This window comes from Aegilops tauschii, chromosome 2, assembly GCF_002575655.3.
Source record: "Aegilops tauschii subsp. strangulata cultivar AL8/78 chromosome 2, Aet v6.0, whole genome shotgun sequence".
NCBI classification, from domain to species: domain Eukaryota; kingdom Viridiplantae; phylum Streptophyta; class Magnoliopsida; order Poales; family Poaceae; genus Aegilops; species Aegilops tauschii.
This window is the reverse complement of record NC_053036.3, coordinates 548440909-548512997: the sequence shown is the minus strand read 5'-3', so window position 1 is coordinate 548512997 and position 72089 is coordinate 548440909. Positions and strand designations below refer to the sequence as shown.

Below are 72089 nucleotides of genomic sequence, written 5' to 3'. Positions count from 1 at the left end.
TTCAGATCCATTATGCATATTAATACCCCTCTGATTATGAACATGAATATGCTTTGTGAGTAGTTACATTTGTTCCTGAGGACATGGGAGAAGTCTTGCTAGTAGTAGTCATGTGAATTTGGTATTCGTTTGATATTTTGATGAGATGTATGTTGTCTCTCCTCTAGTGGTGTTATGTGAACGCCGACTACATGACACTTCACCGTTATTTGGGCCTAGAGGAAGGCATTGGGAAGTAATAAGTAGATGATGGCTTGCTAGAGTGACAGAAGCTTAAACCCTAGTTTATGCGTTGCTTCGTAAGGGGCTGATTTGGATCCATATGTTTCATGCTATGGTTAGGTTTACCTTAATACTTCTTTTGTAGTTGCGGATGCTTGCAATAGGGGTTAATCATAAGTGGGATGCTTGTCCAAGTAAGGACAGCACCCAAGCACCGGTCCACCCACATATCAAATTATCAAAGTACCGAACACGAATCATATGAACGTGATGAAAACTAGCTTGACGATAATTCCCATGTGTCCTCGGGATCGCTTTTCTCTATGTAAGAGTTTGTCCAGGCTTGTCCTTTGCTACAAAAAGGATTGGGCCACCTTCCTGCACTTTATTTACTTTTGTTACTTGTTGCTCGTTACAAATTATTTTATCAAAAAACTATCTGTTACCTATAATTTCAGTGCTTGCAGAGAATACCTTGCTGAAAACCGCTTATCATTTCCTTCTGCTCCTCGTTGGGTTCGACACTCTTGCTTATCTAAAGGACTACGATAGATCCCCTATACTTGTGGGTCATCAGCGATCACATCGACTTTGGAACCATTTCCCACGCGCATCGTCACCTCGTCCTTAGCCAATCTTCGCTTAATCCGTAGCCCCTATTTCGAGTTGCAAATATGAGCAACAGAACCAGTATCAAATACCCAGGCACTACTGCGAGCATTAGTAAGGTACACATCAATAACATGTATATCAAATATACCTTTCACTTTGCCATCCTTCTTATCCGCAAAATAATTGGGGCAGTTCCGCTTCCAGTGACCAGTCCCTTTGCAGTAGAAGCACTCAGTCTCAGGCTTAGGTCCAGACTTGGGCTTCTTCACTTGAGCAACAACTTGCTTGTCGTTCTTCTTGAAGTTCCCCTTCTTCCCTTTGCCCTTTTTCTTGAAACTAGTGGTCTTGTTTACCATCAACAGTTGATGCTCCTTCTTGATTTCTACCTCCGCAGCCTTTAGCATTGCGAAGAGCGGGAATCGTCTTATCCATCCCTTGCATATTATAGTTCATTACGAAGCTTTTGTAGCTTGTGGCAGTGATTGAGGAACTTTGTCAATGACACTATCAACCGGAAGATTAACTCCCAGTTGAGTCAAGTGATTATGATATCCAGACATTTTGAGTATATGTTCACTGACATAACTATTCTCCTCCATTGCAGCTATAGAACTTATTGGAGACTTCATATCTCTCAATCCGGGCATTTGCTTGAAATATTAACTTCAACTCCTGGAACATCTCATATGCTCCATGACGTTCAAAACATCGTTGAAGTCCCGGTTCTAAGCCGTAAAGCATGGCACACTGAACTATCGAGTAGTCATCAGCTTTGCTCTGCCAGGCGTTCACAACATCTGGTGTTGCTCTTGCAGCGGGTCTTGCACCTAGCGGTGCTTCCAGGACGTAATTCTTCTGTGCAGCAATGAGGATAATCCTCAAGTTACAGACCCAGTCCGTGTAGTTGCTACCATCATCTTTCAACTTAGCTTTCTCTAGGAACGCATTAAAATTCAAAGGAACAGTAGCACGGGCCATTGATCTACAATAACATAGACATGCAAAATACTATCAGTTACTAAGTTCATGATAAATTAAAGTTCAATTAATCATATTACTTAAGAACTCCCACTTAGTTAGACATCCCTCTAATCATCTAAGTGATCACGTGATCCATATCAACTAAACCATGTCCGGTCATCGCGTGAGATGGAGTAGCTTTCAATGGTGAACATCACTATGTTGATCATAGCTACTATATGATTCACGCTCGACCTTTCGATCTCAGTGTTCCGAGGCCATATCTGCATATGCTAGGCTTGTCAAGTTTAACCCGAGTATTCTGCGTGTGCAAAACTGGCTTGCACCCGTTGTATGTGAACGTAGACTTATCACACCCGATCATCACATGGTGTCTCGGCACGGTGAACTGTCGCAACGGTGCATACTCAGGGAGAACACTTATACCTTGAAATTTAGTGAGAGATCATCTTATAATGCTACCACCGAACTAAGCAAAATAAGATGCATAAAGGATAAACATCACATGCAATCATTATAAGTGATATGATATGGCCATCATCATCTCGTGCCTTTGATCTCCATCTCCAAAGCACCGTCATGATCACCATCGTCACCGGCTTGACACCTTGATCTCCATCGAAGCACCGTTGTCGTCTCGCCAACTATTGCTTCTACGACTATCGCTACCGCTTAGTGATAAAGTAAAGCAATTACATGGCGATTGCATTTCATACAATAAAGCGACAACCATAAGGCTCCTGCCAGTTGCCGATAACTTTTACAAAACATGATCATCTCATACAACAATTTATATATCATCATGTCTTGACCATATCACATCACAACATGCCCTATAAAAACAAGTTAGACGTCCTCTACTTTGTTGTTGCAAGTGTTACGTGGCTGCTATGGGCTTAGCAAGAACCGTTCTTACCTACGCATCAAAACCACAACGATTTTTTTGTGCTGTTTTAACCTTCAACAAGGACCGGGCGTAGTCACACTCGATTCAGCTAAAGTTGGAGAAACAGACACCCACTAGCCACCTGTGTGCGAAGCACGGCGGTAGAACCAGTCTCATGAACGCGGTCATGTAATGTCGGTCTAGGCCGCTTCATCCAACAATACCGCCGAATCAAAGTATGACATGCTAGTAAGCAGTATGACTATTATCGCCCACAACTCTTTGTGTTCTACTCGTGCATATAACATCTACGCATAGACCTGGCTCGGATGCCACTGTTGGGGAACGTAGTATTTCAAAAATTTGCCTACGATCACGCAAAATCTATCTAGGAGAAGCATAGCAACGAGCAGGGAGAGTGTGTCCACGTACCCTCGTAGACCGAAAGCGGAAGCATTTAGTAACGCAGTTGATGTAGTCTAACGTCTTCGCGATCCAACCGATCAAGTACCGAACGCACGGCACCTCCGCGATCTTCACACGTATAGCTCGGTGACGTCCCTCGAACTCTTGATCCAGATGAGGCCGAGGGAGCGTTTCGTCAGCACGACGGCGTGATGACGGTGATGATGAAGTTAGCGGCGCAGGGCTTCGCCTAAGCACTACGACGATATGACCGAGGTGTGTTTCTGTGGAGGGGGGCACTGCACACAGCTAAGAGAAACTTTAGTGTGCCTTTGGGGTGCCCCCTCCCACGTATATAAAGGAAGGAGGGAGGAGGAGGCCGGCCAGGAGGAGGAGGCGCGCCATGGGGGGGCAATCCTACTCCAAGTAGGATTCGGCCCCCCCTTTCCTATTCCAACAAGGAGAAGGGGGAAGGAGAGGGAGGAGAGAAGGAAAGGGGGCCGGCCCTCCTAGTCCAATTCGGTTTGGGCTAGGGGAGCACGCGCCACCCTTTGGCCTGCCTCCTCTCTTCCACTACTAGGCCCATGAGGCCCAATAACCCCCAGGGGGTTCCGGTAACCCCCCAGTACTCCGAAAAATACCCGATACACCTCGAAACTATTTCGGTGTCCGAATATAGTCATCCAATATATCAATCTTCATGTCTCAACCAGTTCGAGACTCCTCGTCATGTCCGTGATCTCATTCGGGACTCCGAACTACCTTAGGTACATCAAAACACATAAACTCATAATACCAATCGTCATCGAACGTTAAGCGTGCGGACCCTACGGGTTCGAGAACTATGTAGACATGACCGAGACTCATCTCCGGTCAATAACCAATAGAGGAACCTGGATGCTCATATTGGCTACCACATATTCTACGAAGATCTTTATCGGTCAAACCGCATAACAACATACGTTGTTCCCTTTGTCATCGGTATGTTACTTGCCCGAGATTCGATCATCGGTATCACTATACCTAGTTCAATCTCATTACCGGCAATTCTCTTTACTCGTTCCGCAATGCATCATCTGTAACTAAGTCATCAGTTACATTTCTTGCAAGGCTTATAGTGATGTGTATTACCGAGAGGGCCCAGAGATACCTCTCCGACAATCGGAGTGACAAATCCTAATCTCGATCTATGCCAACTCAACAAACACCATTGGAGACACCTGTAGAACATCTTTATAATCACCCAGTTACGTTGTGAAGTTTGATAGAACACTAAGTGTTCCTCCGGTATTATGGAGTTGCATAATCTCATAGTCATAGGAACATGTATAAGTCATGAAGAAAGCAATGGTAATAAACTAAACGATCATAGTGCTAAGCTAACGGATGGGTCATGTCAATCACATCATTCTCTAACTATGTGATCTTGTTCATCAAATGACAACTCATGTCTATGGCTAGGAAACTTAACCATCTTTGATTAACGAGCTAGTCAAGTAGAGGCATACTAGTGACACTTTGTTTGTCTATGTATTCACACATGTACTAAGTTTCCGGTTAATAAAATTCTAGCGTGAATAATAAACATTTATCATGATATAAGGAAATATAAATAACAATTTTATTATTGCATCTATGGCATATTTCCTTCAAGAAGATGTACCGAAAGGGATCAAGTGATCCCATGGTATGAGGAAGATCTCATACAACCCATGGAGGATGACATCAAGTGGTGATCGTCATCAAGATTGCGGTGTGCAAGTTCAAGTGGAGCATCTCGAAGAGTGGAGCATCATGAAGAGATCATGCTTTAAGCTTGTCCTCCATTGTGGTGACAATGGACTTGCGAAGATGTTCGGAAGAGTGGCTCATCCATAGTGGAGTATGGGGGAGCAATCTACTAGTCTTCATCGAGCCAATGCAATGAAGAAAGGTGGTCCAACTTGAGGGAGTCAAGACTGTCATCATCTAGCTCAAGTGTACTATGTGCAAGAAAAAGGTTTGTCCTTGATAGTTTTTCTATTTTACCGGTCTCATGGTGTTAGTTGGGAGACCGGATCATAGGATCGATAGCTGTACTATCAAGGGGGGCTCTCGAGTGAGTAGCTTGATCGTATCGTTCGGGGAGAGCTCAAACCATTGCATTCTGGGCATCATCATATTTGTTGGTTCTTGTTTGGATATTCTCTTTGTGAGGTTTTAGAGCTTGTGGTTATCTCCGTGACAAGCTCTAGTTCATCGAAAACCGATTTCCTATGCATCTTCTTTTGCATTTTCGGTGTTTGAGTTTTTACCGGTATTATTTGAGAAAGGGTTCTCACCATTTTATTTTGGGTATTTTCTCAATTGATATTTCTTGATATTTCTATAAATACTGTGTTAGCCCTTGTCTTTAGCTTTCCATCAAACTTGGTTTCATCAAATTCGGAGTTCGTTTGCAAAAGTTGTGGTCGTTTCAATTTTACCGGTTCCCACTTCTCTCTGCCTAGTGCGGGTGCCCGGGGTCACCCGAGCCCCTCCTTAGTGACCTCTCTGGCCGGTCCGGATGCCCGGGGTCTCGCCCCCCGGGTGCCCGGGGTCATCCGGGGAGCTCCCTCACCTCCTCTGATCACCCCGGGTGCCCGGGGTCTAGGACCCGGGTGCCCGGGCTCCTCCGCCTCCTCCTCTCGGCTCCCTCCGGGTCCCGAGGTTGGGACCTCCGGGTGCCCGCCCCCCTGTCGCTGTGCTTCCCTTGTTCGTCCAGGTGCCCGGAGTTTTCCCCCAGGTGCTCGGAGTTTAGTGGCTTTTTCTCTGGGTTGTCCGGGTGCCCGGACCCCTTTGTCCGGGTGCCCGGGGGACAACGGTCATATTTTTCTTGGGGGTATTTATACCCCCTTCTTCCTCCTCCAACCTAAGAAATCTGAGCAACTTTTCCCCCCACCATTGTTGACCTCTTGGAGCTTGCTATCTCTCAATTCCTCCATGGATTCTTGGTAGTTTTTTTGGGGGGGGGGAGGAGAGAGAGGAGATCTAAATCCACATTTCCACCAATCACTTTCTCCTCTATGTGAGGGGAACCCCTTGGATCTAGATCTTGGAGTTCTTGGTGTTCTCCTCCTTGTTCTTCCTCTCATTTTCCTCCATAGATTTCATTGCTTTGGTGGGATTTGAGAGTGAGGGACTTGGGCACTCCGTGTGCCCTTGCCATTGCATTTGGTGCATCGGTTTGAGTTCTCCACGGTGATACGTGGAAGTGAAGTTGAGTAGCTTATTACTCTTGGGTGCTTGGTACCCTTGATCTTGTTCCTCTTGGGTGCTTGGGCGCCCTAGACGGTTGGTGGTGTTCGAAACTCAATCATTGTGGTGTAAAGCTCTGGGCAAGCGTCGGGGTCTCCAATTAGGTTGTGGAGATCTCCCCAAGCAATTTGACGGGTTACGGTGACCGCCCACAAGGGTTGCCAAAGTGTACGGGTTCGGTGACCGCCCCCAAGGGTTGCCATTTGTATGGGTTCGGTGACCGCCCTCAAGGGTCCTTAGTGGAATCACGACATCTTGCATTGTGCGAGGGCGTGAGGAGATTACGGTGGCCCTAGTGGCTTCTTGATACGTCTCCAACGTATCTATAATTTTTTATTGTCCCATGCTATATTATATTCTGTTTTGGATGTTTAATGGGCTTTATTATATACTTTTATATCATTTTGGGACTAACCTATTAACCGGAGGCCCAGCCCAGAATTGTTGTTTTTTGCCTATTTCAGAGTTTCGTAGAAAAAGAATATCAAACGGAGTCCAAACGGAATGAAACCTTCGGGAACGTGATTTTTGGAACAAACATGATCCAGAGGACTTGGACCCTATGTCAAGAAAGCAACCAGGAGGGCACAAGGTAGGGGCGCGCCTACCCCCCTGGGCGCGCCCTCCACCCACGTGGGGCCCACGTTGCTCCACCGACGTACTTCTTCCTCCTATATATACCTACGTACCCCCAAACTACCAGATACGAAGCCAAAAACCTAATTCCACCGCCGCAACCTTCTGTACCCGTGAGATCCCATCTTGGGGCCTTTTCCGGAGCTCCGACGGAGGGGGCATTGATCACGGAGGGCTTCTACATCAACACCATAGCCTCTCCGATGATGTGTGAGTAGTTTACCTCAGACCTTCGGGTCCATAGTTATTAGCTAGATGGCTTCTTCTCTCTCTTTGGATCTCAATACAAAGTTCTCCACGATTCTCGTGGAGATCTATTCGATGTAATCTTCTTTTGCGGTGTGTTTGTTGAGACGGATGAATTGTGGGTTTATGATCAAGTTTATCTATGAACAATATTTGAATCTTCTCTGTATTCTTTTATGTATGATTGGTTATCTTTGCAAGTCTCTTCGAATTATTAGTTTGGTTTGGCCTACTAGATTGATCTTTCTTGCAATGGGAGAAGTGCTTAGCTTTGGGTTCAATCTTGTGGTGTCCTTTCCCAGTGACAGTAGGGGCAGCAAGGCACGTATTGTATTGTTGCCATCGAGGATAACAAGATGGGGTTTATATCATATTGCATGAGTTTATCCCTCTACATCATGTCATCTTACTTAAAGCGTTACTCCATTCTTTTGAACTTAATACTCTAGATGCATGCTGGATAGCGGTCGATGTGTGGAGTAATAGTAGTAGATGCAGGCAGGAGTCGGTCTACTTGTCGCGGACGTGATGCCTATATACATGATCATACCTAGATATTCTCATAACTATGCTCAATTCTGTCAATTGCTCAACAGTAATTTGTTCACCCACCGTAATACTTATGCTCTCGAGAGAAGCCACTAGTGAAACCTATGGCCCCCGGGTCTATTTTCCATCATATTAATCTTCCAACACTTAGCTATTTTTATTGCCTTTTATTTTACTTTGCATCTTTATCATAAAAATACCAAAAAATTATCTTATCATATCTATCAGATCTCACTTTCGTAAGTGACCGTGAAGGGATTGACAACCCCTTTATTGTGTTGGTTGCGAGGATCTTATTTGTTTTTGTAGGTGCGAGGGACTCGTGTGTGGCCTCCTACTGGATTGATACCTTGGTTCTCAAAAACTGTGGGAAATACTTACGCTGCTTTACTGCATCACCCTTTCCTCTTCAAGGGAAAACCAACGCAGTGCTCAAGAGGTAGCAAGAAGGATTTCTGGCGCCGTTGCCGGGGAGTCTACGCAAAAGTCAACATACCAAGTACCCATCACAAACCCTTATCTCCCGCATTACATTATTTGCCATTTGCCTCTCGTTTTCCTCTCCCCCACTTCACCCTTGCCGTTTTATTCGCCCTCTCTTTTCTGTTTGCCTTCCTCTTTCTTTTTGCTCCTCGCACTTTCTGCCGTTATGTCTGAAATTGGGGAAACTATTGTCGATATGGACAATAGTGATAACATGGAAAATTTTGATGCTCCTGCTGAAGAACCCCCTATCTTACATACAAAAAAATTCCGAATTGGTAGTGGTAATGTTATTGGAAAAGGGGTTATTCAAGATTTCTTTACTTGTGCCGGTGCTTTGCCTTCTATGGGCAGCTCTATTCTTCATAGAACTAGTAGTCTTGCGGACGCTATTGCCATGCTTGTAGTTGAATTTGAAAGGCAATTTATGCACATGCACCCTTGCATACAAAGGATTTTCCTAGAATTTTCTAATATTGAGCATTCTTGTGTTAAGCGTGCCGCTACTATTTTTTTTGGCTCATGAGTTCAGATTTATAATAAAAGAGGCCAAAGAAATCTTTGCGCATTATAGGGTGGACGCTGGCCGTCCTCCCATAGAAACTATCCTATTTGATCAAGAGGACATAATGCGTTTTCAATCTCTAGACTATGTTGCTTTTAATGAGAACCTTAGAAAAAAGGTTCCTACCAATGTTCTAGTTGATAGAATTTCTGAACTTAATAATGATTTTGCTATTCAAAATAACGAGCTAGGATATTCTCTCAAGTATAGGCTTACAAAGTTCTGACAAAAGAATGCTTATAATGATGAATTGGTTGTGCAATACGAAGGGCCGAAGGGGGGAACCTATACCTCCTAAAGTTGATCTTGGGGACTTTTGTCCCATTAAATTTAGCCCTTTTGATTACTTTTGCTTGCCTCAAAGAAAACTCGCTGCTGAACGTAGAGAATATGAAATGAGTTTTAATGATCTATCCTATTATTATGGCAATACCTAGATCTATCCTTGCCATTATGCCTAGCTAGGGGCGTTAAACGATAGCGCTTCTTAGGAGGCAACCCAATTTTATTTTTAGTTTTTTTGCTTTTTGCTTCTGGTTAGGAATAAATATTTGATCTAGCCTCTGGTTAGATTTGTTTTTATGTTTTAATTAGTGTTTGTGCCAAGTTTAACCTATAGGATCTTCTTGGATGATAGTTATTTGATATTGCTGAAAATTCCAGAAACTTTTTGTTCACGAAAACAATTGTTGAAAATCACCAGAACGTGATAAAATATTTATTCCAATTGCAGAATATCAATAAACAAATTGTCTAGGTCGTCCTATTTTGGTATATTTTTTGGAGTTCCAGAAGTTTGCATTAGTTACAGATTACTACAGACTGTTCTGTTTTTGACAGATTCTGTTTTTCGTGTGTTGTTTGCTTATTTTGATGAATCTATGGCTAGTAAAATAGTTTATAAACCATACAGAAGTTGGAATACAGTAGGTTTAACACCAATATAAATAAATAATGTGTTCATTACAGTACCTTGAAGTGGTGTTTTGTTTTCTTTCGCTAACGGAGCTCACGAGATTTTCTGCTGAGTTTTGTGTTGTGAAGTTTTCAAGGTTTGGGTGAAAGATTTGATGGATTATGGAACAAGGAGTGGCAAAAGCCTAAGCTTGGGGATGCCCATGGCACCCCAAGATAATCTAAGGACACCAAAAAGCCAAAGCTTGGGGATGCCCCGGAAGGCATCCCTCTTTCGTCTACTTCCATCGGTAACTTTACTTGGAGCTATATTTTTATTCACCACATGATATGTGTTTTGCTTGGAGCGTCTTGTATTATTTGAGTCTTTGTTTTTTTAGTTTACCACAATCATCCTTTCTGTACACACCTTTTGAGAGAGTCACACATAAATTGGAATTTATTAGAATACTCTATGTGCTTCACTTATATTTTTTGAGCTATATAGTTTGCTCTAGTGCTTCACTTATATCTTTTAGAGCACGGCGGTGGATTTGTTTTATAGAAACTATTGATCTCTCATGCTTCACTTATATTATTTTGAGAGTCTTAAAACAGCATGGCAATTTGCTTTAATTATAATATCATGAGAAATTTGATGCTTGATAATTGTTTTGAGATATAAAGGTGGTAATATCATGGTTGTGCTAGTTGAGTAATTGTGGAATTGAAAAATATTTATGCTGGAGTTTGTGATCCCCGTAGCATGTACGTATGGTGAACTGTTATGTAACGAAGTCGGAGCATGAGGTATTTATTGATTGTCATCCTTTGTGTGGCGGTCGGGATCGCGCGATGGTTAACTCCTACCAACCCTTCCCCTAGGAGCATGCGTAGTAGTACTTTGCTTCGAGGGCTAATAAATTTTTGAAATAAGTATATGAGTTCTTTATGACTAATGTGAGTCCATGTATTATACGCACACTTACCTTTCCGCAATTTTCTAGCCTCTTCGGTACCGTGCATTGCCCTTTCTCACCTTGAGAGTTGGTGCAAACTTCGCCGGTGCATCCAAACCCCGTGATATGATACGCTCTATCACACATAAACCTCCTTATATCTTCCTCAAAACAGCCACCATACCTACCTATTATGTCATTTCCATAGCCATTCCGAGATATATTGCCATGCAACTTTCCATCGTTTCGTTTATCATGACACGCTCCATCATTGTCATATTGCTTTGCATGATCATGTAGTTGACATTGTATTTGTGGCAAAGCCACCATTCATAATTCTTTCGTACATGTCGCTCTTGATTCATTGCATATCCCGGTACACCGCCGGAGGCATCCACATAGAGTCATATTTTGTTCTAATTATTGAGTTGTAATTAAATAAAAGTGTGATGATCATCATTATTAGAGCATTGTCCCAAGTGAGGAAAGGATGATGAAGACTATGATTCCCCCACGAGTCAGGATGAGACTCTGGACTAAAAAAAGAGGCCATAAAAAAAGGAGAAAAGGCCCAAATAAAAAAATGAGAGAAAAAGAGAGAAGGGACAATGTTACTATCCTTTTACTGTTGGGAATCGTAGCATAATTTAAAATTTTCCTACGCTCACCAAGATGCATCTATGGAGTCTACTAGCAACGAGGGGAAAGGAGTGCATCTACATACCCTTGTAGATCGCGAGCGGAAGCGTTCCAATGAACGTGGATGACGGAGTCGTACTCGCCGTGATCCAAATCACCGATGACCGAGTGCCGAACGGACGGCACCTCCGCGTTCAACACACGTACGGTGCAGCGACGTCTCCTCCTTCTTGATCCAGAAAGGGGGAAGGAGAGGTTGATGGAGATCCAGCAGCACGACGGTGCGGTGGTGGATGTAGCGGGTCTCCGGCAGGGCTTCACCGAGCTTCTGCGAGAGAGAGAGAGAGGTGTTGCAGGGGAGGAGGGAGGCGCCCAAGGCTGTGTCTTGCTGCCCTCCCTCCCCCCCTTTATATAGGCCCCCTTGGGAGGGGGGGCCGGCCAAAACCCATCTAGGGTTGGGGGGCCGGCGGCCAAGGGGTGGAAAGGGGTGCCTTGCCCCCCAAGGCAAGGGGGAAGCTCCCCCCCCCCCCCCCCCGCAGGGTTCCCAACCCTAGGCGCATGGGGGGAGGCCCAAGGGGGGCGCCCCAGCCCACTAAGGGCTGGTTCCCTTCCACTTTCAGCCCACGGGGCCCTCCGGGATAGGTGGCCCCACTCGGTGGACCCCAGGGACCCTTCCGGTGGTCCCGGTACAATACCGGCAACCCCCGAAACTTTCCCGGTGGCCGAAACTTGACTTCCTATATATAATTCTTCACCTCCAGACCATTCCGGAACCTCTCGTGACGTCCGGGATCTCATCCGGGACTCCGAACAACTTTCGGGTTTCCGCATACATATATCTCTACAACCCTAGCGTCACCGAACCTTAAGTGTGTAGACCCTACGGGTTCGGGAGACATGCAGACATGACCGAGACGCCTCTCCGGTCAATAACCAACAGCGGGATCTGGATACCCATGTTGGCTCCAACATGTTCCACGATGATCTCATCGGATGAACCACGGTGTCGAGGATTCAATCAATCCCGTATACAATTCCCTTTGTCAATCGGTATGTTACTTGCCCGAGATCCGATCGTCGGTATCCCAATACCTTGTTCAATCTCGTTACCGGCAAGTCTCTTTACTCGTACCGCAATGCATGATCCCGTGACTAACGCCTTAGTCACATTGAGCTCATTATGATGATGCATTACCGAGTGGGCCCAGAGATACCTCTCCGTCACACGGAGTGACAAATCCTAGTCTCGATCCGTGCCAACCCAACAGACACTTTCGGAGATACCCGTAGTGCACCTTTATAGTCACCCAGTTACGTTGTGACGTTTGGCACACCCAAAGCTCTCTTACGGTATCCGGGAGTTGCACGATCTCATGGTCTAAGGAAAAGATACTTGACATTGGAAAAGCTCTAGCAAACGAAACTACACGATCTTTTATGCTATGCTTAGGATTGGGTCTTGTCCATCACATCATTCTCCTAATGATGTGATCCCGTTATCAATGACATCCAATGTCCATAGTCAGGAAACCATGACTATCTATTGATCAACGAGCTAGTCAACTAGAGGCTTACTAGGGACACGTTGTGGTCTATGTATTCACACATGTATTACGATTTCCGGACAATACAATTATAGCATGAATAATAGACTATTATCATGAACAAAGAAATATAATAATAACCATTTATTATTGCCTCTAGGGCATATTTCCAACAGTCTCCCACTTGCACTAGAGTCAATAATCTAGTTACATTGTGATGAATCGAACACCCATTGCGTCCTGGTGTTGATCATGTTTTGCCCTAGGGAGAGGTTTAGTCAACGGATCTACTACATTCAGGTCCGTATGTACTTTACAAATATCTATGTCTCCATTTTGAACACTTTCACGAATGGAGTTGAAGCGACGCTTGATATGCCTGGTCTTCCTGTGAAACCTGGGCTCCTTCGCAAGGGCAATGGCTCCAGTGTTGTCACAGAAGAGACTCATCGGGCCCGACGCATTGGGAATCACCCCTAGGTCGGTAATGAACTCCTTCATCCAGACTGCTTCCTGTGCTGCCTCCGAGGCTGCCATGTACTCCGCTTCACATGTAGATCCCGCCACGACGCTTTGCTTGCAACTGCACCAGCTTACTGCTCCTCCATTCAAAATATACACGTATCCGGTCTGTGACTTCGAGTCATCCAGATCTGTGTCGAAGCTAGCGTCGACGTAACCCTTTACGACGAGCTCTTCGTCACCTCCATAAACGAGAAACATCTCCTTAGTCCTCTTCAGGTACTTCAGGATATTCTTGACCGCTGTCCAGTGTTCCATGCCGGGATTACTTTGGTATCTTCCTACCAAACTTACGGCAAGGTTTACATCAAGTCTGGTACACAGCATGGCATACATAATAGACCCTATGGCCGAGGCATAGGGGATGACACTCATCTTTTCTATATCTTCTGCCGTGGTCGGGCATTGAGCCGTGCTCAATTGCACACCTTGCAATACAGGCAAGAACCCCTTCTTGGACTGATCCATATTGAACTTCTTCAATATCTTGTCAAGGTATGTACTTTGTGAAAGACCAATGAGGCGTCTTGATCTATCTCTATAGATCTTGATGCCTAATATATAAGCAGCTTCTCCAAGGTCCTTCATTGAAAAACACTTATTCAAATAGGCCTTTATACTTTCCAAGAATTCTATATCATTTCCCATCAATAGTATGTCATCCACATATAATATGAGAAATGCTACAGAGCTCCCACTCACTTTCTTGTAAACACAGGCTTCTCCATAAGTCTGTGTAAACCCAAACGCTTTGATCTTCTCATCAAAGCGAATGTTCCAACTCCGAGATGCTTACACCAGCCCATAAATTGAGCGCTGGAGCTTGCATACTTTGTTAGCATTCTTAGGATCGACAAAACCTTCCGGCAGCATCATATACAACTCTTCCTTACGGAAGCCGTTAAGGAATACCGTTTTGACGTCCATCTGCCATATCTCATAATCATAGTATGCGGCAATTGCTAACATGATTCGGACGGACTTCAGCTTCACTACGGGTGAGAAAGTCTCATCGTAGTCAACCCCTTGAACTTGTCGATAACCCTTAGCGACAAGTCGAGCTTTGTAGATGGTCACATTACCATCCGCGTCCATCTTCTTCTTAAAGATCCATTTGTTTTCTATGGCTCACCGATCATCGGGCAAGTCAGTCAAAGTCCATACTTCGTTTTCATACATGGATCCTATCTCGGATTTCATGGCTTCTAGCCATTTGTCGGAATCCGGGCCCGCCATCGCTTCTTCATAGTTCGAAGGTTCACCATTGTCTAACAACATGATTTCCAGGACAGGGTTGCCGTACCACTCTGGTGCGGAACGTGTCCTTGTGGACCTACGAAGTTCAGTAACTTGATCCGAAGCTTCATGATCATCATCATTAACTTCCTCCCCAGTCGGTGTAGGCACCATAGGAACATTTTCCCGCGCTGTGCTACTTTCCGGTTCGGAAGGGGTGACTATCACCTCATCAAGTTCCACTTTCCTCCCACTCAATTCTTTCGAGAGAAACTCCTTCTCTAGAAAGGACCCGTTCTTGGCAACGAAGATCTTGCCCTCGGATCTGAGGTAGAAGGTATACCCAATAGTTTCCTTAGGGTATCCTATGAAGACGCATTTTTCCGACTTGGGTTCGAGCTTTTCAGGTTGAAGTTTCTTGACATAAGCATCGCATCCCCAAACTTTTAGAAACGACAGCTTAGGTTTCTTCCCAAACCATAATTCATACAGTGTCGTCTCAACGGATTTCGACGGAGCCCTATTTAAAGTGAATGCGGCAGTCTCTAAAGCATAGCCCCAAAATGAGAGCGGTAAATCGGTAAGAGACATCATAGATCGCACCATATCCAATAGAGTGCGATTACGACGTTCGGACACACCGTTTCTCTGAGGTGTTCCAGGCGGCGTGAGTTGTGAAACTATTCCACATTTCCTTAAGTGTGTACCAAATTCGTGACTTAAATATTCTCCACCACGATCTGATCGTAAGAATTTTATTTTCCTGTCACATTGATTCTCGACTTCACTCTGAAATTCCTTGAACTTTTCAAAGGTTTCAGACTTGTGTTTCATTAGGTAGACATACCCATATCTACTTAAATCATCAGTGAGAGTGAGAACATAACGATATCCTCCGCGAGCCTCAACACTCATTGGACCGCACACATCGGTATGTATGATTTCCAATAAGTTGGTTGCTCGCTCCATTGTTCCGGAGAACGGAGTCTTGGTCATCTTACCCATGAGGCATGGTTCGCACGTGTCAAATGATTCGTAATCAAGAGACTCCAAAAGTCCATCTGCATGGAGCTTCTTCATGCGCTTGACACCAATGTGACCAAGGCGGCAGTGCCACAAGTATGTGGGACTATCGTTATCAACTTTACATCTTTTGGTATTCACACTATGAATATGTGTAACATCACGTTCGAGATTCATCAAAAATAAACCATTGACCAGCGGGGCATGACCATAAAACATATCTCTCAAATAAACAGAACAACCATTATTCTCGGATTTAAATGAGTAGCCATCTCGAATTAAACGAGATCCAGATACAATGTTCATGCTCAAAGCTGGCACTAAATAACAATTATTGAGGTTTAAAACTAATCCCGTGGGTAGATGCAGAGGTAGCGTGCCGACGGCGATCACATCGACCTTGGAACCATTCCCGACGCGCATCGTCACCTCGTCCTTCGCCAATCTCCGTTTATTCCGTAGTTCCTGTTTTGAGTTACAAATATGAGGAACCGCACCGGTATTAAATACCCAGGAGCTACTACGAGTACTGGTAAGGTACACATCAATTACATGTATATCACATATACCTTTGGTGTTGCCGGCCTTCTTCTTGTCCGCTAAGTATTTGGGGCAGTTCCGCTTCCAGTGACCACTTCCCTTGCAATAAAAGCACTCAGTCTCGGGCTTGGGTCCATTCTTTGACTTCTTCCCGGTAACTGGTTTACCGGGCGCGGCAACTCCCTTGTCGTCCTTCTTGAAGTTCTTCTTACCCTTGCCCTTCTTGAACTTAGTGGTTTTATTCACCATCAACACTTGATGTTCTTTTCTGATCTCTACCTCAGCTGATTTCAGCATTGAATATACCTCAGGAATGGTCTTTTCCATCCCCTGCATATTGAAGTTCATCACAAAGCTCTTGTAGCTTGGTGGAAGCGACTGGAGGATTGTGTCAATGACCGCGTCATCCGGGATATTGACTCCCAGCTGAGACAAGCGGTTATGCAACCCAGACATTCTGAGTATGTGCTCACTAACAGAACTGTTCTCCTCCATTTTACAGCTGAAGAACTTGTCGGAGACATCATATCTCTCGACCCGGGCATGAGCTTGAAAAACCAGTTTCAGCTCCTCGAACATCTCGTATGCTCCATGTTTCTCAAAACGCTTTTGGAGACCCGGTTCTAAGCTGTAAAGCATGCCGCACTGAACGAGGGAGTAATCATCAGCACGTGATTGCCAAGCGTTCATAACGTCTTGGTTCTCTGGGAATGGTGCTTCACCTAGCGGTGCTTCTAAGACATAATCTTTCTTGGCTACTATGAGGATGATCCTCAGGTTCCGGACCCAGTCCGTATAGTTGCTGCCATCATCTTTCAGCTTGGTTTTCTCTAGGAACGTGTTGAAATTGAGGACAACGTTGGCCATTAGATCTACAAGACATAGTGTAAAGATTTTAGACTAAGTTCATGATAATTAAGTTCATCTAATCAAATTATTTAATGAACTCCCACTCAGATAGACATCCCTCTCGTCATCTAAGTGAAACATGATCCGAGTTTAACTAGGCCGTGTCCGATCATCACGTGAGACGGACTAGTCAAGATCGGTGAACATCTCCATGTTGATCGTATCTTCTATACGACTCATGCTCGACCTTTCGGTCCTCCGTGTTCTGAGGCCATGTCTGTACATGCTAGGCTCGTCAAGTCAACCTAAGTGTATTGCGTGTGTTCCGAGGCCATGTCTGTACATGCTAGGCTCGTCAACACCCGTTGTATTCGAACGTTAGAATCTATCACACCCGATCATCACGTGGTGCTTCGAAACAACGAACCTTCGCAACGGTGCACAGTTAGGGTGAACACTTTCTTGAAATTATTATAAGGGATCATCTTACTTACTACCGTCGTTCTAAGCAAATAAGATGCAAAAACATGATAAACATCACATGCAATCAAATAGTGACATGATATGGCCAATATCATTATGCTCCTTTGATCTCCATCTTCGGGGCACCATGATCATCTTCGTCACCGGCATGACACCATGATCTCCATCATCATGATCTCCATCATTGTGTCTTCATGAAGTCGTCACGCCAACGATTACTTCTACTTCTATGGCTAACGCGTTTAGCAACAAAGTAAAGTAATTTACATGGCGTTATTCAATGACACGCAGGTCATGCAAAATAATAAAGACAACTCCTATGGCTCCTGCCGGTTGTCATACTCATCGACATGCAAGTCGTGATTCCTATTACAAGAATATGATCAATCTCATACATCACATATATCATTCATCACATCTTCTGGCCATATCACATCACATAGCACTTGCTGCAAAAACAAGTTAGACGTCCTCTAATTGTTGTTGCAAGTTTTTACGTGGTTTGTAGGTTTCTAGCAAGAACGTTTTCTTACCTACGTATGACCACAACGTGATTTGCCAATTTCTATTTACCCTTCATAAGGACCCTTTTCATCGAATCCGTTCCGACTAAAGTAGGAGAGACAGATGCCCGCTAGCCACCTTATGCAACTAGTGCATGTCAGTCGGTGGAACCTGTCTCACGTAAGCGTACGTGTAAGGTCGGTTCGGGCCGCTTCATCCTACAATGCCGCCGAAACAAGAAACGACTAGTAGCGGCAAGAAGAATTGGCAAACTCAATGCCCACAACTGCTTTGTGTTCTACTCGTACATAGTAACTACGCATAGGCCTGGCTCATGATGCCACTGTTGGGAATCGTAGCATAATTTAAAATTTTCCTACGCTGACCAAGATGCATCTATGGAGTCTACTAGCAACGAGGGGAAAGGAGTGCATCCACATACCCTTGTAGATCGCGAGCGGAAGCGTTCCAATGAACGTGGATGACGGAGTCGTACTCGCCGTGATCCAAATCACCGATGACCGAGTGCCGAACGGACGGCACCTCCGCGTTCAACACACGTACGGTGCAGCGACGTCTCCTCCTTCTTGATCCAGCAAGGGGGAAGGAGAGGTTGATGGAGATCCAGCAGCACGACGGCGTGGTGGTGGATGTAGCGGGTCTCCGGCAGGGCTTCACCGAGCTTCTGCGAGAGAGAGAGAGAGAGGTGTTGCAGGGGAGGAGGGAGGCGCCCAAGGCTGTGTCTTGCTGCCCTCCCTCCCCCCCCCCCCCCGTTATATAGGCCCCCTTGGGAGGGGGGCCGGCCAAAACCCATCTAGGGTTGGGGGGCGGCGGCCAAGGGGTGGAAAGGGGTGCCTTGCCCCCCAAGGCAAGGGGGAAGCTCCCCCCCCTAGGGTTCCCAACCCTAGGCGCATGGGGGGAGGCCCAAGGGGGGCGCCCCAGCCCACTAAGGGCTGGTTCCCTTCCACTTTCAGCCCACGGGGCCCTCCGGGATAGGTGGCCCCACCCGGTGGACCCCCGGGACCCTTCCGGTGGTCCCGGTACAATACCGGCAACCCCCGAAACTTTCCCGGTGGCCGAAACTTGACTTCCTATATATAATTCTTCACCTCCGGACCATTCCGGAACCTCTCGTGACGTCCGGGATCTCATCCAGGACTCAGAACAACTTTCGGGTTTCCGCATACATATATCTCTACAACCCTAGCGTCACCGAACCTTAAGTGTGTAGACCCTACGGGTTCGGGAGACATGCAGACATGACCGAGACGCCTCTCCGGTCAATAACCAACAGCGGGATCTGGATACCCATGTTGGCTCCCACATGTTCCACGATGATCTCATCGGATGAACCACGGTGTCGAGGATTCAATCAATCTCGTATACAATTCCCTTTGTCAATCGGTATGTTACTTGCCCGAGATTCGATCGTCGGTATCCCAATACCTTGTTCAATCTCGTTACCGGCAAGTCTCTTTACTCGTACCGCAATGCATGATCCCGTGACTAACGCCTTAGTCATATTGAGCTCATTATGATGATGCATTACCGAGTGGGCCCAGAGATACCTCTCCGTCACACGGAGTGACAAATCCCAGTCTCGATCCGTGCCAACCCAACAGACACTTTCGGAGATACCCGTAGTGCACCTTTATAGTCACCCAGTTACGTTGTGACGTTTGGCACACCCAAAGCACTCTTACGGTATCCGGGAGTTGCACGATCTCATGGTCTAAGGAAAAGATACTTGACATTGGAAAAGCTCTAGCAAACGAAACTACACGATCTTTTATGCTATGCTTAGGATTGGGTCTTGTCCATCACATCATTCTCCTAATGATGTGATCCCGTTATCAATGACATCCAATGTCCATAGTCAGGAAACCATGACTATCTATTGATCAACGAGCTAGTCAACTAGAGGCTTACTAGGGACACGTTGTGGTCTATGTATTCACACATGTATTATGATTTCCGGACAATACAATTATAGCATGAATAATAGACTATTATCATGAACAAAGAAATATAATAATAACCATTTATTATTGCCTCTAGGGCATATTTCCAACATTTACCACACTTGTGCTTCAGAGTAGCACCGTGATCTTCATGATAGAGAGTCTCTCATTTTGTCACTTTCATATACTAGTGGGAAATTTCATTATAGAACTTGGATTGTATATTCCAATGATGGGCTTCCTCAAATGCCCGAGGTCTTCGTGAGTAAGCAAGTTGGATGCACACCCACTTAATTTCTTTTGTTTGAGCTTTCATACACTTATAGCTCTAAGTGCATCCGTTGCATGGCAATCCCTACTCCTTGCATTGACATCAATTGATGGTCATCTCCATAGCCCATTGATTAGCCTTGTTGATGTGAGACTTTCTCCCTTTTTTGTCTTCCCACATAACCCCTATCATTATACCTAATTCCACCATAATGCTATATCCATGGCTTGCGCTCATGTATTGCGTAAGAGTTGAAAAGGCTGAAGCGCGTTAAAAAGTATGAACCAATTGCTTGGCTAAAACCGGGGTTGTACATGATATGAATATTTTGTGTGGGGAAGATGGAGCATAGCCAGACTATATGATTTTGTAGGGATAACTTGCTTTGGCTATGTTATTTTGATAAGACATAATTGCTTGGTTAGCATGCTTGAAGTATTATTGTTTTTATGTCAACATTAAACTTATCTTGAATCATATCAAATCTGAACATTCGTGCCACAATAAGAAGAATTGCATTGAAATTATGCTAAGCAGCATTCCACATCAAAAATTCTCTTTTTATCACTTACCTACTCGAGGACGAGCAGGAATTAAGCTTGGGGATGCTTGATACGTCTCCAACGTATCTATAATTTTTGATTGTTCCATGCTATATTATATTCTGTTTTGGATGTTTAATGGGCTTTATTATACACTTTTATATCATTTTGGGACTAACCTATTAACCGGAGGCCCAGCCCAGAATTGTTGTTTTTTGCCTATTTCAGAGTTTCGTAGAAAAAGAATATCAAACGGAGTCCAAACGGAATGAAACCTTCGGGAACGTGATTTTTGGAACAAACATGATCCAGAGGACTTGGACCCTATGTCAAGAAAGCAACCAGGAGGGCACAAGGTAGGGGGCGCGCCTACCCCCCTGGGCGCGCCCTCCACCCACATGGGGCCCACGTTGCTCCACCGACGTACTTCTTCCTCCTATATATACCTACGTACCCCCAAACTACCAGATATGGAGCCAAAAACCTAATTCCACCGCCGCAACCTTCTGTACCCGTGAGATCCCATCTTGGGGCCTTTTCCGGAGCTCCGACGGAGGGGGCATTGATCACGGAGGGCTTCTACATCAACACCATAGCCTCTCCGATGATAGGTGAGTAGTTTACCTCAGACCTTCGGGTCCATAGTTATTAGCTAGATGGCTTCTTCTCTCTCTTTGGATCTCAATACAAAGTTCTCCACGATTCTCGTGGAGATCTATTCAATGTAATCTTCTTTTGCGGTGTGTTTGTTGAGACTGATGAATTGTGGGTTTATGATCGAGTTTATCTATGAACAATATTTGAATCTTCTCTGAATTCTTTTATGTATGATTGGTTATCTTTGCAAGTATCTTTGAATTATCAGTTTGGTTTGGCCTACTAGATTGATCTTTCTTGCAATGGGAGAAGTGCTTAGCTTTGGGTTCAATCTTGCTGTGTCCTTTCCCAGTGACAGTAGGGGCAGCAAGGCACGTATTGTATTATTGCCATCGAGGATAACAAGATGGGGTTTATATCATATTGCATGAGTTTATCCCTCTACATCATGTCATCTTACTTAAAGCGTTACTCCGTTCTTTTGAACTTAATACTCTAGATGCATGTTGGATAGCGGTCGATGTGTGGAGTAATAGTAGTAGATGCAGGCAGGAGTCGGTCTACTTGTCGCGGACGTGATGCCTATATACATGATCATACCTAGATATTCTCATAACTATGCTCAATTCTGTCAATTGCTCAACAGTAATTTGTTCACCCAGCATAATACTTATGCTCTCGAGAGAAGCCACTAGTGAAACCTATGGCCCCCGGGTCTATTTTCCATCATATTAATCTTCCAACACTTAGCTATTTTTATTGCCTTTTATTTTACTTTGCATCTTTATCATAAAAATGCCAAAAAAATTATCTTATCATATCTATCAGATCTCACTTTCGTAAGTGACCGTGAAGGGATTGACAACCCCTTTATTGTGTTGGTTGCGAGGATCTTATTTGTTTGTGTAGGTGCGAGGGACTCGTGTGTGGCCCCCTACTGGATTGATACCTTGGTTCTCAAAAACTGAGGGAAATACTTACGCTGCTTTACTGCACCACCCTTTTCTCTTCAAGGGAAAACCAACGCAGTGCTCAAGAGGTAGCACTTCTTGGGGAGCATTGTGCCTCCACACCGCTCCAAACGGAGATTAGCATCCAGAAGGGTGTGAACTTCGGGAAACATCGTCGTCTCCGCGTGCCTTGGTTATCTCTTACCCGAGCTCTTTACTTATGCACTTTACTTTGTGATAGCCATATTGTTCCTTGTCATATATCTTGCTATGACATAGTTGTTTATCTTGCTTAGCATAAGTTGTTGGTGCACATAGGTGAGCCTAGTCTTTTTAGGTTTTGTGCTTGACAAATTAACCGCTAGGTTTATTCCGCATTTGTTCAAGCCTCAACTGTAATTATTTTAAATCGCCTATCCCCCCCCCTCTAGGCAACATCCATGATCTTTCAATTGGTATCAGAGCCTCGTCTCTTTTTATTAGGTTTAACCTCCTAGAGAGTTAGGATGTCGACTAGGGGATTCGGATTCTCTGACACTCTTAGTTTTGATGGTACAATTTTGATGTTTGGATAATTCGCATGCTTAATCTCTTTAGGGTCATGGACCCAAATTTAGAGCGAATTGTAGATATGGGTTTTTCTCCTCCAAAGGATCCCCAAAGATTATCTTTAGAGGATCAGAAAAACTAATGTGATTTTCGATGCTTTGAGCAATGTAGTTATATTTCAACTCATGCCATTCCGGGATGCTCATGAGTTGTGGACAGAGCTTCAAGATAAATATGGCGTGTCCAAGTTTTGTGGGGATGATGGTTCTTCCTCCACCTCAGGCCGTGTTGTCTTCTCAACTTCTTCTACTTCACCTACATGTGGATTGCCACAAGGTAAAGATACGGTGAGTAGTGTTGGTCATTACAATGATGATAGTGTGCATATTGTTGATGATTCTTCATCACTATCTTATTGCAATGCTTCATCTTTGGACGTTGACACCTCGAGCACCCTACATATTTCACATGCTTGTGTTGATAGTCCTTGCATATCATGTAGAAATTGTTTGACTAAATCACATGATGATATGCTTGCTATGTCTTGTTGCATTGATAAAAATGCCGCTATTTCCTCTAGTTGTTGTGCTAACAATGTAGAGGAAACCCAACACTCCATGGAACAAGATGGGGTCTTGATTGGTGCTTCAAGGGATCTTACATCATCATATATTTCTTCTCACTTTTGCCTTATGGCTAAGGCTTTGAAGGTATCTCCTACTTTGAATCCCAATATATCTCTTGATGACGATGTTGATGCTAATGAGGATGAGAATATTGATGAAGAGAATGATAATGTTGCCTCCTTAAAAATTAAAGGGGAAATGATTTTGAAAGCTCTTCATAAGAATAAAATTGCTTGTTCCAACTTCATGGAAATCATGTCTATTGCCATTGAGGGCAAGAAATACATTGAGGAGTTGGAATCTCATCTCGAGGAGCATGAGGTCACCATTGAGAAAATGGAAGGTCACGAGAGTGATTACGCTAATGAGATTGCAGACCTATCTCAAGCTCTCGAACTTGAACAAACCACCAAGGAATCTCTTGAGGAGACTTTTGCTCTAGAATTACCTAGAGTGAGGGAATCTCATGATAGAGCTCTTGAGGTGGCCAATGATTTTGAAACTAAAAATGATAAGCTTGAATTTGCGCATGCTAAACTCCTTGAGGACTTTCGGCACCTCGAAAATATCTCAAGGGTCATTAAGAGTGAGCTCATCGGACTCACCGAGTCTCATGCACAACTTAAAGCTTCATATTCGAAAGAGCTTGCCAAGTTGCCTTCTCCTCTTGTTGTTAATTATGATTCTTGTGCTACTAACTCTATTTCTTGTGAAGCATCCATTTCGAAGGAGAATGTTGAGCTAAGGGCTCAACTTGAGTTGCTATTTAGCAATTATGAGAAATTGGAAGAAAGTCATGTAAAGCTCACAAGCTCTCATGATGATCTTCTAGTATCCCATAATGTGCTAAAGATATCTCATAAGGCTATGATGACTAAGGTAATATCTAGTGAGCCTCATGTTGATACTAGCACTATTTCAAGTCTAAATGATATATTGCCATGTGCTAGTCCTCGTAATTCATCCACTCATAATGTTGCTACATCTTGTGATGAATTACTTTCCCTGCCTTGTTGCTCTAACGTTGAAGCTTATACTTCCTCTAGTACTTTTGTTGAGACTAACCATGTAGAGGAAATCAAAGAGCTCAAGGCCCAAGTCACTTCTTTGAAGATTGACTTGCAAAAGTGTCATGAATGGAAGTCCACACTCAACAATATCTTGAGTGTGCAAAAATACCCCAATGACAAAAGGTGGACTTGGATTCAACTCCAATAAGAAGAAGAAGTCCAAGATGAACAAGAATAAGGGCCAAGAACAAGTCAAGAATTTGGCCAAGATTGTTTGCTTCAAGTGCCAAATTGAAGGGCATCATGTTAGATCTTGCCCATTGAAGAAGAAGCTCATTAGTGACAAGCAACAAGGAAAGCGGCTGCAAGTTCACTCTCATGCTCAACCTCAAGCTGAAGAAAGGCCTCTTCCCAAGAAGACCCAAGCTAATACTTCTCAAGTTGAGAAATCAAGTGAGAAGAAAGTGAAGAGTAGACATTGCTACCTATGTCGTGAGAAAGGTCACGTCGCTTCTTCATGCATGAATGGTTCCTTATCCAACCCTATTCTAATTGATGATGTCTATTCTCTTGGGAAGGATAAGTTTAGCAATGTGTTTGCCAAATTTGTTGGTACTCAAAGTGGTGTCAAGAAAAGAACCATTTGGGTAGCCAAGCCTATTGTGACTAACCTCTTAGGACCCAACTTGGTTGGGAACCAACAAGCTCAAACTTGATCAATAGGTGTTGTTGGAGGGCATTGGAGACTTGGCTACATCATGAAGATTAAGGGGTCTTCATCATTCATATTGTCTCAAGACAAGTCAATTGGGTTTCTATCTTATATCTAATGTGCCTCCTTGCGGTAACTTGTACTTAAATTGTTTACATTAAAAGTTACTTGCCCCCTTGCATGTTTTGGTTTTGTACCTTGCATGTGTTTGTATATGTTGTGCTTCCAATTTGCTTAACTTGAGTAATCAAGTGTGTATGATGGTTTGCACATCATGTACCTGTGAGAGTTGTGTTGAGCCTTTTTTCATCTTGTTGTATCTTAGTTGGATCTTGTGAGAGATTAATGGAACATCCCATTTTGGGGGAGTGACGTGCTTTGTGCACTTCAAGATCCTATAAATGTGTGTACATGAGGAATACCACCTAGTAGTGATATTACAAGATTATCTAGTATCTATGTGGTATGTCTTCTCATGAGAAATTCAAATTCTAAATAGTCCATTAATTATCTCTTGTTGGATTCTTATTGCCTCTTGTTAAGTTTTCTTTGGTGTCACATTATGGGGGAGTAATGTGCTATGTTCATACTACAAGCCTAGAAAATGTGTGCATTTGAGATATTGTCACCTTGAATTGGTATTGTAAATTATCTTGTTCCTAGGTGGCATGTTAGCTCTACAAGTTGCAATTTGTTGTTGTGTTTGGTGTGAAGATGATGTTGGATATCTTTGCAATCTACCACCGGGAATTATTTCCAAATACTTGTTCTCTTGACAATTGGTAATAATTTATGTGGTAGATATTGTTGATCATCTTAACATTGGCTTTTGCTTTTATTTGCCTTATCACTTGCCAAGGATTGTGTCAACTCGCAATGCCGTCCGTACCACTTGTGGATCTTATTGATTTCTTGATCTTGTCTAGTGTTTTCTAGATATAGTGAAAGTGGTGATCCCTCCGTGTGCATTTTGTATTCAAATGCAAATTCTCTATAATGCACAACTCTTGGGGGAGCTATCATATTTTCTATAGAACACTCATCTTGTGATCCTTATCAAGTGTGCTTTGGTGGAAGGCAAGCCATTTCTTTCTGGTTCTTGTGCCATCATGAAACTTTTTAGAGGGCTTGGTTTGTTCGGAACCATCCTCTCCTTTGGGAGTTCAATATCTTTTACTTTGCGTGTATCAATGGATATCTCATTCCTTGATGTATCTTTTAATTGATATCTTCCAAGTGATGCTTTTCTTCAGTGGTATCTCATTTTCACTTGGTATTTCTTTTCCATTTGGTATCGGGTCTTGAAAGTCTTTAGCATGCATATTTACTTCATGTATTTTCTTTGGCATGCTTTCTTTCTTTGACCCAATATATAAGGGGAACTCCACCAAGTCTCAAATTGAATGGGATGTGCATGAAATTTATTTTCATATCTATGTGCACATATTTATATTGAGTTTGTCCTATGTATTGGTGTTTCTAACTCTTTGGTCCCAATGAGTTTGGGTACCATTTAGTTTGTGTTGTTGTTCTAGGAACAATTGGATATGCATTGGATGCTCGGCTCACTCACAAGGACGGCGTTGTCACCATGTGCTTATTGGAGTCAAGCTAGGATGATCAATGAACTGCTATCTACCTTCAATTGGTATCTACTACATCCTTCCAATTCTATCTCGGTAACAAGTATCATCATCTACTTCATGCACACATTTTGTGCATCAATCTTGTGTAGGTTGTATCATGGCATGTAATTCATTCTTTCCTGTGATACTTGTTTCCTTTCTCAAAGCATCCCAACAATGATCTCTTATTGCTAGTTGTGATGTCTTTGATGTTCGTGTGGTTAGAATTCATTTACAATAAGACCATATCTAGCCATGTGCTATGCTTTCAAGCAAATATCTTATTGGTATATTTATGACTTCCTTGTGGATACCTTACTCTTATCTTTTTGTCGTGTGACATCCTTCTTTGTGGATTGATATCATCATGATCTTCATCTACCTAGAATCTTATACACTTGAGAGAAGTTGCATATCTAGTTGATATCCCTTTCTTTCACGTCCACCTTTTCCTTCTTGTATTATTTCTTTGGTGGCTCCGTGAAAGTGTGTGCCTTATGTGCGGGTCTTATCTCATTACATCTTGATGCACTCTTGTGTGGTGAAGGTACTTGTTTGCTCTTGCTTGTCTCGATGAGGCTTTTGCCATTCGATTGGTATCCCTCCTCTTGACAACGCTATCATTTTCTTTCTTCACCATGGGTTGTCACAAGCGTTGGTTATTCTTTTTTCATATTGAGTGTGCTTGTGAGCCCCTTTGCTAGATGTGTGTGGGAAGTACATGTCTTGCATAGTTATATTAGTCTTCTCAAGTTGGTTGAGCCTATTTCTAAGTTGCCTCTTTTATATGTTGGTCAACCATTTGTTTGTTGCGAGTAATAGGCTTAGTTTCCTACATGCCCGCTTGCACTTTTTGTGAGGTTCTATTGATTTTGGGGGAGTGATGATCTTATTTTGTGCACTTTGTATCCAAATTAAAAAAATCTTATTTATGCACAAATCATGGGGATCTTCTCTAGTTCCTTTAGAACACTCCTATGCTCATATCATAATATCTATTATTCATGTGGCTCGTAGGATCATTGGTCTAGTTGGTTCAATTGGTATCTTTTCATTGCATGTTTCAATTGGTATCTTTTGAATGATTGTTTATGTCTTTGTTACGTCTTTGTGACATATCATCCTTTAGCAATCTTTGGTTCCTCGGTATAGTTTGTATTCCTCCTAGTATGTATATTTGTATATGTGTATTGCATTCCACTCCTTTTGAGAAATACACAATCTATTGAGGAACACATTTTATATTGGCCTTCTAAGCTTTTCGCCCATTTTGGCAATCGATGCCAATGGGGGAGAAGTTTCAGAGAGTTTTGTGGAGAAGTTTAGAGAGTTATTTCTTCTTGCTTTGGTTTTGATCCTAAACTTTTGCATCTCATACGCATGCATTATTGGTTGTTGCATTGCATGGTGATGCATAATTCCTTATATAAACGCTCTTGAAAGTGATTGTCATCAATTACCAAAATGGGGGAGATTGAAAGAACATGCGGTGCCCCCATGTTTTGTTTTGGTAATTGATGACGTTCCCTATGGACTAATGGTTGCCTTGAGTTATATTTGAAGGATTTGTCCATACGTTTTTCTTGAAGTCCATGTGTTGGTTTCAAGGAGTTTATGTGTTGACCAAGGTGCTATTCAAGGAATTATCCAAAGATTGGTCATGTAAAAGACATGATACAAGGTTGATCAAGACTAAGTCAAGTGTGAATCAAGTTGATCAACACGCAATTGATGACGTTCTCTATGGACTAATGGTTGGCTTGAGTTATATTTGAAGGATTTGTCCATAGGTTTTTCTTGAAGTCCATGTGTTGGTTTCAAGGAGTTTATGTGTTTACCAAGGTGCTATTCAAGGAATTATCCAAAGATTGGTCATGTAGAAGACAGGATACAAGGTTGATCAAGACTATCAAGTTGATCAACACACAAAGCGTAGAAGATGTACCGAAAGGGATCAAGTGATCCCATGGTATGAGGAAGATCTCATACAACCCATGGAGGATGACATCAAGTGGTGATCGTCATCAAGATTGCGGTGTGCAAGTTCAAGTGGAGCATCTCCAAGAGTGGAGCATCACGAAGAGATCATGCTTTAAGCTTGTCCTCCATTGTGGTGACAATGGACTTGTGAAGATATTCGGAAGAGTGGCTCACCCATAGTGGAATATGGGGGAGCAATCTACTAGTCTTCATCGAGCCAATGCAATCAAGAAAGGTGGTCCAACTTGAGGGAGTCAAGACCGTCATCATCTAGCTCAAGTGTACTATGTGCAAGAAAAAGGTTTGTCCTTTATAGTTTTTCTATTTTACCGGTCTCATGGTGTTAGTTGGGAGACCGGATCATAGGGTCGATAGTCGTACTATCAAGGGGGGCTCTCGAGTGAGTAGCTTGACCGTATCATTTGGTGAGAGCTCAAACCATTGCATTCTTGGCATCATCATATTTGTTGGTTCTTCATTGGATATTCTCTTTGTGAGGTTTTAGAGATTGTGGTTATCTTCGTGACAAGCTCTAGTTCATCGAAAACCGATTTCCTATGCATCTTCTTTTGCGTTTTCGGTGTTTGAGTTTTTACCGGTATTATTTGAAAAAGGGTTCTCACCATTTTATTTTGGGTATTTTCTCAATTTCTATTTCTTGATATTTCTATCAAGATTGTGTTAGCCCTTGTCTTTAGCTTTCCATCAAACTTGGTTTCATCAAATTTGGAGTTCGTTTGCAAAAGTTGTTGCCGTTTCAATTTTACCGGTTCCCGCTTCTCTCTGCCTAGTGCGGGTGCCCGGGGTCACCCGAGGCCCTCCTTAGTGACCTCTCTGGCCGGTCCAGGTGCCCGAGGTCATCCGGGGCGCTCCCTCACCTCCTCTGATCACCCCGGGTGCCCGGGGTCTTGGATCCGGGTGCCCGGGCTCCTCCGCCTCCTCCTCTCGGCCCCCTCCGGGTGCCCGGGGTTGGGACCCCCGGGTGCCCGGCCCCCCTGCCGCTGTGCTTCCCTTGTTCGTCCGGGTGCCCAGGGTTTTCCCCTGGGTGCTCGGAGTTTAGTGGCTTTTTCTCTGGGTTGTCCGGGTGCCCGGACTCCTTTTGTCCAGGTGCCCGGGGGACAACGGTCATATTTTTCTTGGGGGTATTTATACCCCCTTCTTCCTCCCCCAACCTAAGAAATCTGAGCAAGTTTTTCCCCCACCATTGTTGACCTCTTGGAGCTTGCTATCTCTCAATTCCTCCATGGATTCTTGCTGGTTTTTGGGGGGAAAGAGAGAGGAGATCTAGATCCACATTTCCACCAATCACTTTTCTCCTCTATGTGAGGGGAACCCCTTGGATCTAGATCTTGGAGTTCTTGGTGTTCTCCTTCTTGTTCTTCCTCTCATTTTCCTCCATAGCTTTCATTGCTTTGGTGGGATTTGAGAGTGAGGGACTTGGGCACTCCGTGTGCCCTTGCCATTGCATTTGGTGCATCGGTTTGAATTCTTCACGGTGATACGTGGAAGTGAAGTGAGTAGCTTATTACTCTTGGGTGCTTGGTACCCTTGAGCTTGTTCCTCTTGGGTGCTTGGGCGCCCTAGACGGTTGGTGGTGTTCAGAGCTCAATCATTGTGGTGTAAAGCTCTGGGCAAGCGTCGGAGTCTCCAATTAGCTAGGTTGTGGAGATCGCCCCAAGCAATTTGACGGGTTTCGGTGACCGCCCCCAAGGGTTGCGAAAGTGTACGGGTTCGGTGACCGCCCCCAAGGGTTGCCATTTGTACGGGTTCGGTGACCGCCCTCAAGGGTCCCTTAGTGGAATCACGACATCTTGCATTGTGCGAGGGCGTGAGGAGATTACGGTGGCCCTAGTGGCTTCTTGGGGAGCATTGTGCCTCCACACCACTCCAAACGCAGATTAGCATCCACAAGGGTGTGAACTTCGGGATACATCGTCGTCTCCGTGTGCCTTGGTTATCTCTTACCCGGGCCCTTTACTTATGCACTTTACTTTGTGATAGCCATATTGTTCCTTGTCATATATCTTGCTATCACATAGTTGTTTGTCTTGCTTAGCATAAGTTGTTGGTGCACATAGGTGAGCCTAGTCTTCTTAGGTTTTGTGCTTGACAAATTAACCGCTAGGTTTATTCCGCATTTGTTCAAGCCTCAACCGTAATTATTTTAAATCGCCTATTCAACCCCCCCCCCCCCTCCTCCTCTAGGAGACATCCACGGTCTTTCATTTTCTATTGAAGTATTTTTACTAATTCGCAGGGAGTGTCCATGCGTTGTTGGTTTCCTTCCACTGCCCATCATTGTGCATTGCATGTTTTGATGCTTGTGGTTACATTGCATGTGGCATAGCTAACCGGGATGTATAGGTAAGAGCTAAGCAAGCCGGTTGGGCTTGTGTTTTGTCAAACACGTCAAGCATTGGAGAAATGAAAACAGTGCATTCCACTCCTCCCTGCTCGACTGAAATGAGTATGGGGCTCAGTCGACTGACCAGTAGGTGCTCCCATAAAATAAGCATATGCCAAAAACAAATACCGATTTGTTTTGACATTTTGAATTTAAACGCTACATCTATACCTAAATATGGCACCATCTCTCGTCGGATAGTACTAGGATGTGGTGCAGGGGTGAGAGAGTGCCCTCCGCATCAACACGTTAGCCAGTTTTGAGTCCCAAGATGTATATTTTTTTTCTATTTTTATCTACTGCATCGCCCCATACTAGAAGATGTTATCACATAGAGTACTAACTACAGACGTAAGTTCACAATAATGTACAAACATGTTTAACCTAGAAGGGCTACCATCATGTAAGCCTCATAGTTCTTTATCTAGGGAGTTCAATACCTATTTGTATAAGCTAGAATTTTTTATTTAAATTTTGTTTGAAATATTTCAAGTGGTAGTTGTGTAGTATTTTTGGGTAACCAGCATATCCACAAATTCCATCTTAAGGCAAAGAAAATATCATATCGATAGCCAAAACCTTGCTTATGACCACTACCCGCTGCTTATGGATCTTGTCGCCAATCCCCACTCTGTCAGCCGCTTCTAATTTGAGTCCTATTAGCCGAAGTTGCCATGCTTCAAGGATGTGGTAGCTGGTGTATGGATATCACGTGAATTAAAAATCTATTTAAGAGGGTGCATGCTAAAAAGAGGGTTGCGGCCGGACAATTGAAAAGTTGGAGTGAAAAATTCATAGGTAATAGTAATACCAAGCTCTGGACCTGGATTGCCACTGAGTTGATCTTGCGCTTAGGTGTTGATATGGATCCCGAGCCTCTTTCTGCGCATGAGAGGTCTACACAAATTGCTCAACAAGAAATTGCTAGGTCTAGCATCACTCAAGATGACCATGGTGCACCAACAATCCAGGTTGCTCTCTCCGAAGGAGGGGGCGCAGATACACAGTTATTTTAACCTACATGCCAATAACATGAAGTGCAAGAGTTTTCTCGGTAACCTCAAGATGGATGGGCCCATATATGTTGATCATGGGGATATGGCAAGGGTGGTGCATGAATACTTTCACAACTTTGAATCAATTCTCGTGATTTGTCAAGCATTTGGTGTAGCACTTCCAATTATATTTATAGGAAATCGCTGAACCACGAAGAGTAAGGGTATGTAGGAAGCAGCATATTTCCCTCAGTGAAGAACCAATGTTATCAAACCGTGGGGTGCTCAAGTTACGAGTTAATTATCAGTACTTGCATACAATTATGAACTTCTTCTTGGCCCCAACTTGTCTAATGAGGTTATCAATCTCCGCAGCTTTGATAGTTACAAAGATAAGCGTATCATATGATCTATAAAACAAAAAATAAAATTGGTACAGATTGTAAAGAATAACAACACAAGTGATCGAGGTCGTGATTATGACCGGATCCATAACTTCACTAGTGGCATCTCTGGAAAAAAAACATAGCATCTGTGTGGTGAACAAATTACAGTTGTGTATCGATTAAATTACATTTTTATGATTGATAATATACATCATGATTTCATATAGTCATTACGTCCCTATATCTCTAGACTGTTATCCAACTACATATACAACTAATACTCTGCTCGAGACTGTTATCCAGCATGCATCTCTAGGAGTATTAAGTAAAAGTAGAGTGTTGCATTAAACAGAGGGTAACGTAATGTTGACAATATATTCTCTTTACCTCTAACTCATCACCGAGGCAACTAGGCAGCTATCTTTTAATGACAATATATTCTCTTACCTCCAACTCGTCACCGAGACAACTAGGTAGCTATCTTTTCATCCTTAGTGAAAATAACATAATAGATTTCTTTCTTTCTGTCACTGGGATAGATTACTGTCAAGGTTAAACCCAACTAACATACACACATCTCTCTTGGAGATCATTCATCTAAACATGGTCAGTGCAAATAGTAATAGATCGGAGAGCATATATGGATTTCTTTTATCAACAACCCGTCAATATGGAAATCCATTGAGATTTTATGATTTAAGAGCTTTAACGATGAGATGTTTTGGTGGGTGGTATTTTGCCTAGGAAAGTATGCATATTGCACGTCCGTTAAAAATATTTTATTGTCAAGTAATAGTATCACTTTGTACCCAAATATCACATATTTTTTTCAAGAAAAGTAATCAATTCATATGTACAAGAATTACCGGCTTACAAAAACATATCTTTGGGTACAAAGTGACACAAAAAACTCATGGACATAAACATACTGCGCGCGCAACAATCCATCTCAAATTAACGGGACAAACGTCGGCGGCAGTGGTAGTAGGTGACAGCGGTGGACTGGGCGGAAGGACTGGGCAGGCATCGATCTATGGTGGTCCATTGAACTGATCAGTGGTAGCCGAGCGGCGCAGGCGTCTGATTCAGCGTCATTCCCTGGTAATGGATGTCCGATGCGTAGTGGTTGGCGTCGCGGTGATGCGCCTCGTCGGCGCGCACGGCGATGACGACGTCCTTGAGCCTGGCGTCGGCGGGGAGGCGCCAGTAGTCGATGGCAATGGCCGGCGCGGGCGTGTTCTCGATCAAGCCGGCCTCAAGGTCCTTGAGGTACTCGGTGTAGGAGTGGACGGCCTCCTCCTCGAGGTAGCCGACGAAGCGGTGCGCGAACTTGGGGGAGATGAGGTAGCCGACGAAGTAGGCGTTGAAGAAGACGCCCTGCGTGGCGAGCACGAGCGCGCGCTCCCACCACAGGGGCTGCGTCACCTCCATGAAGGTCATGAGGTGCATGCGCTCGTTCTCGGCCTCCTCCATGAGCGCGCGGATCCAGCCGCCGCTGTGCTCGAATCGGCGGAGCGAGCGCAGGTGCAGCAGCACGCCGCCCACCATGGGCGGCACCGCCGCCACCGTCTCAAGCAGCAGCGCGTGGCTGGCGTGGCGGCGCTGGAAGAAGAGGTCGCTGCCCGCGCGCAGCGTCCGCACGATGAGGTACGCCACCTTGTCCGCCACCGCCCTGGGCTCGTGGTGCTTGGCCACGTCGATGGACGTGTCCGGCCGGTACGTGTCCCACGGCCTGAAGGAGAACCACGGCCACTCCGTGCCGTCGTCCTTGACGAGCTTCCGCGGCTCGATGCCCCAGTAGCTCGCCACGGGCTTCTTGTTCTGCTCCGGCGCTGTGGCGCTCTCGGGCTTTTCAGCGTCACCTTCTTGTTTGGCATGCGCGCCGGCGGCGGTGCTGGCCATCCGCGCGGGGAAGATCCTCGCGGCGGCGGGCAGGATACCCCTCGCGCTCGCGGCGAGCCCGGACGCCGGCTCGGCGGCGGCGAAGAGGTGGGGGCCCAGGTGGCGCAGCAACGTGGCTCCGGCCATCCGAGAGCTCATGGTGTTGGCTGTTGAACAACTAATAAACCGGTCGAGAAGCTTGAGGTTTTTTGTGGTGATCGGATCGAATGGGAAGTCTTTGGTGGCTGGGAAGTGATTTCTGTTGGTGTTTATCTGGTAAGCTGACTGATGGCAAGAGACGTCTTGCTGGAGATGGTTTTATAGGGGGGTCGCGTGTCGGGAACGTCTCGGCCGGCACGGCACGGTGCTTCCCAGAAATGCCACTAAACACAACATGTGCGCACTCTCCCCTGGATAGAGAAGAAGTAAAAAAAAAAAGACATGTGCGCACTCGCCCAACAGCTAACTGCAATCGATGATCCAATTCTTGTGTGCTTCAGTTCAAAATAAGTTATTATTTTATGGTTTCATCCTTACTCTATGTTGTTATATCTTTGGTGGATTTGCTCGGATCTCGTCGTTGTTCGTCTACGTTCGTGTGTTTTCGGTTTGGATCCTTCCGATCTACGTTATTTTTCATCGACGGCGGTTGCTATTCTGGGGGGCTGGTCCTATGGGGCCTTAGCACGACAATTTTCCGACCATCTATTACAACAAGTTGTGCCTGGCTCCGGTGATGGAGGGGCGTTGACGGCGGCGCGCCTTCGGCTCGCTTCGGTGCTTGTAATCTTCGCTAGGTGGTCTACGGATCTGGATGTAATTTTTATTTCTGGTGTTCGTTGTACTGCCATGATTGAAGATGAATAGATTGGAAGTTTTTTTGAAAAAAAAAATATGCACAATAGTACACTAGTATTTGTGCATGAGGGGCTGCTAACAGAGTACTTAATTTGCCCCGCAAAAAGACAGACTACTGAAATTTAGAAAGGTGGACATATTTGACCTGAGACAGTTGTACCTACTACCTACCACACAAATTATATGCAGTAGTGCGGCGGCTCGGCCGGCGCGCTGCTTCCTGGGCAGAGCGGCAGCGCAGCGCAGCACAGCCGTTGTCTAATCTAAACGGAATCTTTGCTAAAAAATATTCTAAACGGGATCAACTGCTTGCCGTGCAAGTCTCTGTCTGGTTGACTAGTAAAGGATTCCTAACGGAGTGGCCGAGGAGCTCGTGACGGGGAACGTCGTCGCCGGCTTCCGGGGGAGTTCGCGAGCCATCCATCGGTTGCGCTGCGCGATCCGGACACAGCCACCTTGCGAGCCGAGCTTGACTTGCCGTGCTGCTGGTGCCGTGGATGCCACGCACGGGACGGCCGTGCTCGCGCCACCTGCTTCATACTAGTCTTGGCCTTTGGGGGTCAACCGGGGAGGCGACTTGACCATTCTTCATCGCGGACGGGATGATGGGGACGACAGATTCCATGGGTCCCGTGCACGCACCGACGCACGCGCAGGAGAACGGGAGCGTTTGACATGGTGGGTGGGCGCATCAAAATGGAAGACGAGGCCAAGCAGGTGTTGAGCTTGAGTGCTGAGTGGAATAGTCCGAGACTTGGTCATGTCCAGTCGGAGATGGCCGTTCGTGTCTAAAGGGCTCCAGAAACGTACTATACGGCTCCAAAAAAATTTCCTTCCAGGAAAGAACCATGCAATGGCAACAGACAGTTTCTATGTACCACCATATTTGAAAAAAAAGTAAATAAAAGTATCATGAGAGCTGCACTCTGTTAAAAAAAAGTTTCGGGGACTTCTGGAAGTACTGTTGTTCCAGATGAAATTTCTGAATTCCAAGCAGCTCAAAGAAGGCTCCCGGAGTAAAAGAGCCATATTATCAGGCAGAGTTTTTTCTAAACTGAAAAGCTCTATTAGGCATGGTTCATCCAGCACGTACCTCTGATCCCATCAAAAAGATTCAGTTTGAAAGAATGTTCATAACCATCCTCGCTGGGGCCTCTTCGATTCAGAGAAAAATTCCAGCGAATCGAAGAGCCCCTTAACCGTGATCTGCATTCACAGCCAGAAAGTTAGACCATATTTCCGAGCCCCCCAACTGTCATTAGGATGCTTTTGACACATGTTGCACTGCAGGTTACAACAGATGGGAGTTACTCCATGCCAACTGCAGCCACCCATGATTCATCCACCTGTTCATGGGCGGCCGCATATCGAAGCAAGGCAGGATAAGTTACACTAGGTTACATCACACAAGGGGATCGGCTTATTTGATATACATTGCCGAAACCCATTTACATTTTACAAGAACCTCTCCAGGAGTTTGAAGTCCAGCACAAGCTCCTTCAGCCCAACCATTTTGCTGTACTGCAAGGTGATCCAGCCAACGAAAGATATATACGCAACAAGAAGGCACGCCCGCTTGAAACGGTAAGCAAAGACCCTGATGCTATGGTTGCTCACAGCCCGCCTGGCGGCAGCAAGGAACACTCCTCGGAGGACTCTTACTGCTATGGTGATGAGTATAGAGCTCACCACGCCCGCCACAACCCCTGCTGCCGCATATCCAAGCATCCACCACGAACTGAAATCTTTTGACTTGCAGAACTTTGAAAACCTGTCATGTTTCAATCTCAAGTTAAACGGAAGGAAATGTTAATATATTTAAGATAAATGACCATTATAAGAAGTGAAGGGGAAAAAAGTGACCCTTTTACCAACCCGAGTACTATAAGATACTAGGTTCTTAAGTTCCTAGTGTTTACAGCTTGACATAAAGTGGTGATGCAACAATACAACCAGAGTATGAGAAACAAAGCCAATTGATAAGCATAAAGCACTAGAGCTAGTCAGATTACCAGAGCAAATAAGAGCAATGAGTACTTTTGGCTATCAACTTCTGGTGAAGGATATGTTGATTAACATGATGTTATCACATTATGAGAAGGTAAGGCGATGCACATGCAGCAGGTAGAAAATTAGAGGGCATATATACTCACAGTACAAAAATCCTCTTCAGCATTTCAATTATTGAAGGATCCTCAGCAGTGCAATTGAATAGCTTGTCTGAATAAATGTCAGCTTTGGTACTCCCCAGTGTGTATCTGCAGTTGTATGATTCATTGACCTACAAGAGAAGACGATAATAAAATGATGACCTCTTGATAACTGAACATGATATACGCAAAGGGCATGCAAACAACTGAAGATTCAAAAACTCACTGGAGAGAACATTATGGATTTCTCATGTGAACTAGATGTTCTTTCTCATGTGAACTAGATGTTCCATAGTAGTGTACCTTGAACTTTGCTGTTGTTGACCATACAGCACCAAAATCAGGCCGGCAATTGTGAGGAAGAGCCTCTTTTGGAGCTTCTGCCATTGCATAAGATGTTTGACCAGAAAAATATTCTGTGTATTCAACCTAGAGTATCCATCCACAACAAGTGAGAAAAACTAACTAAACACATATAGTAATACTCGTGAATACTAATAGTAAACTGAAAGACTGCGGGCAGGCTGTGCAGTGTGCAGTGCACGACCACAAGCTAATGTTTGAAATGTAAATATGGCGTGTCTTTATTTACAGGACTTTATGAACAAACAAGAAACTACAGGTAGAATTGTTCATCATTTATTGCCTTATTTGGGAGTTGAGAGCACATAGAAAGCATCAAAGATCTGTATATATCATTATCAGTAAAAGCATTAAACAGCCCAAATCTAGAGGATCTGAATGTGAGAATACCTAAATCTGTACTATTAAAGGGGAGTTTGCCGTCGTAATAGTTACTCCTCCTTCCGTCCCCTTCCAGCATACGAAAAACAAAAAGAAGAAAAGAACGGGAAAAAACCCCGGGAAAGGGGTAACAACCGCCAGTCCGTTAGCCACGCACCCACACATCCCATGCAGGCACGCCCCATAAATCGCCTCCCGGCCCCACCCCCACGGCCCCCATTCTCTGCCACGACGAGCCGTCCGCTGCTTGTCTCCGTCGCTGCCTCGTGCCCCCCCACCCCCTGATGTCGTGGTTCGGGTCATCGGTGTGGGAGGAGCCGCCCCAACGCCCCAATCAGAGAACGCGACGGTGAACCCGCCAATGGAGACGCTGTCCTAGCACGGCACGCCATCCCAGCCATCAGCGTTACAGGCACCGACATCATGCCCTCTACAAGGGTCCCGCACGGGAGCGATAGGAGAGGTGGCAGTACCGTTGAGTTCGCAACCGTCGTGCACGTCGAGGCGAAGGTGAGACCGGCGTAGGCTGCGGCACACATGGTGATGCCATCGCAGATCCACAAGATCAGATGAATGCACTCGTAAGGCTCTTCTGTAATCCCGTCTTCTCTTCAAGGACCCCAGCTTGCTCAATAAGGTGCTGATTGCTCATCTGAGTAACTCTAGGTGTTTGCTCATTTGCTTCTGTTACCTATGGTAGGTTCTGCCCGTCAATTTTTCTACCGTGCTGAGAAGTACATTTTGTGAAGTTCTGGCTTACAACAAAGAGTATCAGCCTCCTGAGTCTCTTAGGCACTAACGTAAGCCTACGATACCCACATTTGTTGCTATGTTGAGTTAGCTTTGAGCAGTATTTTGCAGTCAATACAAGTACTTGTCCGTCCTATCAGGTGATCCTTTGATTTGTTGAGCTAACACCTGCTGTTTTCTTTCTTTATTAGCTACCTAAAACGATGGTCTGCTGCTGACACGTCATTTTCTTGTGAGGTTTGTGGGAATTGAACATGTTCATGATCTTCTGTATCTGATATGATAAATTTGGAAGGTGTTAAGCTACTTCAGCAAGTGAAACTAACTTGGAAAAGAAATGAGAGACTGTGCATTTTAGTATCATGATCTTCTTATGTAATTTAGTTTTGCACACACATGGCCTTTCTCCTCCTAAATTCTGGATACCTATATCCCCACCCATTAATTAATTAAACACATAAATAATCCTCGTGAATACTAATGTAAACTGAAAGACGTGCACAACCGGAAGCTGATGTTTGAGATGTAAATATGTCATGCCCTTTTTTTACAGGTTCTTTATCAACAAACTAGAAACTACAGCTAGAATCGTTCATCATTTATTGCCTTATGTGGGAGTTGATAGCACGTACAAAGCATGAAAGGTCTGTATATATCGTTATCAGTTAAAAGCATTAGACAGCCCAAATCTAGAGGAGCTGAATGTGAGAATAGCTAAAAGTAGTTAATACAAGATGTATTAAATGTCGCTGTGCTGGTAGCCTGGTACAAGAAGATAAAGCAAGTGAAACAACCAACCAGCAGCTTTAACAACATTTTGAGCTGCTCCACTAAAGAAACAAACACCAAAGTAGAATCACAATATAAATTCTCACCTCAAAAACTGAAGCCCAGTAATAGTCATCATGGCAGCGGAATCTTCGATTACTCGAGGGGTAAAATACATGCTTAGCTTTATAGTTCAACAGTCCAAGCTCGCAAACCTTAGATGACCGAATGTCCAGGCCTACAATGCGCCAACAACCGCATCAGGCTAAAGATCAACGCAGCTCGGTCCAAACCGAAAGGGAAAACTAATCACATCCTAAGCTCACTAGCTGAGCCACAGTGTAATCAGCATCCAACACACACCCAACTACCCAAGTGATAGCGCATTGAAATCCACACAGTGACACAGCAAGTGGGGAATACGTAAGCAGCTCTTAGACTTCGTGGAGCAGATGGTAAAGTGCATAAATGGAATATATATCACAAAATTTGCAATAAGTTCTCCACGCTAAACACCAAGACAGCTAATTTGCATGCTAACTTCAGCACCCGGTTGGATTCCTAAGCTCGGGAAACAGCATGGGAGTAAATCGGGAGGGAAGGTACTGTGGCCGACCGGTAGAGAGGATGCGGCAGGTGGAGGGCATGGAGACGGACGCGTTGGAGGAGAGCCCGCCGAGGAGGAGGCCAGCGATGCCGAAGAGGAAGGAGAAGAGGAATGACACGGCGATGGGGAAGAGCATCACGAGGGCCCCGCGGACTGTGATCCCGCACCACCGCCTGCGCCGCTCCGTTGGGTCCGCCCCTCTGCCCGGGGCGGCCCGTGGTGGCGCAGGCTCTGCCGCCGACGGATCCATCAAGTGGATGCGCGACCCATCGCCGGTAGGCCGGCAAGCGGCGGTCGCCGGACGCCGGCGGTGGAGAGAGAGGTGAAGGTGGAATTGGGGGTGAACGATGGTTGGAGCTGGGCGTAGCGACCGTACTTCTCTTGGGCTTCGGTGGTGTGCCACTGGGACGATCGAAGGCTGTTTGGGCCGATGTGCAGGCCTGTCAAGCTTAGTCAACGAATTTTCGTCTTTACCAAGAAAAAAACGCCCCCGATCTCAACCGTGCCTCTCGCGCCACATGGCGAACAGAGATGGGTTAGATCTTCCTGACCTCTGGCGATCACTTTCTATCTTTTGCTTTTTAAGGGCATATGGTTTTTAAGGGCATATGCAATGATGCTATCTTACGAGTGTCATGTACTAGAATATCTGGAGAAAAAAGAAAGGAGAAGAAAAGACTTGCCTTCCTTTAATGAAGAGGTGATCTCTTACCAACAATGTCTTGTTATATTTTTAGGGATGTCTTAATTATTAGAGATAAGGTTATAAAATAACCATTGTACATCGTATTTTTATTGCGTTCTCTAGATTATGTGTAAGGCTTAAGATAAGACAATCTTATTGATCATTGTACATGTCCTAAGAAACAAGGTGGGGGCAAAAAAAAATTGCAGGGTAAAACGGGATTGTATTAATTAAGGAATAATGTTAGACTCATTTTCATAGATTTTACATAAATCATCTGGCCTAGCACCTAACCAGACTACCGGGCGTTGGGAGCAACGTCCTATCTGAGCCATGCAGTGTACAACGCCATTTCACCGATCTTCGGACGTGGAGAAAGCAATGCCGTTGGATCCCATGCAGGAGTCTCTTCGTCTCCTCCACCATGCCAACCAACAAAGATCTACTGATACTCCTATTTGACAGAGCATCCGCTCCTTCCTTGCAATCTAGTTCATTGATCAACAATATGTTCGTCCGGTACAACGCCAGGGACGTACCCTCGAGAAACGCTGCAATTTCCGCCTACATTGGCAATCCACATGAGTGAGGGAAATGACACGCTGAGAAAATGATGGCTCGTGTGTTGTTCCGCACCATACCAACTCATCCAGTGCTTTGGCCAGCAACGTGTCAGTCGTCCACATTAAACGTAGACCATCCCGACGAAGGTTTGTTCCAAGGTACATCCTACTACCCCAGCTATGGACGAGCTCGCACTAGTAGAAAAAGGGCCATTTGTCCCGGTTCATAAGGCCCATCTGTCCCGGTTGGGGAACCTGGACTAAAGGGTCGTTACTAATGCCTAGGCCTTTAGTCCCGGTTCTTATACTAACCGGGACAGATGGGCCTCCACGTGGCCGGTGCTGCGAGCCCAGGCAGGAGGCCCTTTAGTCTCGGTTGGTGGCACCAACCGGGACCAATAGGCATCCACGCGTCAGCTGTTCAGGGGCTAGGGTTTTGGGTTTTTTTTCTGAAAGGGGGGTGGATTTGGGGGTTTTGTATGGTTAATTAAGGTGTTTCATATATTGTGTTAGGTAGCTAATTAATTAATAGAGAGAAGTGTCCTCTCTTATCTCCGTGCTTGGTCGACGCTACGTACTATACATAGAGAGGCCCTCGACACGCTAGCTAGTAAGAAAATAAAGGAAACCATTAAGTATAGAAGTTCAGCATGCATACCAAGAGAAGTGATCGACCTCTCCTTCTCTGAGAGATTGGTCGAACAACAAGTTTTCGTATTATCTATCCGACGCTACTGGCTACATACATATACAATATGTAAGATCTCTTACAATCCCCTAGCATTTGAACTCAACTTCCACATGGTATTCTCCGGCTTTATTGATGACGTGGTCAAGAAAGAATCCCGCCAATTCCTCTTGAATTGCTTTCATGCGATCTTGTGGTAGGAGTTCATTCCGCATCTGCCACGTCTAATTTGAAGAAGGGGTTTAATACATATATATGAATGAAACTCAACAGAAATGATGGTGTAATAAAATGAAATTATGAATATTATTGCTTACGCACTTCATATTGTCTTTTAGAGTAGCCCCGCTTATCTTTACAAGTCGCGTTGTAGATGAACTCGCACACGTAGTATCCACAGTAATCATTCTCTTATTCCTGCCACAAGCACTTTACGAGAAATAGAGGTCAATCAAACTGATAATGAAGCATTATAAATGGCATTGATGAAAGTAGTTAGAATCAACGGGAGATGCGTGCAACTAGCTAGCTAGTAGTACTTACTTTCGGGTATGTATATCGCAGCTCCTTCGGCAGTCCCGGAGCTTCTGCGGTGAACTGTTTCCAAACCCTGCAAGACAAAGAAAATAATTATTACTTGAGATATCAGGAAATGAACAAAAAGTTGTCGATATGGTGCGACAATGATCGATTGAACTTACTTGTTGAGAATTTTAGTCATGTCCCCATAGGTCTCGGGATCTTTTCGTCTCGAGTCTAAGACGGTTACTAGTCCCCGCTCAAGCTTAATCTCCAGGAGAATATAGTGAAAGCTGCGCACACATGCGTAACTCATCAATTACATTACTATAACGTCGCTCGAGTAATAAGGGAAACCGAATATGCACACGACAGTAACACTCACTTGAAGTTGTAAGGAAAGAGTATTAAATCTTTGTTTTGATTTATTAACAATGATTTGAGCAAGTTGGCCTCGGCCTCTTCGGCGCTCTTTTTAACCTGAAATTCATCTATGAGATTTGTGTTAATGAACCCAATATCATACATTTCTGCTTTTCTGCGCTCGACGATCTTCAATCTGCATAATATAGTGAGGATAATTATAAATACATGCAATGAAAGAGCTGAGCTATATATAGAGACTTAATGACAGAAGTAGTACTTACAAACAGTAGCAAGTGACCGTTAATTTATCGAGGGCCTTTTGATTGAAGAACTGGAAGAACTCCTCAAATGGAACATGCAACAGATCAATTCCAACGAGGTCGTGCTCCTCTTTAACTCTCAGATACAAAGTATTCGCCCCCCCCCCCCAGATTCTCTGCAGGTTTTCATGTACCAATTATGGAATCTTCGCATCATCGTTGTTAGAGATTTTTCATCTTTGACGAGAGGCTTCCCGTACTCGTATATGTGTTCGTCCACCTCCAAGAAATCATAATGTACATCGTTGGGCAGGTAATCTCCAAGATTTCTATAACCGGGCACCATCCCGGGAGCATTAGCGACGATGTCGCTAGACACATTGAGCGGGGGGCACGATTGGTTCGCTTGTTCGCCGAGCTGGGCAATTTTTTTCCCAGCTGCTCGTCGTTCTTTTAACCTTTGATCACTGACAGCATTTCCTGACCGCTCCGCTTCGAGATATGCCTTTTCAGTAACGCGCTCATAGTTGGTTTTCGGCGGAGACTTTGGTGGTTTCCTCAGGGCATCGATAGTGTGCTTTGCTTTCACCGGATCTACCTTCTCCTTCGGAGGTGGATGTCTCTTTGCTTTCACCCCTTCAAAGAAGTCCTTCACTTCGGTCCGCACGATCTTCGCGTTTTCCTCCTCGGTCCTCTCGTACGGTAACTTCTCTAGAGGCTTGAGAGGTGGACCGTATCTGTATTGCCTCCCGCCTCTGGCTGTACTGCTAGACGCCGGAGCAGACGGAGCGGTTGCGGCTGTCTTCTTTCGTGCTTGCTTACGAGGCGGAGGAGAAGGACTACGACGCGCCGGAGCAGCCGAGGCGGCGGCGGGTCTCTTCCGCCCTTGCTGGCGAGGTGGAGAAGGAGGAGGCTAGTGGCTGCTCGGGCGCGCCGGCGCAGGCGGAGAAGGAGGCGGAGTGCCGCCACGCGCCGGAGAAGGAGGCTGAGTGCCCTGATCATCACTCGCTGGAGGAGGAGGCGGTGGAGGAGGCGGAGTGCCCTGACTCGCCGGAGGAGGAGGAGGCGGAGGCATCCAGTTCGGAAGGTTGATGAGCTCCTTCCGCCATAAGCATGGAGTCTTCAGACAAGAACCCAGCCGAATCTCCCCGTCACCCGTAAGGTGGTCAAGCTGGAGGTCCTCAAATCCTTCTGTGATTTCATCCACCATCACCCTAGCATATCCTTCTGGAATCGGCCGGCAGTGAAAAGTTGCGCCAGGTTCAGGAGGTGCAACAGAGCCAACAACCGCCTTGACTTTCAATTCCACCCACTGCGTCATAAGGTGGCAATGCTGAGACTCCGTGATAGCATCTACGGGGTAGCTAGCAGGAGCCGTGAAGACAGGCTCCTGAAGCAGCTCCATGGAAGACACGCTGCTTCTCCGCTGAGATGGCAGGGTAGCTTCGGGTGTAGCTTCGGCAGGTCGCGTGCTGCGAACTGCCTCTCGTTCCTCTAGCACTTGTACCCTTGCGTGCAGCGCCTGTAGTTGGGTCAACTCCTTTTTCTTCTTCCTCTCCCGGCGTTTGTAACCGCCTGTGTCGGAAAATCCAGCCTTCCATGAAAGGGAGCCTGGCGTGCCTCGTGTCCGTCCAGGGTGCTCGGGATTCCCGAGGGCCTCTGTGAGCTCGTCGTTCTCTCTGTCCGGAACGAACGTCCCTTGCTGCGCCTTTTTTATATACTCCTGAAGCTTCTCGATGGGTGTGTTCAGCTGCTCGTTGGTCCAAACGCACTTCCCTGTTACAAGGTCCAATTTTCCCCGAACCCCGAAGAACCAAGTCATGCAACGGTCTGGCCAGCATCGCGTCTCTGGTTCGATCCCTTTATAATGAGGTCATTCTCAGCCTTGTCCCACAACGGCCGGGCTTTCAGGTAGCCACCTGACCCCGTGCGATGGTGATGCTTCTTCTTTGCAGCATTTTTCTTGTTTGTCGCTGACATCTTCGCTGCTCTCTCAGATTTCTTTTTGGTGACAAATTCGGGCCACTGATCTTTGATCTTCTCAAATCAGTCGATGAATTCTGGAGTCTTGTCTTGGTCGACAAACGATTATTTCAGCTCATTCTTCCACCTCCTGAATAGCTCAGCCATCTTCTTAAGAGCATAAGCCTTGATCATTGGCTTTTTAACTGGATTCTCCGGATCCTCCTCTGGCGGGAAGGTGAAATTTTCCTGCAGCGCGGTCCAAAGATCAGCTTTCTGCCTATCGCTGACATAAGACACCTGAGAGTCTTTGTCCTTAGGCTTCAACCGTTGCTTGATGCTGATCGGGATCATGTCCCTCACTAGAACCCCGCACTGAGCATTAAATTTTTGCTTGGTCCGGAGGGGTTCAATCGGTTGGCCAGCGCGATCAATTTCGATGATCGTGTACCTTTCATCCGCGCGCAACTTTCTCTTCGGGCCTCGTCTCGTTACCGAAGTGTTGCTCGATCCGGAGGGCTAGAAAAGAAGAAAAAGAAGAGAGTTAATATGTGTACATACCAAAAACAATTAATGCATCAATTAGCTATAGTCAGCACATGCTTAATTAATTAATATATATACCTGGCCGGACTCCGTTCGATCACCGGAGCCGTCATCATGGTGTCATTCCCCCTCCATTCGGTCACCGGAGCCGTCATCATGGTGTCCTTCCCCCTCCATTCGGTCACCGGAGCCGTCACCACGGTGTCCTTCCTCCTCCATTGTTTGATCATCGTCGTAGCCTGCTTCTTCATCCTCTCTTTCCAGACCATCGGTGCATGTGTCGTTGAGAAACGACAAGACGACATCACTTCCGTGTGCGATTATCTCCCCCAACACCGCTTCTTTTGCTTTGTCTCGGGGGTGCGGATCCATAGTTTCTGCAAATATTTACAACATGGCAATTATTATTCAAACATGACAGATGGATATATTAGTGGCAAACGTTGAACTAGCTAGCTAAGCACAATAAGGAATCATATTAGTGGCCTGGCCTCAACGCTTCTCTAGGGTTTGGGGTGGCCTCCGCAACGCTTCAAGGGTTTGGGGTGGCCTCAACAACGCTTCAAGGGTTTGGGGTGGCCTCGACGACAATGCTCTTTTAACTTGGTAAATTTGGGTGGCCTCAAGAGAGTTTGTCGATCGGGTAGGGGCGCGGCGGGAGGGGGTAGGAGACCGACATTGTTTTTCTCTAGGGTTGGGTGTCCTCGAGAGTTTTGGTCGAGCGAGAGGGCCGGGGGGTGCTCCGGACGCCCCCCCTCACTTTAACAAAGAACTACCTTAAAAAAAGACTTGCTTCGCCGCGGGTCCTTCTTCATTTTTTCCTTTGTTTTTTCTTATATGTTTGTTTTCGTTTTCATTCTACATTTTCGTACATATGAAAAAAATAAAGTTTCTATACAAAAGTGCACAATTTTTATGAACAAATTACAAAATCTAAATTAACTATACATCTAAATAAATATACCTATACATCTGAAATTTTCCTAATCTTAAAACTAAAATAAACATAAACTAAAATAATCTAAAAAAGATGTAAAACATCTAAAAATCTAATAGCTAGCACCAGGGGCGGAGGGGCATGGCGGAGGGGCCAGCGCCAGCGCCGGCGGGGCAGGGCAGGGGCGCGGGACAGGGGAGGGGCGCGGGAACAGGCTGGTGCTCATAGGGGGTGGCGGGGCACGGTGGGCGGCGCGTCGGGGCCGGCAGGGGCGCGAGGGTCGACGCCGTCGTCGGGGCAGAGGGCGTCAGCGGCGGCGGCGACGTCGAGCAGCCTGACGGCGTCGGTGGCGGCGGCGACGTCAAGCAGCCTGACGGCGTCGGCGGCGGCGGCGACGGCAAGGTGGAGCAGGGGCGTCGGGCGGCGACGGCGAGGAGGAGCAGGGGCGTCGAGGGAAGAAGTGATGGATTTGGTCGAAACTGCTAACTGTTTTCTTATATACCCAGGGCATTGGTCCCGGTTCATAGCAGCAACCGGTACCAAAGACCCCCTTTAGTCCCGGTTGGTGCCACCAACCGGGACCAAAGGCCGCTGTGCCACCAACCGGGACCAAAGGCCACTTTTCAGCAGCCCAAAGGGCGGGAAGCGGCGGCCTTTGGTCCCGGTTGGTGGCACCAACCGGGACTAAAGGTAGTGCATTGGTACCGGTTGGTGCCACGAACCGGTACCAATGCACACCTTTAGTCCCGGTTGGTGCCACAAATCGGGACTAAAGGCCCTGTGCTGTTGCGCCCGCGTCGAAAGTTTAGTCCCACCTCGCTAGTTGAGAGAGGCGCGTAGTGGTTCATAAGCCCCACTGCCACACCCCTCTCGAGCTCCTCTCCATTGCAGGCTTACGGGCCTAATTGTGACTGCTATGCCTGATGGGCCTACTGGGCCTTATGCGGGCCTGAATCCTGCCCTAGGGATGGGTTTCTAGCCGTATTCAGGCAGTGGTGGCCCAGTAGGTGGCAATTTTTTTTATTTTTTCCCAGTTTTTTTGTTTTATTTTTTCTTTATTTTTTCTTTTGTTTCTAATTACAACAAAATACTTATTTTTTTGTTTCTACTTATATATATGCTATTAAAGTTTCTAACAAACAAAGTTCTTTATGAAAATTCTTTTTGCTTTTAATGATTTTGAACAGAAAATACTTTGATAATTTTAGTTGCATCAATTTTATATAATTTTAGTTTCGTAAATTTTAGAGGTTGCTTATAATGTTTTGAACAGAAAATACTTTGATAATTTTAGTTCCATAATTTTTTATGTTATTAAAGTTTATTTTATTTTGTTTCTACTTATATATTTTATTAAAGTTTATATTATTTTATTTTAAATTACTTATTTATTTTATTTTATGATAATTCTTTTTGCTATTAAATTTTCATGCATTTACTGATTATTTTGAGCTATAAGACCCTGAAATTGAAAAGCATTTAGAATGAAGTTTGAAAAGGTTAAAAGTTGGCATGGTATTATCATTTCACCCACATAGCATGTGCAAGAAAGTAGAGAGTGTTACGGCAAAAACTGGATGCACTTCGTGTACAAAACAGACAATCTCTTTCAAAGTATCAGGGTTTCATACGGAAACTCATCTGTTACAAAAGGATTTCATTTTTTTGAACTTATTTGAACTCCATAGTTTTTCTATGTTCAAAATGCACCATTCAAAGCCACATCATCAATTTTCAACCCTTTCTGACTTCATTTCTTATTTTTCATGCATTTACTGATTTTTTTCAGCTATAAGACCCTAAAATTGAAAAGCATTTCAAATGAACTCTGAAAAGGTTAAAAGTTGGCATGGTATCATCATTTGACCAACATAGCATGTGCAAGAAAGTAGAGAGGCTTACGGCAAAAACTGGATGCACTTCGTGTACAAAACGGACAATCTCTTTCGAAGTATCAGGGTTTCATACGGAAACTCGTCTGTTACAAAAGGATTTCATTTTTTTTGAACTTATTTGAAATCCATAGTTTTTCTATGTTCAAAATGCACCATTCAAAGCCACATCATCAATTTTCAACCCTTTCTGACTTCATTTGTTATTTTTCATGCATTTACTGATTTTTTTTCAGCTATAAGACCCTGAAATTGAAAAGCACTTCAAATGAACTCTGAAAAGGTTAAAAGTTGGCATGGTATCATCATTTCACCCACATAGGATGTGCAAGAAAGTAGAGAGGCTTACGGGAAAAACTGGATGCACTTCGTGTACAAAACGGACAATCTCTTTCGAAGTATCAGGGTTTCATACGGAAACTCGTCTGTTACAAAAGGATTTCATTTTTTGAACTTATTTGAACTCCATAGTTTTTCTATGTTCAAAATGCACCATTCAAAGCCACATCATCAATTTTCAACCCTTTCTGACTTCATTTGTTATTTTTCATGCATTTACTGATTTTTTCAGCTATAAGACCCTGAAATTGAAAAGCACTTCAAATGAACTCTGAAAAGGTTAAAAGTTGGCATGGTATCATAATTTCACCCACATAGCATGTGCAAGAAAGTAGAGAGGCTTACGGCAAAAACTGGATGCAGTTCGTGTACAAAACGGACAATCTCTTTCAAAGTATCAGGGTTTCATACGGAAACTCATCTGTTACAAAAGGATTTCAATTTTTTGAACTTATTTGAACTCCATAGTTTTTCTATGTTCAAAATGCACCATTCAAAGCCACATCATCAATTTTCAACCCTTTCTGACTTCATTTGTTATTTTTCGTGCATTTACTGATTTTTTCAGCTATAAGACCCTGAAATTGAAAAGCATTTCAAATGAACTCTGAAAAGGTTAAAAGTTGGCATGGTATCATCATTTCACCCACATAGCATGTGCAAGAAAGTAGAGAGGCTTACGGGAAAAACTGGATGCACTTCGTGTACAAAACGGACAATCTCTTTCGAAGTAACAGGGTTTCATACGGAAACTCGTCTGTTACAAAAGGATTTCATTTTTTGAACTTATTTGAACTCCATAGTTTTTGTATGTTCGAAATGCACCATTCAAAGCCACATCATCAATTTTCAACCCTTTCTGACTTCATTTGTTATTTTTCATGCATTTATTGATTTTTTCAGCTATAAGACCCTGAAATTGAAAAGCACTTCAAATGAACTCTGAAAAGGTTAAAAGTTGGCATGGTATCATCATTTCACCCACATATCATGTGCAAGAAAGTAGAGAGGCTTACGGCAAAAACTGGATGCACTTCATGTACAAAACGGACAATCTCTTTCGAAGTATCAGGGTTTCATACGGAAACTCGTCTGTTACAAAAGGATTTCATTTTTTTGAACTTATTTGAACTCCATAGTTTTTCTATGTTCAAAATGCACCATTCAAAGCCACATAATCAATTTTAAACCCTTTCTGACTTCATTTCTTATTTTTCATGCATTTACTGATTTTTTCAGCTATAAGACCCTAAAATTGAAAAGCACTTCAAATGAACTCTGAAAAGGTTAAAAGTTGGCATGGTATCATAATTTCACCCACATAGCATGTGCAAGAAAGTAGAGAGGCTTACAGCAAAAACTGGATGCACTTCGTGTACAAAACAGACAATCTCTTTCGAAGTATCAGGGTTTCATACGGAAACTCGTCTGTTACAAAAGGATTTCATTTTTTTGAACTTATTTGAACTCCATAGTTTTTCTATGTTCAAAATGCACCATTCAAAGCCACATCATCAATTTTCAACCCTTTCTGACTTCATTTGTTATTTTTCATGCATTTATTGATTTTTTCAGCTATAAGACCCTGAAATTGAAAAGCACTTCAAATGAACTCAGAAAAGGTTAAAAGTTGGCATGGTATCATCATTTCACCCACATAGCATGTGCAAGAAAGTAGAGAGGCTTACGGCCAAAACTGGATGCAGTTCGTGTACAAAACGGACAATCTCTTTCGAAGTATCAGGGTTTCATACGGAAACTCGTCTGTTACAAAAGGATTTCATTTTTTTGAACTTATTTGAACTCCATAGTTTTTCTATGTTCAAAATGCACCATTCAAAGCCACATCATCAATTTTCAACCCTTTCTGACTTCATTTGTTATTTTTCATGCATTTACTGATTTTTTTGAGCTATAAGACCCTGAAATTGAAAAGCACTTCAAATGAACTCTGAAAAGGTTAAAAGTTGGCATGGTATGTGTTGGAAATATGCCCTAGAGGCAATAATAAAATGGTTATTATTATATTTCCTTGTTCATGTTAATTGCCTATTGTTCATGCTTTAATTGTGTTATCCGGATATCGTAATACATGTGTGAATACATAGACCATAACATGTCCCTAGTGAGCCTCTAGTTGACTAGCTCGTTGATCAATAGATGGTTACGGTTTCCTGACCATGGACATTGGATGTCATTGATAACGGGATCACATCATTAGGAGAATGATGTGATGGACAAGACCCAATCCTAAGCATAGCACTAGATCGTGTTGTTCGTTTGCTAATGCTTTTCTAATGTCAAGTATCATTTCCTTAGACCATGAGATCGTGCAACTCCCGGATACCGTAGGAATGCTTTGGGTGTACCAAACGTCACAACGTAACTGGGTGGCTATAAAGGTGCACTACAGGTATCTCCGAAAGTGTCTGTTGGGTTGGCTCGGATCGAGACTGGGATTTGTCACTCCGTATGACGGAGAGGTATCTCTGGGCCCACTCGGTATTGCATCATCATAATGAGCTCAATGTGACTAAGTAGTTAGTCACGGGATCATGCATTACGGAACGAGTAAAGTGACTTGCCGGTAACGAGATTGAACGAGGTATTGGGATACCGACGATCGAATCTCGGGTAAGTAAAGTACCGATTGACAAAGGGAATTGTATACGGGATTGCTTGAATCCTCGACATCGTGGTTCATCCGATGAGATCATCGTGGAACATGTGGGAGCCAACATGGGTATCCAGATCCTGCTATTGGTTATTGGCTAGAGAGGTGTCTCGGTCATGTCTGCATGATTCTCGAACCCGTAGGGTCTACACACTTAAGGTTCGATGACGCTAGGGTTATAAGGAAGGTTTGTATGTGATTACCGAATGTTGTTCGGAGTCCCAGATGAGATCCCGGACATCACGAGGAGTTCCGGAATGGTCCGGAGGTAAAGATTTATATATGGGAAGTCACCATACGGTCACCGGAAATATTCGGGGGTATACCGGTATTGTACCGGGACCACCGGAGGGGTTCCGGGGGTCCACCGGGAGGGTCCACCTGCACCGGAGGGCCTTATGGGCTGTATGTGGAAGGGAACAAGCCCTTAGTGGGCTGGGCGCCAACCCCCCTAGGGCCCATGCGCCTAGGGTTTGGGGGGAACCCTAAAGGGGGGCGCCCCCCTTGCTTGGGTGGCAAGCTCCCTCCCCCCTTGGCCGCCGCCCCCTCTAGATCTCATCTAGAGGGGCCGGCCCCCTTCCCCCTTCTCCCTATAAATAGAGGGGTGAGGGGAGGGCTGCAGGACCACATCCAAGGCGCAGCCCCTCCCCTCCCCAACACCTCTCCTCCTCCGCGTGTGCTTGGCGAAGCCCTGCCGGAGAACTGTCACTCCACCACCACCATGCTGTCGTGCTTCTGTTGGATCCTTCTTCCTCAACCTCTCCCTCCTCCTTGCTGGATCAAGGCGTGGGAGATGTCACCGCTCCGTACGTGTGTTGAACGCGGAGGTGCCGTTCGTTCGGCGCTTGGATCATCGGTGATTTGGATCACGACGAGTACGACTCCATCAACCCCGTTCTCTTGAACGCTTCCGCTCGCGATCTACAAGGGTATGTAGATGCACTCCTCTCCTCTCATTGCTAGTAAACTCCATAGATTGATCTTGGTGATGCTTAGAAAATTTTAATTTCTGCTACGATCCCCAACAGTGGCATCATGAGCTAGGTCTATGCGTAGTTTCTATGCACGAGTAGAACACAAGTTGTTGTGGGCGTCGATTTTGTCAATTTACTTGCCGTTAATAGTCTTATCTTGATTCGGCGGCATCGTGGGATGAAGCGGCCCGGACCGACCTTACACGTACGCTTACGTGAGACAGGTTCCACCGACTGACATGCACTAGTTGCATAAGGTGGCTAGCGGGTGTATGTCTCTCCCACTTTAGTCGGATCGGATTCGATGAAAAGGGTCCTTATGAAGGGTAAATAGAAATTGGCATATCACGTTGTGGTTTTGGCGTAGGTAAGAATCGTTCTTGCTAGAAACCTATAGCAGCCACGTAAAAGTTTGCAACAACAATTAGAGGACGTCTAATTTGTTTTTGCAGCAAGTGTCATGTGATGTGATATGGCCAGAAGGATGTGATGAATGCTATATGTGATGTATGAGATTGATCATGTTCTTGTAATAGGAATCACGACTTGCATGTCGATGAGTATGACAACCGGCAGGAGCCATAGGAGTTGTCTTAATTTATTTATGACCTGCGTGTCAACTGGAACGTCATGTAATTACTTTACTTTATTGCTAACCGTTAGCCATAGTAGTAGAAGTAATAGTTGGCGAGACAACTTCATGAAGACACGATGATGGAGATCATGGTGTCATGCCGGTGACGATGATGAACATGGCGCCCTGAAGATGGAGATCAAAAGGAGCAAAATGATATTGGCCATATCATGTCACTATTTGATTGCATGTGATGTTTTTCATGTTTTACATCTTATTTGCTTAGAACGACGGTAGCATAAATAAGATGATCCCTCGCTAAAATTTCAAGAAAGTGTTCCCCCTAACTGTGCACCGTTTTGAAGGTTCGTTGTTCCGAAGCACCACGTGATGATCGGGTGTGATAGGTTCTAACGTTCGCATACAACGGGTGTAAGCCAGATTTACACACTCAATACACTTAGGTTGACTTGACGAGCCTAGCATGTACAGACATGGCCTCGGAACACAAGAGACCGAAAGGTCGAACATGAGTCGTATAGCAGATACAATCAACATGAAGATGTTCACCGATGATGACTAGTCCGTCTCACGTGATGATCGGACACGGCCTAGTTGACTCGGATCATGTATCACTTAGATGACTAGAGGGATGTCTGTCTGAGTAGGAGTTCGTTAATAATTTGATTAGATGAGCTTAATTATCATGAACTTAGTCTAAAAAACCTTTACAATATGTCTTGTAGATCAAATGGCCCACGCTAATGTTGCCCTCAACTTCAACGCGTTCCTAGAGAAAACCAAGCTGAAAGACGATGGTAGCAACTACACGGATTGGGTCCGTAACCTGAGGATTATCCTCATAGCTGCCAAGAAAGCATATGTCCTTGAAGCACCGCTAGGTGATGCACCTGTTTTCCCAGCAACTCAAGACATTCTGAACGCCTGTCAGTCACGTAGTGACGATTACTCCCTGGTTCAGTGCGGCATGCTTTACAGCTTAGAACCGGGGCTCCAAAAGCGTTTTGAGCAGCACGGAGCATATGAGATGTTCCAAGAGCTGAAAATGGTTTTCCAAGCTCATGCTCGGGTCGAGAGATATGAAGTCTCCGAGAAGTTCTACAGTTGTAAGATGGAGGAGAATAGTTCCGTCAGCGAACACATACTCAAAATGTCTGGGTTGCACAACCGCTTGTCTCAGCTGGGAGTTAATCTCCCGGATGACGCGGTCGTTGACAAAATCCTTCAGTCGCTCCCACCTAGCTACAAGAGCTTTGTGATGAACTTCAATATGCAGGGGATGGAAAAGACCATTCCTGCGGTATATTCAATGCTGAAATCAGCGGAGGTGGAGATCAAAAAGGAACATCAAGTGTTGATGGTGAATAAAACCACTAAGTTCAAGAAAGGCAAGGGTAAGAAGAACTTCAAGAAAGACGGCAAGGGAGTTGCCGCGCCTGGTAAGCAAGCTGCCGGGAAGAAGACAAAGAATGGACCCAAGCCTGAGACTGAGTGCTTTTATTGCAAGGGAAACGGTCACTGGAAGCGGAACTGCCCCAAGTACTTACCGGATAAGAAGGCCGGCAATACCAAAGGTATATGTGATATACATGTTATAGATGTGTACCTAACCAGCGCTCGTAGTAGCTCCTGGGTATTTGATACCGGTGCGGTTGCTCATATTTGTAACTCAAAGCAGGAGCTGCGGAATAAGCGGAGACTGGCGAAGGACGAGGTGACGATGCGCGTCGGGAATGGTTCCAAGGTCGATGTGATCGCCGTCGGCACGCTACCTCTACATTTACCTACGGGACTAGTTTTAAACCACAATAATTGTTATTTAGTGCCAGCTTTGAGCATGAACATTGTATCTGGATCTCGTTTAATGCGAGATGGCTACTCATTTAAATCCGAGAATAATGGTTGTTCTATTTATATGAGAGATATGTTTTATGGTCATGCCCCGCTGGTCAATGGTTTATTCTTAATGAATCTCGAATGTGATGTTACACATATTCATAGTGTGAATGCCAAGAAATGTAAGGTTGATAATGATAGTCCCACATACTTGTAGCACTGCCGCCTTGGTCACATTGGTGTCAAACGCATGAAGAAACTCCATGCAGATGGACTTTTGGAGTCTCTTGATTATGAATCATTTGACACGTGCGAACCATGCCTCATGGGCAAAATGACCAAGACTCCGTTCTCCGGAACAGTGGAGCGAGCAACCAACTTATTGGAAATCATACATACTGATGTGTGCGGTCCAATGAGCGTTGAGGCTCGCGGTGGCTATTGTTATGTTCTCACCCTCACTTATGACTTGAGTAGATATGGGTATGTCTACTTAATGAAACACAAGTATGAGACCTTTGAAAAGTTCAAGGAATTTCAGAGTGAGGTTGAGAATCAACGTGACAGGAAAATAAAGTTCTTACGATCAGATCATGGAGGGGAATATTTGAGTCACGAATTTGGCACACACTTAAGGAAATGTGGAATTGTTTCACAACTCACGCCGCCTGGAACACCTCAGCGTAATGGTGTGTCCGAACGCCGTAATCGCACTCTATTGGATATGGTGCGATCTATGATGTCTCTTACCGATCTACCGCTATCATTCTGGGGTTATGCTTTAGAGACTGCCGCATTCACTTTAAATAGGGCTCCGTCGAAATCCGTTGAGACGACACCGTATGAATTATGGTTTGGAAAGAAACCTAAGCTGTCGTTTCTTAAAGTTTGGGGATGCGATGCTTATGTCAAGAAACTTCAACCTGAAAAGCTCGAACCCAAGTCGGAAAAATGCGTCTTCATAGGATACCCTAAGGAAACCATTGGGTATACCTTCTACCTCAGATCCAAAGGCAAGACCTTCCTTGCCAAGAACAGGTCCTTTCTGGAGAAATAGTTTCTCTCGGAAGAAGTAAGTGGGAGGAAAGTGGAACTTGATGAGATGACCCCTCTCGAACCAGAAAGTAGCACAGCACAGGAAAATGTTTCTGTGGTGCCTGCACCGACTAGAGAGGAAGTTAATGATGATGATCATGATCAAGTTACCACTGAACTTCGTAGGTCCACAAGGACACGTTCCGCACCAGAGTGGTACGACAACCCTGTCCTGGAAATCATGTTGTTGGACAACGGTGAACCTTCGAACTATGAAGAAGCAATGGCGGGTCCAGATTCCAACAAATGGCTTGAAGCCATGCAATCCGAGATAGGATCCATGTATGAAAACAAAGTATGGACTTTGACAGACTTTCCCGATGATCGGCGAGCGATAGAAAATAAATGGATCTTTAAGAAGAAGACGGACGCGGATGGAAATGTTACCATCTATAAAGCTTGACTTGTCGCTAAGGGTTATCGACAAGTTCAAGGAGTTGACTACGATGAGACCTTCTCACCCGTAGCGAAGCTGAAGTCCGTCCGAATCATGTTAGCAATTGCCGCATTCTACGATTATGAAATATGGCAAATGGACGTCAAAACGGCATTCCTTAACGGCTTCCTTAAGGAAGAATTGTATATGATGCAGCCGGAAGGTTTTGTCGATCCTAATAATGCTGACAAAGTATGCAAGCTCCAGCGCTCAATCTATGGGCTGGTGCAGGCATCTCGGAGTTGGAACATTCGCTTTGATGAGATGATCAAAGCGTTTGGGTTTACGCAGACTTATGGAGAAGCCTGTGTTTACAAGAAAGTGAGTGGGAGCTCTGTAGCATTTCTCTTATTATATGTGGATGACATACTATTGATGGGAAATGATATAGAATTCTTGGAAAGTATAAAGGCCTACTTGAATAAGTGTTTTTCAATGAAGGACCTTGGAGAAGCTGCTTACATATTAGGCATCAAGATCTATAGAGATAGATCGAGACGCCTTATAGGTCTTTCACAAAGCACATACCTTGACAAGATATTGAAGAAGTTCAATATGGATCAGTCCAAGAAGGGGTTCTTGCCTGTATTGCAAGGTGTGAGATTGAGCACTGCTCAATGCCCGACCATGGCAGAAGATAGAGAAAAGATGAGTGTCGTCCCCTATGCCTCGACCATAGGGTCTATTATGTATGCCATGCTGTGTACCAGACCTGATGTAAACCTTGCCGTAAGTTTGGTAGGAAGGTACCAAAGTAATCCCGGCATGGAACACTGGACAGCGGTCAAGAACATCCTGAAGTACCTGAAAAGGACTAAGGATATGTTTCTCGTTTATGGAGGTGATGAAGAGCTCGTCGTAAAGGGTTACGTCGATGCTAGCTTCGACACAGATCTAGATGACTCTAAGTCACAAACCGGATACGTGTATATTTTGAATGGTGGGGCAGTCAGCTGGTGCAGTTGCAAGCAAAGCGTCATGGCAGGATCTACATGTGAAGCGGAGTACATGGCAGCCTCGGAGGCAGCACATGAAGCAATCTGGATGAAGGAGTTCATTGCCGACCTAGGAGTTATTCCCAATGCATCGGGGCCGATGACTCTCTTCTGTGACAACACTGGAGCTATTGCCCTTGCCAAGGAGCCCAGGTTTCACAAGAAGACCAGGCACATCAAGCGTCGCTTCAACTCCATTCGTGAAAATGTTCAAAATGGAGACATAGATATTTGTAAAGTGCATACGGATTTGAATGTCGCAGATCCGTTGACTAAACCTCTTCCACGAGCGAAACATGACCAACACCAGAACTCTATGGGTGTACGATTCATCATAATGTAACTAGATTATTGACTCTAGTGCAAGTGGGAGACTGTTGGAAATATGCCCTAGAGGCAATAATAAAATGGTTATTATTATATTTCCTTGTTCATGCTAATTGTCTATTGTTCATGCTTTAATTGTGTTATCCGGAAATCGTAATACATGTGTGAATACATAGACCATAACATGTCCCTAGTGAGCCTCTAGTTGACTAGCTCGTTGATCAATAGATGGTTACGGTTTCCTGACCATGGACATTGGATGTCATTGATAACGGGATCACATCATTAGGAGAATGATGTGATGGACAAGACCCAATCCTAAGCATAGCACTAGATCGTGTAGTTCGTTTGCTAAAGCTTTTCTAATATCAAGTATCATTTCCTTAGACCATGAGATCGTGCAACTCCCGGATACCGTAGGAATGCTTTGGGTGTACCAAACATTACAACGTAACTGGGTGGCTATAAAGGTGCACTACAAGTATCTCCGAAAGTGTCTGTTGGTTTGGCTCGGATCGAGACTGGGATTTGTCACTACGTATGACGGAGAGGTATCTCTGGGCCCACTCGGTATTGCATCATCATAATGAGCTCAATGTGACTAAGTAGTTAGTCACGGGATCATGCATTACGGAACGAGTAAAGTGACTTGCCGGTAACGAGATTGAACGAGGTATTGGGATACCGACGATCGAATCTCGGGCAAGTAAAGTACCGATTGGCAAAGGGAATTGTATACGGGATTGCTTGAATCCTCGACATCGTGGTTCATCCGATGAGATCATCGTGGAACATGTGGGAGCCAACATGGGTATCTAGATCCCGCTGTTGGTTATTGGCTAGAGAGGTGTCTCGGTCATGTCTGCATGATTCCCGAACCCGTAAGGTCTACACACTTAAGGTTCGATGACGCTAGGGTTATAAGGAAGGTTGTATGTGATTACCGAATGTTGTTCGGAGTCCCAGATGAGATCCCGGACGTCACGAGGAGTTCCGGAATGGTCCAGAGGTAAAGATTTATATATGGGAAGTCACCATACGGTCACCGGAAATATTCGGGGGTATACCGGTATTGTACCGGGACCACCGGAGGGGTTCCGGGGGTCCATCGGGAGGGTCCACCTGCCCCGGAGGGCCTTATCGGCTGTAGGTGGAAGGGAACCAGCCCTTAGTGGGCTGGGCGCCAACCCCCCTAGGGCCCATGCGCCTAGGGTTTGGGGGAACCCTAAAGGGGGGGCGCCCCCCTTGCTTGGGGGGCAAGCTCCCTCCCCCCTTGGCCGCCACCCCCTCTAGATCTCATCTAGAGGGGCCGGCCCCCTTCCCCCTTCTCCCTATAAATAGAGAGGTGAGGGGATGGCTGCAGGACCACATCCCAGGCGCAGCCCCTCCCCTCCCCAACACCTCTCCTCCTCCGCATGTGCTTGGCGAAGCCCTGCCGGAGAACTGTCACTCCACCACCACCACGCCGTCGTGCTGCTGTTGGAGCCTTCTTCCTCAACCTCTCCCTCCTCCTTGCTGGATCAAGGCGTGGGAGATGTCACCGCTCCGTACGTGTGTTGAACGCGGAGGTGTCGTCTATTCGGCGCTTGGATCATCGGTGATTTGGATCACGACGAGTACGACTCCATCAACCCCGTTCTCTTGAACGCTTCCGCTCGCGATCTAAAAGGGTATGTAGATGCACTCCTCCCCTCTCTTTGCTAGTAAACTCCATAGATTGATCTTGGTGATGCGTAGAAAATTTTAATTTCTGCTACGATCCCCAACAGTGGCATCATGAGCTAGGTCTATGCGTAGTTTCTATGAACGAGTAGAACACAAGTTGTTGTGGGCGTCGATTCTGCCAATTTACTTGCCGTTACTAGTCTTATCTTGATTCAGCGGCATCGTGGGATGAAGCGGCCCGGACCGACCTTACACGTACGCTTACGTGAGACAGGTTCCACCGACTGACATGCACTAGTTGCATAAGGTGGCTAGCGGGTGTATGTCTCTCCCACTTTAGTCGGATCGGATTCGATGAAAAGGGTCCTTATGAAGGGTAGATAGAAATTGGCATAACACGTTGTGGTTTTGGCGTAGGTAAGAATCGTTCTTGCTAGAAACCTATAGCAGCCACGTAAAAGTTTGCAACAACAATTAGAGGACGTCTAATTTGTTTTTGCAGCAAGTGTCATGTGATGTGATATGGCCAGAAGGATGTGATGAATGATATATGTGATGTATGAGATTGATCATGTTCTTGTAATAGGAATCACGACTTGCATGTCGATGAGTATGACAACCGGCAGGAGCCATAGGAGTTGTCTTAATTTATTTATGACATGCGTGTCAACTGGAACGTCATGTAATTACTTTACTTTATTGCTAACCGTTAGCCATAGTAGTAGAAGTAATAGTTGGCGAGACAACTTCATGAAGACACGATGATGGAGATCATGGTGTCATGCCGGTGATGATGATGAACATGGCGCCCCGAAGATGGAGATCAAAAGGAGCAAAATGATATTGGCCATATCATGTCACTATTTGATTGCATGTGATGTTTATCATGTTTTACATCTTATTTGCTTAGAACGACGGTAGCATAAATAAGATGATCCCTCGCTAAAATTTCAAGAAAGTGTTCCCCCTAACTGTGCACCGTTGTGAAGGTTCGTTGTTCCGAAGCACCACGTGATGATCGGGTGTGATAGGTCCTAACGTTCGCATACAACGGGTGTAAGCCAGATTTACACACGCAATACACTTAGGTTGACTTGACAAGCCTAGCATGTACAGACATGGCCTCGGAACACAAGAGACCGAAAGGTCGAACATCAGTCGTATAGCAGATACGATCAACATGAAGATGTTCACCGACGATGACTAGTCCGTCTCACGTGATGATCGGACACGGCCTAGTTGACTCGGATCATGTATCACTTAGATGACTAGAGGGATGTCTGTCTGAGTGGGAGTTCGCTAATAATTTGATTAGATGAACTTAGTCTAAAACACCTTTACAATATGTCTTGTAGATCAAATGGCCGACGCTAATGTTGCCCTCAACTTCAACGCGTTCCTAGAGAAAACCAAGCTGAAAGACGATGGTAGCAACTACACGGACTGGGTCCGTAACCTGAGGATTATCCTCATAGCTGCCAAGAAAGCATATGTCCTTGAAGCACCGCTAGGTGATGCACCTGTTTTCCCAGCAACTCAAGACGTTCTGAACGCCTGGCAGTCACGTAGTGATGATTACTCCCTGGTTCAGTGCGGCATGCTTTACAGCTTAGAACCGGGGCTCCAAAAGCGTTTTGAGCAGCACGGAGCATATGAGATGTTCCAAGAGCTGAAAATGGTTTTCCAAGCTCATGCCCGGGTCGAGAGATATGAAGTCTCTGACAAGTTCTATAGTTGTAAGATGGAGGAGAATAGTTCCGTCAGCGAGCACATACTCAAAATGTCTGGGTTGCACAACCGCTTGTCTCAGCTGGGAGTTAATCTCCCGGATGACGCGGTCGTTGACAGAATCCTTCAGTCGATCCCACCTAGCTACAAGAGCTTTGTGATGAACTTCAATATGCAGGGGATGGAAAAGACCATTCCTGAGGTATATTCAATGCTGAAATCAGCGGAGGTGCAGATCAAAAAGGAACATCAAGTGTTGATGGTGAATAAAACCACTAAGTTCAAGAAAGGCAAGGGTAAGAAGAACTTCAAGAAAGACGGCAAGGGAGTTGCCGCGCCCAGTAAGCAAGCTGCCGGGAAGAAGACAAAGAATGGACCCAAGCCTGAGACTGAGTGCTTTTATTGCAAGGGAAACGGTCACTGGAAGCGGAACTGCCCCAAGTACTTAGCGGATAAGAAGGCCGGCAATACCAAAGGTATATGTGATATACATGTTATAGATGTGTACTGTCAGGACCGGATTTTTCGGGATATATTTTCCCAGAAAATGATCCTTGTGCTCATCAGCCCCAGGATTACTGTTAGCTGACGAGGCACCAACTTGATACAGAAATTCCAAGCAACGTACATAATATGTAGTATAAGACCATTGTGGCCTATGAGTACAACAAATGGTTTCTAGTGGCTGATGGCGGAAGCGGTTTGTTGTTCATCTGCGTCTATGGGACTCCATTTCCCACAGGAACAGCTGACCTGGATAACTCCTATCTTCGCGAGGCTGCTGTCACAATTGCGTGGGTTCCGGGGCTATCATCACAACGCTCCTCTCCTTGCACGAAATCTGGCCAAGACAATAGCCAGGGACAAGCCAGTGAGTACTTTTGAATGTACTCGCAAACATTATGAACACTGGTATAATATAACAAGGGATAATCATGCTCCAAAATATTCTATGATCATAACGTCAGTCACGAAATAGAAATCCATGATGCACGCAAGCAGGTTGTTTATATAAAACATGAGTTAGCAATCAGAGAGTAGAAATAGAATGCACCGATCGGGTGTCTGAAGCGACGCCTCGAAAGGATAATAAGATAAATCATGCCTCAGTCAGCCGTCTGAGCGACACCACATAAAGGGCTTTTAAATAAAGAAATAACAAGCATGCCACAGTCGGGCGTCTATGCGACACCACATAAAGGGCTTATAAATAATAGAAATAACAAGCATGCCACAGTCGGGCGTCTGTGTGACACCACATAAAGGGCTTATAAATAATTTAAATAACAAGCATGCCACAGTCGGGCGTCTGAGCGACACCACATAAAGGGCTTATAAATAATTTAAATAACAAGCATGCCACAGTCGGGCGTCTGAGCGACACCACATAAAGGGCTTATAAGTAATTTAAATAACAAGCATGCCACAGTCGGGCGTCTGAGCGACACCACATAAAGGGCTTATAAGTAATTTAAATAACAAGCATGCCACAGTCGGGCGTCTGAGTGACACCACATAAAGGGCTTATAAGTAATTTAAATAACAAGCATGCCATAGTCGGGCGTCTGAGCGACGCCACATAAAGGGCTTATAAGAGAATGATCACAGTGAATATCCAGGAGGTAGAACCGTCCCAGGGATACTCAATAATTCAAGTAATGTAAATGGTTAGTCCATAATAATAGTGATCATAATCATCATGAGTCACAAGTCATGATCCATGTTCTGGTTTAGCAATTTTTCCTCCGAAGACCGACACTAAGACCGACACTTGACCCATCCCAGACTGTAGTCCTTAACCATGGACACGGCTATTCGAATAGATATAATCTCTGCAGAGGGTGTACTCTTTACCCATGAGTAACGGATTCCTTTAGTCCATCGGGACTAATTCCGTCTACGGTCTTTTAATTGAAAACACACCAGACCGCTCACACCAGCCTAACTTACCGGTGTCTGGAATCACCCACGACACCCATTAAGCAAAACTCTAAGTGGGTAGGCTACAACCTCGACTAGCATGGGATCACGAAATTTATAACGCGCGCAAACTAGGGGAGCTACCCCCTCGGCTCCAACCGAAAACACCCATGCCCCGGACCAGGTGGCATGCCTACCGGATGCAGCCGGTATCTTCCACCATGGCCTCTCTGTACGGTGTGTGCTAGAAAGGGGTTGACAACTTACTGAACCGTACCCTACCTATGGCAGGGACAAGTGGTAGTACGAAACAAGTATGGGGGTTACTGGAACAAGACTCGATCTACAGTCGACTCAGGAGGTTTAGGCATTCGCTGCAGGATTAGTATAACAAATATATTTCACACCAACAGATAGAATCACCACTCATCATACCTCACCCTGCCTTATCGGGCATAATCGTCTCAACGAATTATTAGAGACAAGTTCGTGTCTACTCAAGACAGAGACTTTCCCGGATTCCTCCCGATAGGCATGAAAGGCATACGAGGGTGATTACTATCCGAAGCATATCAAATTCCAACAACAAGGAATCATCATTATGCACTCATGAATGTGATCATAACACCACATAAAATATCGAATACTTCGTGTCAAGGTGGTGTCGTATTTGCATCAAATGACGCACAAAAAATATTATGCCGGGGTTCAGAATGCTTGCCTTCAAGTGGTGGAGAGGCAGGGTGCATTCGAAAACTTTTGAAAGTTTCCTTCTCCCTCCAAAAATCCTATTTTGAGAAAATTCAAATTAACACATAGTTTTAAAACAGTACAAAAAAGTTGTCTGAATTTTTTCAAATAAATATGAAAATAAACTAGACCAATTTTGAGAAACAACAGAAAAAGAATCAAATCATTTGGGCTTATATTTAAAAAGTTATAGTCAGTCAAAGTTTAGTCAAAATATGTTTTTAAAACAAAACAGAAAAAGAAAAAAAAATTCGAATAAGAATACGGAGGAGACGTACTCTGGGTTTTACGCTTTCACTTAAACCTGCGCGGGCCGTCGCTGGGTCACTGACAGTGGGTCCCTTGGGCCCACTGGTCAGGTTTGACCAGTCGCCCGCGCATCCCTCCTCCTCTGTCCGAGCGGTGGCGGGGTTCCGGCAATCGACGCCGGCGATTGGCGGCTCCTCGTGGGGCTCCGACAGCGGGGATAGGTTCACTGCGCTAGGGCGATCCTCCCGGTGGTCGAGAGGGTCATGGGGGTGAAGGGAGTCGCCGGCGGCGAGCTCTGCGGCGGAGGGCGGCTTCGGGAGGATTGGGGACTTGGGCTATGGTGGCTCCCGATCGAAGCTGAGAGGCTGGGTGGCTCCGCAAGATCGAGGGGGGTCGGACGGTGGTGCTGGCTGGGCTAGGTGGGCTCTGCTCGCGGCGCACGGCACCGGAGCATGGCGGCGGCCGAGCTGACCGGAGATGGGGAAGACGGCCTCTCCCCATCGATTGCCGGCTATGGGGGCATCAGAGGGATGGCCTATGGTTGCCTGGGGGTTTGGAGGAGCTCGGGGGGTCCTTTTATAGGCGGCCGAGGTCGGTTCCCGCGGCCGTGGATAAGGACGCCAGCGAACCGCCGTTCTGTTGCAGCAGGGCGACGTGGAGGCGGTTGGGGCTGGTCGGCGCATTCCGACGAACTCCCCACTGCTCAAGGGGGCGAGTTGGCGCGCGGCTGTGGCTCGGGCGGCGCTGTCCATGGCAGAGGCTGTCGGAGCGGCGGTGGCGGCTTGCGGTGGTGGTGCTGTGGGGTGCCAGGGGTGGCCAGGGCGGCTCTGCGATGAGGGAGAGGTCGGGGCACGCTGGCTGCGAGTGGGAATGGATCAGAACGAGCGCGGCGGCAGTGGGACGCGGCGACTCGGGTGCACGCACGTGCAAAACGCATGCTCTGGCCGCGCCCAGAGCATGCACGCCAGGTGCTCGACGTAATGCCATCGTGTGCTAGGGGGCTTGGATGAGGCTGGGGGTTAGCAGGTCTAGGTTAGAGTAATCTAGGGACTTAGTGGACATGTTGGTTTGGTCAGGGGATCAAGATCACAATGCAAATATGAAACTATGCCAAATCTGTTCATGCACTCAAGGTATTCGACAGAATGCTATGGGCATCTAGGCAATTCTTGGGGTGGCCAAAAACTCCAGGTCCTAGTCTCTTTGGATGATAAAGAGGGTGCCAAGGTTAGTTTGTCAGAAACAAAAACTTGTTAGTGCAAGTTTTTGAGAAAACCAAATGTGGACAGAAACTAAAGGCTGTAATTGCATGAACCAAAAATACTCCAATGGGTCCACTCTCCTGGACTTAAGGGTTTTGTAGGGTGGTTTATAAGCAGGAAAAAGAATCATGGGTATTAGGGCAAGTTAAAATATGGTTGTACTAGAAAACACCTCACTGGACCAGAGAGTAAAAGAGGATGTTTTGCTCAAATTTTTCAAAGAACATCAATGGGTTTTTGCATAAAGTTGAATTATATGCATCTACTGACATCTCCAAACACTTGGAAGAATTTTTAAAGAAATATTTAAATAGGTTGTAGTGCAAAATTACCAACTGGACCAGATTTGAAAATTTGGTGTAGAGCTCAAAATCTCCAATGACCAAAAGATATTTTTGCATAAAAGTGATGTGGAAACATCACATGACATCCCCAAATTTTGGTTGAAATTTTAAAGAAGTATTTGAAAGGGTTACAGTGCAAAAGAGGCTCCATAACTTATGAAAAATCATTTTTGGAAGAATAAAGCTCAGGAAAAACAATTATGCAAATAAATCCACTGGTAAAAGAAATGTTTTCTTGAGAGGGTATACAAGTCCAATAATATTTTTGGAAGGTTTTCACTCGGGGTAAAAACTTCACAATATCAAAGAAAAGAGAGGTTCTGAAATCAAAAGATAAATCCAGAAAATAAAAATTTAATTTCCTGGCAAAATTTTAATAAACAAAATATGGTTAAATTTTTGGGATGTTACATGTACCTAACCAGAGCTCGTAGTAGCTCCTGGGTATTTGATACCGGTGCCGTTGCTCATATTTGTAACTCAAAGGAGGACCTGCGGAATAAGCGGAGACTGGCGAAGGACGAGGTGACGATGCGCGTCGGGAATGGTTCCAAGGTCGATGTGATCGCCGTCGGCACGCTACCTCTACATTTACCTACGGGACTAGTTTTAAACCTCAATAATTGTTATTTAGTGCCAGCTTTGAGCATGAACATTGTATCTGGATCTCGTTTAATGCGAGATGGCTACTCATTTAAATCCGAGAATAATGGTTGTTCTATTTATATGAGAGATATGTTTTATGGTCATGCCCCGCTGGTCAATGGTTTATTCTTAATGAATCTCGAATGTGATGTTACACATATTCATAGTGTGAATGCCAAGAAATGTAAGGTTGATAATGATAGTCCCACATACTTGTGGCACTGCCGCCTTGGTCACATTGGTGTCAAATGCATGAAGAAACTCCATGCAGATGGACTTTTGGAGTCTCTTGATTATGAATCATTTGACACGTGCGAACCATGCCTCATGGGCAAAATGACCAAGACTCCGTTCTCCGGAACAGTGGAGCGAGCAACCAACTTATTGGAAATCATACATACTGATGTGTGCGGTCCAATGAGCGTTGAGGCTCGCGGTGGCTATCGTTATGTTCTCACCCTCACTGATGACCTGAGTAGATATGGGTATGTCTACTTAATGAAACACAAGTCTGAGACCTTTGAAAAGTTCAAGGAATTTCAGAGTGAGGTTGAGAATCAACGTGACAGGAAAATAAAGTTCTTACGATCAGATCGTGGAGGGGAATATTGAGTCATGAATTTAGCACACACTTAAGGAAATGTGGAATTGTTTCACAACTCACGCCGCCTAGAACACCTCAGCGTAATGGTGTGTTCGAACGTCGTAATCGCACTCTATTGGATATGGTGCGATCTATGATGTCTCTTATCGATCTACCGCTATCATTCTGTGGTTATGCTTTAGAGACTGCCGCATTCACTTTAAATAGGGCTCCGTCGAAATCCGTTGAGACGACACCGTATGAATTATGGTTTGGAAAGAAACCTAAGTTGTCGTTTCTTAAAGTTTGGGGATGCGATGCTTATGTCAAGAAACTTCAACCTGAAAAGCTCGAACCCAAGTCGGAAAAATGCGTCTTCATAGGATACCCTAAGGAAACCATTGGGTATACCTTCTACCTCAGATCCAAAGGCGAGATCTTCGTTGCCAAGAACAGGTCCTTTCTGGAGAAAGAGTTTCTCTCGAAAGAAGTAAGTGGGAGGAAAGTGGAACTTGATGAGATGACCCCTCTCGAACCAGAAAGTAGCGCAGCACAAGAAAATGTTTCTGTGGTGCCTGCACCGACTAGAGAGGAAGTTAATGATGACGATCATGATCAAGTTACCACTGAACTTCGTAGGTCCCCAAGGACACGTTCCACACCAAAGTGGTACGGCAACCCTATCCTGGAAATCATGTTGTTGGACAACGGTTGAAAGGATCGATATATTTGACTAGAGGGGGGGGGGTGAATAGGCAACTAACAATTTTTAGCTTTTCTTTACCAAATTAAAGTTTTGCATCAAAATAGGTTGTCTAGATATGCAACTAAGTGAGCAACCTATATGATGCAATGACAACAAGCATGCAAGCAAAAGAGATATAACACTAGTAAACTTGCGAAAGTAAAGGGACGAGATAACCAATAGTGGAGCCGGTGAAGACGAGGATGTGTTACCGAAGTTCCTTCCTTTTGAGGGGAAGTACGTCTCTGTTGGAGCGGTGTGGAGGCACAATGCTCCCCAAGAAGCCACTAGGGCCACCGTATTCTCCTCACGCCCTCACACAATGCGAGATGTCGTGATTCCACTATTGGTGCCCTTGAAGGCGGCGACCGGACCTTTCCAAACAAGGTTGGGGAAATCTCCACAACTTAATTGGAGGCTCCCAACGACACCACAAAGCTTCACCACAATGGACTATGGCTCTGCGGTGACCTCAACCGTCTAGGGTGCTCAAACACTCAAGAGTAACAAGATCTGCTAGGGATAAGTGGGGGGAATCAAATTTCTCTTGGTGGAAGTGTAGATCGTGGCCTTCTCAACCAATCCCGAGCAAATCAACAAGTTTGATTGGCTAGGGAGAGAGATCGGGCGAAAATGGAGCTTGGAGCAACAATGGAGCTTTTGGGGGAAGAGGTAGGTCAACTTTGGGGAAGAAGACCTCCTTATATAGTGGGGGGAATAAACCAACCGTTACCCCCCACACCAGCCCCGCAGAGAGCGGTACTACCACAGGAGGCAGTGGTACTATCGCTGATCACAGCGGTACTACCGCTCCCCCGGGCGGTACTACCGCTGAGCCCAGAGCGGTGCTACCGCGGTGGTCAGGGCGGTACTACCGCATATGAGCGGTACTACGGCCCCCACTGCCGCGACTAGTTCCGTAAAACCCGACACGAAAAAAGACCCCTCAAATCGAGGCGGTACTAGCACGAGACCGCAGCGGTACTACGGCTGGGGGCTACCAGCGGTACTACGGCTCTAGAGCGGTACTACCGCTCCTAGAGCGGTACTACCGCTTGTATCCATAAGCGGTACTACCGCTCCGGCCCGCGGTACTACCGCTGGGACCAGAGAAGGCACACTCAGAAGGGGAACAAGCCCATCATAGAAGCGGAAAGGCTCGGAGGGGGGCAAAGGAAGTGTACGTGATGATTCCACCCTAGCCTTTCCAAAGCGGACCCCCTCTTGATAGTACGGTGATCCCTATGAAACTAGTCCACCAAACTAATTTGAAAGGACTACACCGTCTTCGCTTCAAGCTTCCGAGGGGAGGGAATCGTCTCGTGCCAAAAGGATGAATCTCTGAAAACACTCAATGCACACGATTAGTCCGCAAAAGTATTGTCATCAATCACCAAAACATCTTAGGGAAAAATATGCCCTTACAATCCCCCCTTTTTGGTGGATTGATGACAATACGGGATTTGCATAAATGGGAAAAGACAAAGGACATAAGCAAACCCCAAATCTCTAAAATATAGACGGGCTCCCCCTAGATGTGTGCCATCAAGATAAGTGCTTTGGACTGCACAACACACATACTAGGATCAACACTCCCCCTGTATTTTAGAGACCAACAACCTAAGCGAGACTCAAGAGAGCAGGATATATAACATAATAAGCATGCAACTCATGAGATACCAAATGACTAGAGACATAGATAAAGGTAGGATAAGGATAAGGTAGCATATGTCTCACACCATATGACTGGAACTAAGGTCTTACAGAACACAAAAACCAAACAAAGCACAAGGTAGCAAACACAACGAAAGCACAAAGACAAAGACACACTCGCAACACAACGACGCAAATCTCTAAACTCTCTCCCCCTTTGGCATTGAGACACCAAAAGGGGCAAAGAGCTAACCTTGAGAGCATGCTGAGGATCTCGAACATCAGGACTCTGCGTGATCATCTGCACCGCCGTCCTCAGCCGAAAACTGCTCGGCATCTGAATCGGTCCACGGACAGTGCTGCTGGATCCACTCCTCCTCCTCAGTGATCTGACCCTCAGAGCCGCTGGTGACTGTCATACCCAACTGACGCATAAGCTCCTTTTGACGCCCCCTTGCCTTCTTCTCAGCCACATGAGTCATGTACTGACCGTGAGACTCCATGCAGAACAGCTTCTTCATCTTGTGTTTGAGCTTCTTTGCCCAAGAGGGCTCTGCCGCAGAAGGCTCTGTCCCAGAAGGCACATAATCCTCATCGTCATCATCGGCATCAGTCTCGCCCTCGGTCTCCATGGCAGCAACAGAAGATGGAACTCCAGATCTAGGAATGCCCCAATTATCCTTCTTCCTTAGACGCTTGATCTCATGAGAAACCAACTCTCCAGTTTCCAGGTGCTCCTCAGGATAGGTGCGTCTCCAGGCCTTCTCAATGAGCAACATAATGAACGGACCATAAATCGGGGACTTGCGCTCAGAAATAGCAGCAAGAAGTTCAGACCACATAACATGAGAGATGTCCAGGGACTCGCCAGTGTTTGCGTCCTTCTCACGCTGGCAGAAGAGAAGCATGTCCACGAGATAAGAGTGTACAATGTCCAGATTCCCGATACGAGGGAAGAGAGTCTCGCGGAAGATACGGTGAAGGATGTCCAGATAGGTAGACAACTCATAGGTTTCCTTCCTGGTCTCAGGGTTGACCTTCCGAGTACAGTAGGGCCAGCGAGCTTGCTTGTGAGTGGAGGTAACATTGTGGTGAGGACGAAATCCGACTGGAGTCTCGAGCCCTTGATCTTCCAACTCTAGCAATCCCATGAAGGCCTTCCACTTGACAGCTAGCACCTTCCCATTAGTCATCCAAGTCAGAGTCCTGTCTTCATCATTTCCTAGGTGAACAGTGGCAAAGAACTGAGCCAGCAAATCTGCATCAAAGTCCTTGTTGAACTGCATGATCCTGAGAATGTTCAACTGAGAGCACATCTGAAGGGCATCACCAAAGTACTCAGGGTCCTTCTCCATAGCATCCGTGTTGATGGAATGAACATTGACAAAGAGGTTCTTCTTAGCCTTGATCACGTCAAAGTAGGTGGCATACTGAAACCGGTTCCAGAACGGGCGATTGACAAGGTTGGGTTCTTGGTCTTCCTCATATGGGTTGCGGCGATGCCTGTCCCAGAATTTCTTGCTAGTCATTTCAGTCACCTTCTTGCCACTTGGCTTCGGCCTGTTGGCAGTCTTCTTCTTGAGAGGAGGATTGGCACTTGAGGAAGCACCCACTGGCGGCGGTGGAGCACTGGAAGAACCACCTGCAGCCTCAGATGTGCGGTACCGCTTTGACGTTGAACGCCCGGGGTTGACACGGCGGACTTGCTGCTCAGGATGTTCATCACCTGGAACCAAACATACGGACACACAAAACAACCAGAAGGAACGATCAAAACCAAATAAACACAACAAATATGGATCAACATGTGGTAGGAAACGATGGAACTGGGCATCCGGCGGTAGTACCGTGCCTGCACAGCGGCAGTACCGCACCAGCGGTAGTACCGCGCCTCCACAGCGGCAGTACCGCTCCAGCGGTAGTACCGCGCCAGATGGGCGATAGTACCGCCCGAGACGGGGCACAGAGGATTCCTACTGCTGTGGTCAGATCCGGCACTACCGGGGATGCCAAATTCAAAAATAAACCTACCAAACATCAATCCAAAGAGTCTAGTTGCCTTCTCCAACCTACTCAAGCCTAGATTTGGCCAAAAATCTAGAGATGCAACCACTATTGCCCCTAAAATGCGAGATCTGAAAACTAGACAAGAAGAGAAGAGGAACGGGGGCAATACTGGCATCCATGGCAAGAGGACGAGGTGGGGATCGACTCCACCGAAGGAAATGGAGAGGAACGATCCGGAGACGGAGGGCCGCCGGAGCCCTCCTGCGGCGAGATGGCGCTAGAGAGAGAGGAAGAGGAACTAGGGGACGAAGCAAATGGGTATGGGGGAGGAAACCACCCCTGCCCACGACTTAACCCCCTGGCCCCGCCCCTCACCGGTAGTACCGTGGTGATGGGTGGTAGTACCGTTCAGCGGTAGTACCGTGGTGA

The 72089-nt window shown here is 45.3% G+C and overlaps 2 protein-coding genes across 2 annotated transcripts; both read right to left on the bottom strand.

The window, feature by feature from the left end:
- Nucleotides 1–33464: 33464 nt before the first annotated feature.
- LOC109782933 (ubiquinol oxidase 1b, mitochondrial) lies at nt 33465–34954 on the bottom strand. Its single transcript, XM_020341566.4, has one exon. It carries the CDS (start codon nt 34700–34702, stop codon nt 33716–33718), a length of 987 nt encoding a protein of 328 aa, XP_020197155.1. The 5' UTR covers nt 34703–34954; the 3' UTR covers nt 33465–33715.
- Nucleotides 34955–36637: 1683 nt separating this feature from the next.
- Nucleotides 36638–40810, bottom strand: LOC109782932 (uncharacterized). Its single transcript, XM_020341565.4, has 5 exons — nt 40430–40810; nt 39921–40051; nt 37855–37980; nt 37555–37682; nt 36638–37172 (listed from the first exon to the last, which is right to left on the bottom strand). Exons 1-5 carry the CDS (start codon nt 40668–40670, stop codon nt 36857–36859), a joined length of 942 nt encoding a protein of 313 aa, XP_020197154.1. The 5' UTR covers nt 40671–40810; the 3' UTR covers nt 36638–36856.
- Between the last annotated feature and the right edge of the window lie 31279 nt (nt 40811–72089).

Bases quoted from the DNA above. Each gene is read 5' to 3' on its own strand.
- LOC109782933 (XM_020341566.4), bottom strand. From the start codon at position 34,702: ATGAGCTCTCGGATGGCCGGAGCCACGTTGCTGCGCCACCTGGGCCCC.
- LOC109782932 (XM_020341565.4), bottom strand. From the start codon at position 40,670: ATGGATCCGTCGGCGGCAGAGCCTGCGCCACCACGGGCCGCCCCGGGC. The intron at 37,981-39,920 runs GTGAGAATTTAT...TGGATACTCTAG, and splicing joins ACTGGGCTTCAGTTTTTGAG to GTTGAATACACAGAATATTT. The intron at 37,683-37,854 runs GTACACTACTAT...CTTCTCTTGTAG, and splicing joins CAACAACAGCAAAGTTCAAG to GTCAATGAATCATACAACTG.